General features: G+C 29.3%; 6 protein-coding genes across 7 annotated transcripts; 2 read left to right on the forward strand and 4 right to left on the reverse strand.

Annotated features, from left to right (window-relative positions):
* Positions 1-8,592: 8,592 nt before the first annotated feature.
* LOC127253877 (receptor-like protein kinase HERK 1) lies at positions 8,593-11,776 on the reverse strand. The gene has a single exon (XM_051278673.1). It carries the CDS (start codon positions 11,277-11,279, stop codon positions 8,793-8,795), a length of 2,487 nt encoding a protein of 828 aa, XP_051134630.1. The 5' UTR covers positions 11,280-11,776; the 3' UTR covers positions 8,593-8,792.
* Positions 11,777-19,009: 7,233 nt separating this feature from the next.
* On the forward strand, positions 19,010-25,886 carry LOC127253758 (probable LRR receptor-like serine/threonine-protein kinase At1g05700). The gene is made up of 9 exons (XM_051278514.1): positions 19,010-19,087; positions 19,168-19,690; positions 21,664-22,142; positions 22,254-22,386; positions 23,292-23,360; positions 23,565-23,636; positions 23,815-23,880; positions 25,413-25,484; positions 25,588-25,886. The coding sequence occupies exons 1-9, from the start codon at positions 19,012-19,014 to the stop codon at positions 25,754-25,756; spliced, it is 1,659 nt and encodes a 552-aa protein (XP_051134471.1). The 5' UTR covers positions 19,010-19,011; the 3' UTR covers positions 25,757-25,886.
* An 886-nt stretch (positions 25,887-26,772) lies between these two features.
* Positions 26,773-35,893, reverse strand: LOC127253756 (E3 UFM1-protein ligase 1 homolog). The gene is made up of 20 exons (XM_051278512.1): positions 35,606-35,893; positions 35,158-35,469; positions 34,573-34,839; positions 34,193-34,240; positions 33,106-33,171; positions 32,852-32,955; positions 31,464-31,557; positions 31,332-31,388; positions 29,697-30,132; positions 29,458-29,612; positions 29,080-29,145; positions 28,931-28,999; positions 28,760-28,852; positions 28,616-28,681; positions 28,461-28,507; positions 28,319-28,382; positions 28,047-28,124; positions 27,889-27,951; positions 27,281-27,373; positions 26,773-27,195 (listed from the first exon to the last, which is right to left on the reverse strand). Exons 1-20 carry the CDS (start codon positions 35,777-35,779, stop codon positions 27,091-27,093), a joined length of 2,457 nt encoding a protein of 818 aa, XP_051134469.1. The 5' UTR covers positions 35,780-35,893; the 3' UTR covers positions 26,773-27,090.
* A 970-nt stretch (positions 35,894-36,863) lies between these two features.
* On the reverse strand, positions 36,864-38,325 carry LOC127253794 (glutathione transferase GST 23-like). Its single transcript, XM_051278560.1, has 2 exons — positions 37,964-38,325; positions 36,864-37,432 (listed from the first exon to the last, which is right to left on the reverse strand). Exons 1-2 carry the CDS (start codon positions 38,300-38,302, stop codon positions 37,073-37,075), a joined length of 699 nt encoding a protein of 232 aa, XP_051134517.1. The 5' UTR covers positions 38,303-38,325; the 3' UTR covers positions 36,864-37,072.
* A 720-nt stretch (positions 38,326-39,045) lies between these two features.
* On the reverse strand, positions 39,046-40,513 carry LOC127253542 (glutathione transferase GST 23-like). Its single transcript, XM_051278184.1, has 2 exons — positions 40,190-40,513; positions 39,046-39,426 (listed from the first exon to the last, which is right to left on the reverse strand). The coding sequence occupies exons 1-2, from the start codon at positions 40,511-40,513 to the stop codon at positions 39,046-39,048; spliced, it is 705 nt and encodes a 234-aa protein (XP_051134141.1).
* Positions 40,514-50,196: 9,683 nt separating this feature from the next.
* Positions 50,197-54,366, forward strand: LOC127253760 (B3 domain-containing transcription factor ABI3). 2 transcript variants are annotated; one of them, XM_051278516.1, is made up of 7 exons: positions 50,197-50,837; positions 50,941-52,553; positions 52,642-52,734; positions 52,810-52,910; positions 53,020-53,066; positions 53,281-53,357; positions 53,969-54,366. In XM_051278516.1, the coding sequence occupies exons 2-7, from the start codon at positions 50,979-50,981 to the stop codon at positions 54,095-54,097; spliced, it is 2,022 nt and encodes a 673-aa protein (XP_051134473.1). In that variant the 5' UTR covers positions 50,197-50,837; positions 50,941-50,978; the 3' UTR covers positions 54,098-54,366. The 2 variants fall into 2 exon arrangements, with proteins under 2 accessions (XP_051134473.1, XP_051134474.1); XM_051278517.1 differs by having other exon boundaries at positions 50,197-50,559.
* Positions 54,367-54,978: the final 612 nt, after the last annotated feature.

Genomic DNA, 54,978 nt, shown 5'->3' on the forward strand with positions numbered 1-54,978 from the left:
TATAGTATGTTATAGTCTTTTTTTATGTGGTAAAATTTATTGATTAAAAATATATTTACAAATATAAATAATTTAATTAATTTTATAATATATAATATATTAATTTAATTAAATATAGGATCTATTTAAAATAGTTTTATTTATATTTATTTTTTCAATAAATAAATATTTTTATATATATTTAAAATTTTACATTTTTTACAAAATTATTATATATTAATCATAAATAAATAAATATTTTTTTATTATATAAAATTTTATAATCTACAAAATGAAGTCATATATAAATTTTAAAAAAAATATTTAAAAATGTATTCTAGGTGTGTTGGTTTTGTGAAATAATTTGAAGGGATATTTTTTATGTGAAATATAGAGAATTATGAAGATGATATAAAATTAATAAATGTGTGTAATATTTATTATTATTATTATTATTATTTTGAGAAAATATGTAGGAGAAAATATTAAAAAGAATTTAATCATATATATTAGTATTTTATTTTTTAAAAAAAATTCTAATCATATCACTTATATAAAAAATGCTAATAAAATAATATCATAATTTACTATTATTAACTAATTAAATATTATTACTTTAAATACCGTATCTCAAAGCAATATATCAATTGAGATGAGGCAGCATGATACCCTGAGATGATGTGATACCCTCGAGGTTGAATGGAAGATTAAATTGAGAGGTTTAATATGATATTAAATTAATTGAATAGATTACTCATGTTAACAATATACATTTATTTATTTATTTATGTTTTTTCAAGGGTTCATTTGAGATAACTTTAAAGTTGGCGTGTTTGCTTTAGGAAAGCGCATGAGTGGAGATAAAATGTTGTATGTCTCTACTTGTGTGTGTTTGTGTTTATGTGTGTAGGTGTTTGATAACGTGTGTATGTGTGAGTGTCTTTGGGTGTGTTTCTTTATGTTGGGTTTGGAAAGATTGAGTTTGAGATTGTTTGAATTTGAAATTTTTAGGAGTTTTGGGAATCTGTTTTTCTTTGGTATGGTAGGTTTTGTTTGGTTTTAGGGGATTTTGTTGGATAGTGATGTGATAGGTAATGATTGGAGTGATGAGATTATTTATATTATTAAAATAATTTATATTAAATATAAAAAATGTAATAAATATGAAGTGTGATGTTTTTCTTTTATTAAGTTTCCTATATTCGTTAACAAAAAAAGGGAAAAAAAATGAATTAATTCTGGCAGTAGCCTACAATTACGTGTGGAAGAACAAGTGGAAGAAATATTTCTTCAATCCAAGTTAAATTTGATATATAATAAAAAAAAATGTAATTGACGTGAAAGAGTATGCCGAATACAAAAGTTAACAAGCATCGATGACAAAAATATGTCATGTGCGTAGGCCGTTCGGTGGCGTGCAGTACATTACTAATCGTCCAAAAATTATGTAAGACCGAAACAGAATTAAGCAGATAAGTACGCACGGCCGTGCCCGTGTGTTGGCAATTGGTTGCGGCCCATAACCATGGGACTAACATAATACAGGTAAATGTGCATGGGCCATGCATGTATGGTGTAAATGGACTGCTTCTCGTATACATGAAAAGCAAGGGGTATGGGAAGGCTCACTCATGGTCAAACTCTATATACTAGTCTGCAGTTTTGTCGCCTATGATGTGATTTCTCGCGCATTCACAAGCCCACAGTAACGCTACAGTTGATTTCTCAAATTTAACGCCAAATGAACACACCCTGAGTGCGTGTGTCTTTGTGTTTGTGTATGTGAGTGTAAGTGTGTTCGTGTTTGTGTGTATGGGTGTGTGTATTTGGGTGTCTCTCTCTGTGTGTGTTTGCGTCCTTGTGTGGATATCTGTGTATATCTCTGTGTGGGTGTGTGTTGATGTCTCTGTGTTTGTGTGTGTATGTGTCTATGTGTGTGTGTTTGTGTCTATGTATAATATTCCACACCACAGGTAGGTTTTTATGGACTTTTAGGAATAAGAAGCAACTTAGGAGTGTATTTTTGTAATTCCCCCTATTATGTCAGATTTTGTATTGAAACTTGTGGTTTGAGCGCCTATATTACACTAGTTGTTAAGTATTAATGAAGAAAGTTTTATGTGCATTAATTTTTTAAATCATGAGTAAGTTTTATGCCGTTTTCTAACCAAGTAGAGGATTTTCAGCATATTCAAGAAACTAAGAAGAATTTTTTTTGCTAATTTTTTAAAATATAATATGTTTTTAAATTGAATCATAAAATTACATAATACAAAAATTGGAATTAAATTTCAATTAATGTTTATTTTATTTTTTAAAGCTTATATAAATATATTTATGATAATTTTAAAATAAAATAATAATTAAACATTAAATAAAAATAAACATTAAATTTAATTTAGATTATAAATAATTGATAAGGACATCCTCTACTTTAGCCTTTATTGTAGTTTATAGTCAATGTCTTCTGCTTTTTGTAATTGCCAAAAGCATCTTGCCAGGTGTGGTTATGTTAAATAAGTATTGTATTGATTTTTTTATTTTTTTTCTTTTTCAAAAAATATAAATTGAATATATCTTATCTTTTTTTTTTGAACTCATATTTTATTAAAAATATATTTGGTACTCTATAAAAATATATCTAGTCCTAATATATTTGGTTCTTTATAAAAGTATGTATGTTACTCTATATAGTATTATATATTATGTTATATATTGCGATGTTAATTCCACAAATACCATTAATTCAAAAGTTTAAAAAGTACCGATCAACAATTTAGAAAGTACCAATAAAAGTTCAGAAAACATACTATTTAAATATAATACATGCTTTTTGAACTTTTGATCAATGCTATTTGGATCCGTGAACGGTACTTTTTTTAGATTTGAACGATGTTGTTTGAATTTAGTATAACGTTTTACATACTATTGATATTGTAACTGTCGTCTGTCAAATATTTTTCTATACATAAAATATTTTACTGTTCTTAAAAAAAAAAAGAATTCTTAAAAATATCAAATAAAATAATTATTTTTTTTATTACATGAGAAGTTATTTTCACATTCAAATGATGTCATCACCCATCAATATCTACTTACATCATATAATTATATTTTCTTTAAGATTGGTAAGATTTTGTAATAAGATAATCTTTTCTTATTCAAGATAATCTAAAATTTTGAAAACATCTTACACTTTCAACTCGAATTTTATTATTTATTAACTTATATATATATATATATATCAAATACAACAATACAATAAAATCAAATGTTATGTTTTATTTTTTACATTATAAAAATTATATTTATATTCAAAATATCACATTTATATATATCATATATAATATTTATTCCAATTGAAAATTTTACTATTTAATACCTCAAATCCAACTTAAAAAATAAACACTCTTATTTTCTTGTTTATAATATTTTTTATATAATAATAGTAATTTTTTTATAAAAAATATGAATAAAAATATATTTGAAAATATTGGATAAAGAGTTAAAAAGATCAAACCGATTGAAGTTTACGTTAAATTGCGTAAAATTTTCCCATATAAGTTTTTTACATTGAAAAAGACCTAAATTCTATTGTTATTATCAATATGATTTTTGACATGAAAATTATTGTTTATCTTTCCCTTTAAATGAAACAGACAAAAATAGAAAAATAGATAAAATAAGTGAAACAAATAAAATATATTATATATATATTTATCATCAGGGATAGTACTAAATATTCATTTTTTATATTATACTATTAAAAATATTTTTATATTCAAAATATTACATTAACGTCTATTTATATCACATCGTATTACTATTTCAATTCAAAAATTTTACTATTTAAATCTCTAACTCAAAATCCAAACCCCAAACAATCACACCCTTAATATATTGATTTAGAGGTGGGAAGATATGTATATCAAAAATATAATTTCAATATTGTGGAGAACCATTTTTGTTAGATGATGTAAAAGACCGTCTGTTCTAAAAGTTTAAACTGTTAGGGATAGACATCTTTTATGTATTAATTAAAAATGAGGGTCAACCAACGCGTCCCCTCACGTAAAAAGAGAATATATGTTACTTTACAAAACTTGCACGTTGATAACGACGAATGATGATAGTAGGACTCGAACTCTAGACCTAAAACTCTGATACCATATTAAATTTTTGAGAAAAAAATAATTAATAGCATTAATAATAAAGTTGGCACCTATTTATAGACATATCCCAAAAAAGATAAACAATAAAGTAAATAAATATGCCAACAATTAATATACCAAAATTTCCAAATGTAAATATTTTTATACGGTTATATTGATTTTTCAGTACATCATACCAAAAGTTTGTATACCAAAAATATCGGAATACCAAATATACCAAAAAGATCGATATATAGAAAATTATTGGAATACCGAAAAATATTACTCTCTCCGTCCTACATAATTTGTCTCTATTTTCTATTTTCGTCTGTCCTACATAACTTGTCTATTCTATTTTTGGAAATATAATTATGCACTTTAATCGCATTTTAAATTTTAAATTTTATAATTTTCTTAATTTTAATTAAACTATTTACTTATCTTAATCTTAATCTATAATTATTTTTACTAAATAATAATTATTTTTTACTAATACACTTCTTAATTACTTACTAATTATACTTTACCTAAATTCTCGTGTCTACAGTAATACACCCATATTACATGGGACGGAGGGAGTAAAAATATTGAAAATGACATAAAATACCAAATTCTATTAGTAAATGTGTATATCGGTCCGATTACTTTGGTGATTTAATCAAATCAATATGATTACCAAATGTTTATAAAGAAAATAACAAATATTGAAATATTGATATAGAATATAACATATATTGAATAGAACATTATATAATTATATATAATAAAATATATCTTGATTTTAGTACCATAGTAATTTGATTCAATTAATAAACATCAATAAAAAATAACAAACATTAACACAGTATGCATCACACTATATAACACAATATATAATATTTGTTTTATGATGATTTGCTAATTATTTCAAGTTAATGTGCAAACTTTATAATGTGTTATATATTGTATAACGATTTGCTAATTCATTCATATTAATTTGCTGATTTAATCAAGATATTGGAAACCAATTTATACCGGCGTTATGATATATACCAAACTTCTATAGTCATAATATGCCACAATATATAGAATTTTATTGTTTCATCAAATCGAAAAATTGCATAAATTTTAATATTGTTTTGCTATGTCATGAATCATGTATACTATATTTTCGAGCAATTTTGGATATATAAATCACATACTTTTATATATATATATATATATATATAGACCGAAGATTTTGCTGATCCGGCCAAGTTAGTATGTTATTAATTTGATTGGATGAACATATGTCATATGTATGACCAGCATATATTTATACTAATTCAGTATATGTTGTATTATAAAATATCATATGTTAAGTTATAATATAACATATGTTATATTATGAATATGTTGAAATATATATAAGTACATATTGATCATCCCTACATACTAATCCGATCAAATTAACACCTTACTGACTTTATCGGATCAGCTGTTGATCCATGCCTATATATAATTGTTTACGCTATCATTTTTCCATGTAATTTATTGTTTTTAAAGCATATATCCTTTCATTGTTTTCACAATTTTCATTTATATTCTTATAGAAATATTTATGATCGATCCTTTTCAATTTTATCGGATTTATTCCACAAGAAATATATATATATATATAAATAAATAAATGGACTCGCGATGACTTTGACTAGTATGATAAATTATTCCAAGTATTAATTTAAATATCAGAATTTAGTGTACATATTGTAAATGCATTTGTATTGCATGAGTTTACAACGGCATTAACTATACTTGTGGCTATGTAACGACTTTCGATGGTTAGTTGAATTGGACATATCGAATTTTGTTTGTACTAAAGTATTTATATTACTATATATTTCATCTGTTCACTCGATGAGTATATATTTTGTTATTTTTTACTCCATTCGTTCTAATTATGATGTTGTGTTTACTGTAGATACGAAAATTTAAGAGAAATATGATTAGTAACTAATTAAAAATGTATTTGTAAAATTAATTATTATATAATATAAATAATTATATATTAAGTTAAAATAACTAATTAGTTTTTTTAAAAAATTATAAATTATTAAATTTAACATATGACTAAAACGTAAAATAATTTTTCAAAAATAAAAAGTGACATAATATGTGGGACCGAGGGAGTTTTATTCAAATATAAAGTATTCATTTCTTCCTTAATATGTCTGAACCCACATCGAACAAGAATAAATAATTAAGTCTAAATAGGTAAACTATGTGTGACAGATGAACCTAGAAGCGTCGAGATTTGAACCAATAATTTCACAATCATAAGTTCATTGTCCAAACGATCATAGCATCCCTTGCTAGAGAATAGTACATAGGTTTTGTTTATACATAGGTTTTTGGAAATTATTTTGATTTGAAGAATTTTAGATTAATTTTTTTTAATTGAAAAAATGACATTAGAGTTTGAAGTGTGTTTAGATAAAAAATTTGAAAATATTTTGGATAGTTATTTGGATTGTAATATTATACAATAAATAATGTGATTAATGATATAAATACACAATATTAATTTAATATATTAGATAGAAAAAAATAAAAGAAATGTGATTTTATAAATATATTAATACAAATACAATTAATATATATATATATAAATTTTAGAGGATAAAATTTACATAATATTAAAAAAAAATTATTTTTAAAAACCCATGTCCCAAATGAGCACACAATTGAATGATAAATGAAGTATCATCATCCTCTTATCACCGGCGATCACTATGATTTAGGAGACGAGTGCCTAAAATTTAATACTCCCTCAAAGGGGTTTTTAAGATTTTGTAGTAAATTAAAAAATAATCGTATTTTATTGATTAGTGGAAGTATGTAAGATATTTTGATATTTTTTCCATTTGACTTTACGTATATAGCAATTGTATGTAATAATATGTTTGTAATTTAAGTAAAACTTAGGAGTATTTTGATATTAGTGTATAATTACTTTTTAAAAAAAAAACGAAAATGATATTTTTGATTAAGACAGACGAAAATGATAAAAATTGTACTTTGAATTGTGACAAATAAAATATCTTATTGTTAGTTGCTTTTCGCATGACTTATCCTTTCGCTCTCTTTATTTTAAGCTGATTTTTTTTCCTACGAATTTGATGAAGTTGCTACGGTACTAGTTCTCTTGCTAAATACATATATTGACGAATTATATGAGCTATTCCACAATGTAATAATCGAACAAATTTAAACAACCTGCGTATAAATATCGAATTTGGGAATGCTAGTGAGATGGAAATTATTAATAATTTCATTTCCAAGTAAATAGAAATATGACTATATTAATCTATCTACAAAGTAGTAATGACCGAAATAAAACTTACGCCAAAAAGACGGAAAGTCGTGCGTAACTCAATTATTTCATGTATTGTCATTTTACATACATTAATACATATACAGTCAATCTTTGATTAAAAATTCAATTGTAAATTTAATCTAAATTATTTGAATTATCAGTTAGTAAGTGATCTTTTACATGTATTGGGTTTAAAATGTAGTTACTAAATGAAGGTTTTCTATATGCGAAAATCCGATAAATTATTCACCGAGGGATGAGACTAATTAAATATAAAGATAGTATATTAGGATTGTGATCCCAAACCCAATATTCATTACTTTCATATTTCAGGATGAATTGCGCCATAACTTTGAACAATACAACATTTAATCGATTCGTAAATTGAATACGACTATCCTGAAAACCTTATTAGATTTATATGCTTTATTTTTTTATTTCAATTATTTCACACTATAGATGTTGGACTAGAATTATATTATATTGTGAAAAATTTGGACCATTTTTACCGTTTATTGGATAGTGTGCTAAATTTTTAAGTTAGACATTATGTATACTTAAGGTGTGTTCGTCTGGACAATTTCTCTAAAATTCTATTATTCATTTAATTTTTTTTTAAAAAAATATCAAATCAAACACCTATTTTTTATTTTTTATATTATACTAAAAATTAATTTTATATTCAAAACATCAAATCAACACTTATTTATATCACATCATACAACTATTACAATTTAAAATTTTTACTATTTAAATCCCAACTCAAAATCTAAGGTATGTTATGATGTGATGTTTTGAATGTAAAATTAATTTTTAGTATAATATAAAAAATGAAAAATAGGTGTTTAATTTGATGTTTTTGAGAGAAAAAATTGAATGAATAGTGTAAATCCAATCCAATCCCCCAAACAATCACACCCTTAATGTATTTTCTTTATAATAAAAATTTGAAAAACAGGTAAAAACACCTTAACAATTTTTGATCTTCTTGTGGGTACCTTTGTGTGTGTTCTTGGTAATTTTGATTTTTCTCAATTTTCATAACAATTAAATACTTATTAGAGGAAATTGATTTTTTAATTTAGTAACTAAATTATTTTATCATTTTAGTCTCATAACTAAAAACTTTCTTAAAATAGTCCCGTAAGTAAAAAATTATCGAATATTTAATCCTCGTTATCTATATGGCACCTAGGTGGTATTCCGACAAATACATGTCAGCCTGATCAGCGCTGCACGGCGGACACATTTCCTACTTAATGTTTACCATTCCATAATTATATTCTCTAAAGTTTTTAAAGTACTACCATTTCAACAACACATAAAACTTACCTTCCCTCAGATTCTATGAGCTGAGAGAACACCTTACTCATCGAAACGTCCGACAGATCGCCGCCGTCGGCGGTGGGCCGTGCAACGAAATTGCTCGAGCCGCCGCTACCCAAATCGCCGATGCCGGGCGAGAGCCGGTCGATAAAGTTGGCGCTATTCTCTTCGGGATCATCGTGTAGCTCGACTTCGTGCAATTGAAGCGTGTACTCGAGGTTCCACAAGACGTCGCCCATCGATGGCCGATCGACACCGTATTCAGCCAAGCATTTCTCCGCCGTCTCGCCGTACTTCCGGAGGGAGTCGGGCTTCACCCTCCCGACGAGACTCGAATCGATGATCTTATCGAGTTCGCCCTTCTGATGCCACTTTAACGCCCATTCAGCCAAGTTCACCTTTTCCCGGGGAAGCGACGGGTCGATGACCGGTCGAGCGCATAGAACCTCAAACAAAACGACTCCGAATGAGTAAACGTCCGATTTCTCCGTAAGCTGTTGCCTCCGAAAGTACTCGGGATCGAGATATCCGAAGCTGCCCTTAACGGCCGTGCTAACGTGAGTTTGATCGATCTCCGGACCCGTCTTTGACAGCCCAAAATCGGCGACTTTCGACATGAGGTTCTCGTCCAACAATATGTTCGCCGACTTCACGTCGCGATGGATGACGGCTTTCGCGTAGCCAGTGTGTAGATAGTGTAGTCCGCGCGCCGCGCCGATGCATATTTCGAGTCTTTGTTTCCAACTCAAGCTCGGTCGATTCGATCCGTATAGATGGCTTTTGAGCGTCCCGTTTTCCATGTACTCGTATACTAAGATCATCTCGTTCTTGTCGTCGCAATATCCGATCAATGAGACTAAATGCCGGTGTCGGAATTGTGACAGCATCTCGATCTCGGTTCTAAACTCGGCGAGACCTTGTTGCGACTTCGGGTTGCCTCTCTTCACGGCTACCTTCGTCCCGTCGCTTAACGTCCCCATGTAAACCTTCCCGAAACCGCCGATCCCGATCACTCGAGTTTCGTCGAAGTTGTTCGTCGCTTCTTGCAGCGCCGCGAAAGGAATTCGGTAACTCAGGTTAGACCCGTCGCTACTGCTCGTCCCGATCGAATACTTGCTTCCGATCGTCTGCGACGCTCCGCCATTGATCGGTATGGGTACCCACGTCTTCGAATGAGTCGCTCGTTCTCGTTTCCGTCTTCGGTAGTACACGAGCGATAGAATTCCGAAGACGATCAAAGCAATCGGAATCCCAACGCTCAACCCGACGATCATTCCACGATTCGATTTTGATCCCGGGAACGTCGGCATGTTCGATGCCCCGGCCAAGCTGCCGTCGGAATTGTTCATCTTCATGATCTCCAATCCGTTGAGAATCGCGTCGGGGTAGCCACTCCTCGGAGACGGGCCGATGCTTAAAGTCAGATTCTCTCGATCCATCACCGGCGTAACGAAGTCCATAAAGTAAGCAGTCGATAAACGCCCGAAAGTTCTCGAACTCAACTCAAGATCGGCGGCGACGAGGATCGAACCGATGTATACGTCGAACAGAAGCTGATTAGCTGCCGTGCTCACGATATCGCAGAAATGCAACCGGACGAAGTACCGAAAGCCCCGATCGATTCTAAATCCCCACGAGACGTTGAAATTACTGTTCCGGTTGCTATCGGAGTTCATCTTCGTGCATGTTCCGTACACCGTTGGCGGAGCTGTATCCGCAGTCGCACCGCCGTCGGGATACCGAACAGCTGAAACCATCGACAGATTTGCCGCAGCATTCGGATTCAACAAGAACGAACCGTCGGATACCCAACTCCGTCCCAACGTATCATTCGCCAACGACACGAACGGCCCTCCCATATTCACCCGAGCAACGGTTTCGAAAGCCTGATTCATTAGTCCATCAAACGCCCCCGCTGGATCGTATAGCGACGCGTCGTCGGCGATAAGATTATCCGGAACAGAGACAACCTCCAAACCATTGACATAGGCGAACGAACCGCTTTCCGGCGAGAAGGTGATCGCGAGTTCTCCGGCGGAGATGTTCATCGAGTACTCCTTCATCGTCGGATTTCGAGAGACGAAACCGGTAAGCAGTGTAGTTTCCTGTGAGAAAACAGAGAAGCTAGCAGACTTCATGTCGTAATTCTGGTAAACAAATGGATAGAAATGGAGGCGGATCCAATGCCTCCCCGCCTGCCTAATTGGAAACGAATACTTAGCTGGTTCGTTGAAGATTCGAGCAGTCGTGAACAGAGGGAAATAATCATCAATCTGTGATACCGAATTCGAATTGGTGTTGGCCAGAATGTCCTGTGGAGTGGATAAGAATTTCGCCGCCGATTTATCGGCGACGAAGGTAATGTTCCCCACAATCGCATCGCTAGATGCTCCACAGTTGACGTAATAGAGATCTACAGGATCGAATCCTCTAGAACAATATGCCAGATTCAGTATCACCACAGAAAATCCCCAAATCTCACGGAACATCGCTATTCGCACAAATCAGGAACCAAACGGCGTCGTTTCAGCTCAAACGATAGCACAACAGCAGCACACAATTTGCACAACGCATCAATGGAGAATCAGAAATAAATATCACGGCAACTTTTGGATCGAATAAGCTCAAAATCGGGTAAAGCAATCGGAAATCCAGATTATCTCGAGCAGGAAAGTTCATCAAATCGTTGAATTAGTTGAATAAATTGACGGAAATGATGAAAAGGAGCTGAGCAGGAGCAACAAAAGCATATGTCAACTGCGGAAGAATCCAAACCTGGCATAACCGCTCCGAGTGTGAACTGATTCATCCAAAATCGAACCACAGTTTTCCGTTTTTCTCCAGAAAAACACGTAGCGGTTTCACATCTGGATTTTGTCGCTGTCCGATCCATTGGTGAGTAAAATATTCGGCGGAAAGCCACTCGAGTGGGGCTGCTCTCACATCACATGTATACATACATAGATATATATATATATATGTATTATGTGACTCTGCAACTGCAAGCCTCAAGCAACAGCCGCCATTGATGAATCACACTACAAAGAATGGGTTGGATTAGATTTCATAACGTTAATGTAGTAATTTAATGTATATTCAATTTTTATATTAGATAAATTGTTTGTTAAGTATTGTAGATGTTGTAATTACTAATGTCTATTTTATTAGTGTACGATCCCGTTTGAGAAATTTTCATTTGAATTTGATATTAAAATAATATTTGATGAAATATTTTGTAAAAGAAAAAAATATATTATTTTAAAAGAAAAATGCAAAGTTCAAATTGTAAAATTCGAGAAAATTGAAGTAAAGAAACATAAATCCTATCATATTCATATATATATATATATATTATTAGCCATTAATCATATATCCGTAAACGGGAGTCCTCAACTTGCCCCCTCACGGGCAAGTGGGGTCTGCAAAATTTGCAAATGCATAATGCTGAATGACCTTCTTACCTAAAAGCTCGAATTGTCAGATAAACGTAGTCATTAATCATATATCTGCAAACGGGAGTCTCCAACGGTAAGACTATTAATTATGTTTGGTACATAGTACAATTACTAAATAAGGAAATTGTATCATTGTTTTGGAACGAATAAAAATGAAAAATGATATCTTTGTTATGGGACGGAGGGAGTACTATATTTTCTACCATTTTCGATTGTCCACTCAAAAATATCAATTTTTTATTTTAATAAAAATAATAATATATTACTGCTAAAATATTCTTAATTTTTTCTTAAATTACAAATATTTCATTACACGTACAATTAATTCTAAAATGATACTCCCTCCTTCCCGGTCAAGATGACTCATTTGCTTAAGGATACGATATTTTAGGTAGTGTAAATCAGTAAGTTATTAATAATAAATTATGATATTATTTTATTATTTTTATATGAGTAGTGTTGTTGGCATTTTATATATTTTTAGCATTATATATCAATAAAATATATACAATATGGATATCATTTTATAGAGAATAAAATTTTATATAATACAAATAAATAAATAAAATTAATTAATTTATTTATAGTTAACTTAAAACTAATTTTATTAAAAATAAGAAGTTTTAAATAAAGATAAAAATAAAGAAGTTTTGAGTGAGTCCTACCTGTAAGAGTTTAGAAATTTGATTAAATTGATTTATATTTGTTAAATATGTTTAAGATAAATAAATTTACTAAAAATAGAAATGAATAGTCTTTAATAGAACGGATAAAAAAGGAAAATGGATCATCTGTCGCGGGACGGAGGGAGTACATTCAAAATGGACGAAAATAGTATAATATATATATATTTTTATTTAAAATAAGTTATTTTACAAAAATATGTTGAATGATCTATAACTTCGTAATAACAAGTTTATTTCGTACCATCGAATTATCTTTTACGGGACAATGTGTAATTTTTGTTCATATATAATTTGCTATGTGTCTATATATTAAGTGTTACTACATAATATTATGTTAATTCATGTATTGTATTATATTATGCTAAAATAAAATCGATATGACATGTTATAATTAAATTCAATCCAACCCAATTGAATATAGCACATTACATATATTCATACATTACAACTATGTATTTTTATTTAGTATTTTGTGTTATTTATATTTATATAGTATATTATTTATCTCTTTCACATTATACTATGGGCATTGTATTGAATTATTCTAAATCAACACCTTAAAATATGAAATACAATATTGTTATAAAAATAATTAAGAAAATAAAATAATGAAAAAATAGTTGATATTCATCCATCCTTATCCATTTATTAGACTAAATAATTGATCCACTTTTTTCAATGAAATCAAAATAGTGAAAATATTGCAAAGTGGTTGATTAATTGATGCATAAGTAACTTCTTAAAATGCACCAATTATTATTTAAATTAGGAAAACTTGTCAACAATATGTTGCCTATAATATCTATCTATCTATCTATCTATATATATATATATCCCTATAAATATAATGGAATTGGTAAAGGGATTATTATTATTATCATTATTATTATTATTCAGGATAATTACTTATAAGTTAATTTTACTTTATTATTTTAAATATATAAAATTATTTATAAGTTACTTGTGATTTGAAAAATTGGTACTCTATTTTTTTTTTATATTTAAAAATTGCACAAAATTTTGTTGTATTTTACAAAATATTGCACATAATATTTTAAAAATTGCATGATACTCACTTGTAAATTTGTTGAATATATCATATAAAATACCCAAAAACAGAGATTTTATGCAACGTTTCTAAAATATTAAAAAGTTTATACAATTTTTGAACGATAAGAGAGAATGATCCAAAATTTTCAAATAATAAATGGATCATAAATAATTTTGTCTTTTAAGTATTTTTAAAATAAAATATGATAGGATGTCAGGATTGTATATTTGTCTTTGCTCACGTGTGCACTCGAAAAATTTTCTTGAAGGTTACCCATTAAGAAATTAACTTAGAGTAAGTAGATTTAATTGAGCTCAAAAGAAAATGTATATAAATTTTAGGGTAAATTGAATAATATATTTTTGTAATTTATTAAAAATTTATAAAATATCTTGTGTCTTATTTATTTCATGAAATTTATTCGTGTTAAATTAAAATATGCACGAAATATCCCCTTGGTTCAAGTATGATGTTTAGTTATAAACAAGAACATAATTTTACAATTTTTATATAAATAAAAGAAATAAAGTATTTTAAAAAGCCTTATTTAAATATAAATAAATAAATAATAGATCAATGTTTTATTTTATAATGTTATGTAAAAATTAGCTAGTAGTTCCTCTCCAAAAATCAATCAAATGAATTATTGACAATTTATTTAGTTATTTATTTTATTCAAAATAATAATAATACTATTTTAGATATTTTATTATTTTTATTTATATTATAAAACTTGCATAATTAGGTGTGTGTTACAATCAAATATCAAATTTGGTCGGAGATGATCATTTGTGCATACTTTAATTCAACACAAAAAAATTCAACGCAATAAATAAAATACAAAATATTTTATTTATTTTTGTACTAAAATACAAAAGAGATATACCTTATATACCAAAAAAGAAAAATAGCCGAAAACACATAATAGAAGGATTATAAACAAAAAATTTTACTTTAAATTTTTAACCTTAAATTTTAAAAACAAAAATGTAGGCCCATGTATGAATAAGCTATATTTACTTTAATAAATTATTTTTTTTATTGTAAAATTTTGTTTTCTAAGAAAAAAATATTAATTTTTCATATAAATAAATATATTTAATTATTGCTTGATATGATATAAATATGTATGATTATAATTAAAATTTGATTTCGAAATGAATATTGATTCGATGAAAAATGAAAAGTATTGTCCTTTATAAGGGTGAGATACGCCGTCACTTATCACTAATTGATTTTAAAATAGAGTTTCGAATCATTTCCTAACAAACATAATATAAAAAAATAAATATTTTGATTTGAAATTTTTTATATAAAGAAAAACGATAGAAAATCTACAAATATATAATAAAATAAAATAAAAATGAAGGTAAATACACAATCAACTCAATAAGTATTAGTCCCTCCTCCTGTCATATTTAGTCCCTTTTGAGTCCGGTATTAAAATTAAAAAAAAAAAAAAAGTTAATATTTTATTTTTTTAAAAAAATATAAAAAGATAATTGATGATATTTTTAGAAATTTAATTAATAATTAAAGATAATAAAATAAAGATAATGACGTTTATTATTATAATACAAAATTCAAACTAAATTTCTTGCAAAACTAATCAAAAGAAACAAACTCAATTTGGATAAAAGAAAAGAAAAAAAAAAAATGAATGAAAGAAAATGAAATTTGCCTGATTTGTTACTGGGCTTTCGTGCTATAGGTTTAAAAAATGGTGTTCTTTTATTGAGCCTAACATTTTATGTCTGTGTAATTGTTATGAATTTATTTTTTATCGAACAAACTTCGTGTATATATATATATATATAAACATATGAAATATTAATATTAGCAGAAACGATTAAATCAAATAAAATCAATACCGAATCAAAATAAAAATAAAATCAAACCCAACCAAACCCGCCTCTGACTTGAATCAAACAATTAAAGCAATTGAAGAAATGAACTTGTCGTTCGTCTCTGATATTCAACCGCGACAAGAAACTGAAGCCACCGTCGACGACCTCGAACAGCTACGCACGGTGACAACGGCCATCAACTTCAGCGGCTCGCAGGCGGCTTGGCTTCACTTCACGGAACGTCCCGATTCTGGACAACTCCAGGCAGCTCCGATTTGTCAATTCTTTCTGCCTTTGCCTTCTTCACCGATCTTTGCAAACAACTTTTGTGTTGTAAATGAAATTAGAAGACGTAGGACAATCACTTACACACCCCCAACAAAATGGGGTTGCTGCGCGAATGAACCAAACTCTATTGGAAAAAGTTTGAAGCTTGTTAGTTTTTTCGGGTTTATCCAAATATTTTTGGGGTGAGGCTGTTAAAATAGCCTCCTACCTAATAAATAGGTCTTCTTCATTACCTTTTAAAAAGTGCTTGTCCCGAGTCTATTTGGAATGGTAGAAATGTCGATTTATCAAATTTAAGAGTATTTTGTTATTATGCATTTATACGTTTTTAATGATAAACTTGAACTTAAGGCAAAAATGTGTCCTTTTAGGATATCCCAAGGAGTAAAGGGATGTAGATTGTTGAGTAATCAATCTATATTTTGACTGTCTTATTAATTTATAGAGCAAAAATCAAAAGTAGTGTCATTTAATTTACTTTTGTTCCGTACAGATTGGGTTTCAGCATCCATACTGAATGCATTAATTCTTAATCATCTTAATTAACTTAATAATATAATTTAATAATATAAATTGTAACTATTATTTTGAAGGAATTATTAATTTAATAATATAAATTGTAACTATTATTTTGAAGGTATTCAGCAGCCTGATCCAAATCCACTTTTGTTACTTTTTGGTCCTATACAATAATAAATAAACAATCAAAATTAATTCTATTTAAATATTTTTCATTAATTTTAGTCATTTTCTTCACAATCCGACGAAGTATATTTGATGTATGGTTATAAATCAACCTACATTTGGAGAATTTCAATCCAAGAAAAATTCTACTAATCAGTGTTAGAGAACATAAAATAACCATAACTCTTTCAACTCAACCTCCTATCATGACCTACCTTGAAAATAAAGCAACTCAAAGCCTGATCATCTTCTTCAGTTGGAATTTGTTCAATTCCGATCTCCAACGAATTTTTGTGTTAAACGCTCATTCAAATTATAAAAAATCGAGATGGATACAGGGTGAGAGCATTATACAATATTTTTTTCTCTACAACTTACTCTCAAACTTGCAACCAACAGTAAGTTCAGTTGTGAATACAACCCTCAGTCTTGGTTTGTAAAAATTTTGCCGTAAGTTCCCTTACATTAAAATCGGGTGCAGTGAGTTTCCATAAATTTTATATATTTTGACTTGTCATAAACATCTATTTTGTTTCTTGTATACACTTTAGAAACGAGACAAATTGAATAGAGACAAACAATCTCCAAGTCTACTGCACGATTGCAGTAACCGTCTATCTGCAATAATTGTTTGCTGAAAATGGAATGTAGTTATTGCAGTATAAAGAAATAAATGACAATTCTCAATTTTGTGTGCCACACAGATATTTTTTATTGACAAAATTTTAATAAAATAAAATAAAATAAATTTTTTTATTATCTTTATATTATTTTTCAATACAATATTATTTAAATAAAAAATTAAAAGAAAAAAAAAATCAAAAACTGAACACCAAAAATAATCATCTCACCTGATTTTCATCTTGAAATTGAATAAATAAATCAAACAGTCAAAAGTCGTTTGTTATTACACGGCCACAAAATTTGACTTTGTCCAAAAGTAAAAAAGACTCTAAAACGAGTTGACTTAGCCATGCACGATCAATCGAAAGTCAGCGTCTACTTGCAAATAGACATGGCTAAAAAATGCGAGTAGTTTGGCTGCACTTTAATTTATTTCCATGGAATTACATAGTCCCCTTGTCTCGTATTCATTTGCTCTTTGCACAGAATTTTAAAAATATTAGTATTATATTATAATACAGTAGGAATAAAGTATAAATGACTAAAATGACCTTATTAGTATTATGTGATATAAATGTAATGATATTTGTGTAATATATTTGAAGTTGTAAGGGTATTTATAATATTAGGTAGATAGTGTATTTACTAAAAACGAAAATAAATCTTTTGTTATAGGACATACCTAAATAGAAAAATGAATACTTGATTATGAGACGAAGGGAGTAAAAAATATTTGTTATAAATAATAATAATAATTGAGGAGCAAATGTTTTGTTTCCAACATGAGGTAAGTAGGGAACATATTTGATGTTGATTAAATATTTTGTATGCCCTTTAAATTATAGATCAACTTGAAATCATCATGATTCATTATCTATTTTTTTCAATTTTTTTTTTTTTTTTTTTTTTTTTTTTTTTTTCTTCTGACTCATTTTAAAGAGGTCTTTCAAGATTTTGAAATAATTGTACGTGTAACGGTATGTTTGTAATTTAAATAAAAAATAATTATATTTTAATATTAATATATAATTATTTTTACTAAAAAGAGAAATAGATACTCGTGAGCAGAAGAGATAAAAATGGTAAAAAAATATTATGTAACAGTATATTATTAATTTAAATAAAAATTAATGATATTTTAATATTAATATATAATTATTTTTACTAAAAAAAAAGAAATAGATACTTGTGAGCAGAGGAGATAAAGATGGTAAAAAATATTGAGTTGATAATATACTTCAAATCAATTTCACATCAAAATATTATTTAATCGAAAATTCAAATTAAACATTATACTTCAAATCAATTTCAAATCACAATCAAATAATTCCACTATAACAAACAAAAAAAAATTAATAATATTGTTATTAGATTGAATGCACTCGAAAAATAGCAATTTTTTAAAAAAGTATTAGTAATATTAATTAAACAATATGAAAATTCCACGACCAATTAAATACAACCCATAAATTTTACAATAAAACAATGACTTATTATTAATTAGAGTCAACAAAAAAAAAAAAAAAAAAAAACATTCATACATATATATATATATATTTGTCTTCTAACAATTTGGTTAGGCAGCCATGACTGAATCTCACTTCTTCTTCTTCCTCCTCATCCTCCTCTGCAACATTCTATCCTTTAGCACATCCGATGATGGTAATAATCCAACAACCTTCAATCAAAATTTTCTCTCCATACCCACATTTAATCTTAATTTCTTCGTATTCTTGATGCAGTTTTTGTCAGCATCGACTGCGGCGCGTCGAATTCTTACACGGACGACAACCTCATAAATTGGTTGGGAGATGAAGCGTATATCGACACCGGAGAAGTCGCCGCCGTCAAATCGAATAGTTCGGTGTCGCGACCTTTGGACACTCTCCGAGTTTTCGACACTCGTAAAAAAAATTGTTACCACATCGACTCGATTAGGCCGGGTCGGGTTCTTGTTCGGGCCAGCTTTAATTATGGTAATTATGACGGGAAGTCGTCGCCCCCGACTTTCGACCTTCTCCTCGACGGGAACCGTTGGGGGACGGTCGAGACGTCGAGTAGCGACTACGTTTATTACGAAGTGATTTATGTAATGAAAAAGGATTCGATCGTCGTTTGTGTTGCGCAAACGACGGAGGGACATTTGCCGTTCATTTCGGCGCTCGAGGTCCGAGGACTCGAGGCGAATATGTATTCTTACATCGATGATATTTATCCGTTGTTTCTTATGCGACGCGCAGCTTACGGCGCAAAATCGACGATTCGGTACGGCTTTTTTTTCGATTTTTTGTTAGCTTCTTACATTCTCTTGATTCGATTTTTTTTTTTACATTAATTTTTATATTTCATCAGTGTCAACTGAAAATAGTAGTTTTCATTACTTTTATCTATTCGTTTTATTTAAAAATATCATTTTTCTATTACAGTAAAATAATTATACATTAATATTAAAATATTCTTGTAATTTTCACGTGATTACAAGTGTATAATTACTTTTTACTTAAAATAAAATAAAAAAAAAGTTTGTCAAAAGCTATCTTATACATATTTATTCATCAATAAAGTCCTATATTATTTTTTAAGTTTACAATAAAAATTCAAAAAAAAAAAAAAACTAGTACTTTGGATTAAAACAGGAGTATTTTTTTTTATTTTATTTAAAAATTAATCGAAAAAGGATCAAATAAATAGATCCCTTATTTATTTTTTTAATTTTTTTTTTCTAATTTTTGAGTTGACTAGTTGACTATGAAGACATGTTTATTTATTTATTATTTTTTTTAATGACATAGAGGCATGTTATTTGTAAGGACGTGTGGAGTCGTGTGTTTTTCTGAAGATGTTTAGACTAAGTCATGCCTATATATAATATATATAGTGTGCATTTTAATTTTGATATCTATTCGCAAGCTGTCTTGTGGAATTTTCTTTTATTTGACTAAAGATTTTAAATTAAAAGAATTCAATTGCTTTCTATTTCAAATATTTTATTCGATTTTGTGTTTGAGATTAATTTTTTTTTATCTGAATTATAGTTCAAGAATATTGATCCAATTAGCATAAATATACAAAACAGATAATACATAAATAACTATCCATATAATATAATATATAATACTCCCCCTATCCCGTGTTGCAAGGTTGTCATTTACTTTTTTTACGTAGAATTTCAATATTAGTATTATAATGAGTTGTAGTAAAAAAGACAAAAATGTCTCTATTAGTATTATGTCATATAAAAGTAATGACATTTGTGTAAGATAGTGTAAGTTGGAAGGGTATTTATTATGTTAGGTAGGTAGTATAATTACTAAATTAAAAAATTGTAACCTTGTTTTGAGACGGACGAAAATGAAAAATGACAACATTTCAATAAGACGAAGGGAATATATATTTTGACGTCATATGATAATACAACAACATTATTGATTTTCAGTACAATAAGTATATGTATAGAAAACAACACAATATATAAACGGCATATGTTTCTATATGTTATATGTCTATGCTTATTGTCAAAATTAGTGCGCTAACTTGATCAAATCACCAAATAAGCACCATAACTGTCGCATTGATACAATATTTTGTAAAAATAATTGAACTTGAAGACAAAAATAAACAAATATGTGTAAAGTATATTAGCTCGTTTTCTTCGAAAAAATGCGGGCACCGGCGCAAAATTGCTTAGCGTTGTTTGTGAGTGAACTCTTTATTAATCTTCGCCAGAAAAAATGTCCCAAAGTTTCAAATTTTTGCTTGGGAATGAGCCAAGGCCCGAGCAATTTTTCGCTAAAATTTTAGGGATAGTCGAAGATTTTATTAAAATACAGCAAAATTATACTTACATGTATTTTCAAAATTTTATGCAATTCTCTGGTGATGCATAAATTGTACAAGATTTTCTTATATTTTAGCAACGTTGCATTGAATCATTTTCTAGAATGTTATGTACAATATCTAAAAAAAAAAGCAAAAAAAAAAAAAAAAAAAGAAGTTTTACATTATTTACGAGGATTCTGATTCTGACGTGTGAGAAAATCTCATACAATTTTTAAATTATAAAGAATACTATTCAAACTTTTGAAATTAGTGAATTATAAGTAATTTTTCCTTGCGTATCAAATGATTCAAACCATCCATTTCATACTTTTTTTTTTTTTTTTTTTCTGTAAATTTTACTTATCACGCTTGACTTTTAGCGATCAAACAGATCGAAGATCTAACGGATGAATTTTTAGGTTCACGAGCGATCCATACGACCGAATATGGACTCCATTTTCCGCCGGCGAAGGCCTCACGACGGTGTCGAGCAATATATCCTTCACCGGAATTTCAGGAATCGCCGACAACCCTCCTCCGGCGGTGCTCCAAAACGCCATCACCGCCACCAATCGATCGACGACCATCCGATTGTTCCTCCCATTGCCTAGCGCACAAATTCCGGTCTACATAAACTTCTACTTCTCCGAGGTTTCTCGACTTTCCCCAAACGACACTCGATCCTTCCGAATCTTTAAGGACAACATTTCCTTCTCGCAACCGATCGTACCTATTTACGAAAATTTCACCAAGTTGTACGTAAGCAACCTCCTCGTCTCTTCGAACACTACTTTTTATCTCGTCCCTAGCAATGACTCGACGCTCGCCCCTCTCATTAATGGCTTGGAGCTTTTCTTGGTCGGGCCCGAGCTTTCGTCGGGAACTAATACAAGAGACGGTGAGCTCATTTTTCCGCACTTCTCGACTCTTTTTTGCGCTAATAATCGACACATTATTTCTATTCGGATTCTTATTTGCTATTGATGGGAATTTTGTATCGGTAATTCAGTTGGAGGCCTCGCGTCGCTTCAAAAAGCGTTCGCCATTCTACAAGGTTGGAGAGGCGATCCGTGTCTTCCGGCGCCGTATTCGTGGGATTGGATCAACTGTAGCTCCGGCTCCACGCCCCGTGTTAAGGCGCTGTAAGAATACTAAATACTGTCTCTGTTCGTTAAATTTTTTTTTTATACAAAATTTTTACTTTTATTCATTGATCATTTTTATTTGAGCATGCTTTCTCTATCTTACCGCAAATGGTAAAATTATCAATTCATAACAAAAAAAAAAAAATTATTTACCTAAAAAATTATGCAAATATAATTTAAGATAATAAAATTTGGTCGGAGGGAGTATTTTCCTTTTTCTTAGTATACATGCACAGTAATTTTAGCATAATTTAATAGGGAGTATATATATTACCTGATATTCTTTTATACTTATTCCATCCCACATAAAATATATATTTTTTTATTTCTGTCAATCCCTAGTAATTTTATTTTTTTGAAAAATAATTATAAATTTATACTTTTCTTAATCTTAATTAAATTATTTATTATCTTAATCTTAATATATAATTATTTGCATTATGCAATAATTATTTTTACTAATACACTTCTTAGTTACTTCCTCCGTCGGCCTCTAACGTTCACAATTAACTTTTGTGTCGTTGTAATTAACATTAAAAATATCCTTATATTTGTATAAATTTTTGTATAAATGTCATTCTATTAGTATTATAAGAGACTAATGAAAGTATTTTTGCAATTTTTTCTTAATTTTTACTATGTTTTGATATAATAATCAATATTCAAATATCAACACTTAAAAAGTAAATGAAACCATTAGAACCGGACGGGATAGTATTTACTAATTATATATTTCTAAATTTTCGTATCTATAATATGGACAATTTTAGTGGGACCGAGGGAGTATGTCTTATCACGGATCCTTCTATTATTAGTTATTTTTGTTTTATCCCGTTTGTTCGACTACTTTTCTCGAAAGTTTTTCGAGAATCGCTGACGGGGAAAATCGATCGAATCCGCAGGTTTTTGGACAGATTTGGTCTTTCAGGAGAGCTTCCAGATTTGAGCTCAATGGATGCTCTTGAGACAATGTTAGAAACTTCATATACATTAATTGTTAATAATTTGAAGACGGCGGACAAATATTGTCCTATAAAAGTCATTTTAGCGCAGAAGATATCGTATCAACTGCTTTTTGCGCCATAATATTAAACGCGCCAAAATGACTTTTATAAGGTAATTTTCCGAATCATTTAATTTAATTTTATTAATTTTAATTTGTTGGCTTTTTTCAGAGACCTTCAAAACAACAATATAAATGGACCTATCCCAGATTCCCTTGGCAATTTGGCAAACCTCAAGGAACTGTGAGTATGCAAAAACATGACCTTTGTGTTCTTTTGGAGTTTGATTTAAATTTTGATTTGATTTTTATTTTATGGTAAGCTGTTTTTTTTCCCGTAACTGGACCTCTTATCATTTTAGTCTTATAAGTGGAGCCTATCGCAAACTAGTCCCATAAGTGCAAAATTTTTGTTGTTTTAGTCCTCCGGCACCGAAGACGCCCGCGTGGCTCGCGGGAAGCCACGTGTCCGCCAGGTGTTCCGTCAGGTGAGCGACATCGGGCAGACACGTGAATTTTTTTTTTTTTCATTTTTTTAATTTTTTTTTGATTTTTTAACTTTTTAAATTGGACCAAATAAATAAAATTAAAAATAATTTTTTAAAAAAAAATCAAAAAAAAAATAAAATCTATGTGTCCGCCAAGTGTCGCTGATCTGGCGGACACGTGGCCTCCGGCGAGCCACGCGGACATCTCCGGCACCGAAAGACTAAAACAACAAAACTTTTTTACTTATGAGACTAGTTTGAGACATAAAATAATAAGGATCCAATTAAAAGAATAAAAAAACAATTTACCCTTTATTTTAATAGCGGTTTGAATGTGTTGTTTGTGGGATAAAACAATTCATTTTTATAAGAAGTCGTGATAATTGCTTTGTAAAAGAGCTAAAATAAAAGACTCTGAAAGAACGAAATCAATTCTTTGCAAATTCACTTTTATCATTTTAGTCTTCTTTTTATTATTATTTTTAATATGGAAATTATCTTATATATCTTAGATTTTTTCCTTTTTTTTTTTTTTTTTGTATATATAAGATGTGATTATATAATATTTATGTATTAATTAATAGAAAGTTTATTATATAATTTTATCCTATGAAGCATGCATAGTAAATGACTAAAATGTATCCTTAGTTGATACTTTATACTCTGATTATATATCCTTTTAATTCACTTTTTAAATTATTTATTAATAATATATTGTTTTTAAATTATCAAATAATTAAATTTTATTTTAAAAAATATTACATCGAAAATCTATTATTATTATTATTTTTATATACAAAACACTATATTCAACGCACATCACATCACATACTAATTTTTATTCTAACTTTTTATTATTTTCAAAATTATTCGAAATTCTAATATATTATCTACACAATCCATATTTTAGTTGTGAATAAAAAAAATTTAGCCGTGTGCATACACGTAACCTGAGTGTCATGTGTAAACACTACAAAAAAGTATCTAATTAGCTACAATATTATTAACTACGAAATATTTTTGTAGTTGAAACATATAATTTAGCAACAAAAATTACTTTCATTGCTAAAATAAATTATGTATTACAAAATTAATTTCGTCGTTAAGATTTTTTTGCTAGAAAATTCTATCTTTATGGGAAAAATGTTTTAGCTACAAAATTATTTTTATAGCTAAAATTATTTGGTTAAAAAAATCATATATATTTTGTTGCTAAAAAATTTTAATTTTATAGCAAAAGAGCTTTAGCTATGAAATCATATTTTCGTAGTTATATCTCTTTTCTTAATTTTCATTGTAAAAAACTTACTTTTTTTTACAAAAGTCATATTTGTCGCAAAAGACCTTTACTAACGTGGTATAGCCGATGAAATGAGTTTCGTCGCAAAAATATTTTTACTATGAGGTATTACCTTTTAACTTTTTTGTAGTGAAATTTTCTATTACTACACTATTTTTTGTTATATTAATAATAATAATATTTTTATTTTTATCTTTGTTTTCAATGTCATACAATTACGCTTTGCGCGCAGGAATTTGGCTAATAACAATTTGAGCGGAACAGTGCCGACTTCGCTCTCGCAAAAAAAAGGATTAAATTTAAAGTAAGAAAATTGGAGAATGTACATATTTCTTTTCGTAGGCTACATTTTTGTAGCTCGATATGGATAATAAAGTATTTGAATTGTTGGTGTGCCAATGTTGCAGCGTGACGGGAAATCCTAACCTATGCTCGTCTCGCGACGCATCGTGTCTTTCTTCTGATTCATCTAAGAAACCAAAATCTTCGGGTACCAAAAACGAGAATAAGATTTCAACGGAAGTACTACTCGCCGTCACAATTGCTTCGCTCGTTATCATGGGGATGGCTATTTGAACCGGACAACACATTACGTACATTAGAATGGATAATATTATTTTGATTTTTATACGATATGTGACAAGTGTATTTATTTGGTAATTTTTCTTTTTGTTTTTATTTTTAAAAATTTTTTTTTTTTGGATTCTATTCTTTATGTATTCATTTATTTTATAACCATACAGTCCTTGTACTTTCGGAATTTAAAAAAATAAATAAATAAATTGCATATCGAATCAGACACATTACTACTTAATCAACTATGATAATTTTATTTTATTTTATTGGATGTGTAATCTTGTTTAAATTTTCGACGCCTCAGGTCGCCTATTATAGACATGGTTCGCCTAGTGTGATTTACCTGTCGGGTCTAGTTTGTAAGGTATTAGATTCGACCAAAAATTTACTCAGTGCGCACTTTTGAAGAGTTGTCCTTACAAGTTGTCCTTACAAGATGATTTGACGGTGGTGTGGGAAGTGTACTTTTAGCATTTGTATTATATTTTTTTTAATTCCTTAAATTTATATTATTATTATATTTGAAAAATATAATATTTAATTATTATCGTAAATTCTATATTTATTTATAATAAATATTATTAATTTTACATTCTATTTTTATTTTCTTTAATTACTAATTAAATTTTTTAAAATACTCCAAATGTATATTTTTTTAATTTCTGTATGACAGGTGGAGTATCATATAATCTTGTATTAATATCAATTATAGGCGTCAGCATTTGTATTCATTTGTGGGGTTTTTTTTTAATTTTACTATTTTAATTTTTTTTATAAAAAATATCAAATCAAATAGGAGTATTTTTTATTATTATATTACACTTAAATTTAATTTTATATTAAAAAATCACATCAATTATAATATAAACTCAATCAAAAATATTTAATACGACATTTTGACATTTTGCATAAAATTTTATTTTTTAAAAATAATAAAATGATTGAAACATAAGTTTTTAATCCAATAGTTTTTTTTAAAAAAAATAAATATACAGTATCATTTTTTTTTAATAGTGATGATCATTTGAGTTACATGAGCTGAAGGTGCAAAAATTTCCTCCAATAACACATTTCTCTCCTAATTTGTTCACCATCAATTCAATTTTTTCCTACTTTGCTCACTACTCAACAAATCCATTAAAATGTACTCATCAAGTTCTTCTTAGAAAGTGTATAAACTGTCTAAAATAGCAGGTGTTTTTCGACGACGACTGAGTATATATAGACCACAGAACATGGTATATAAACCACGGCCGGAGCAAATTGATAAGACTATATTTCACCGACTAATTCGACAGTTAAAGAGTATACCTGAGAGAACTGAATTCACAAAGTCAAGTTTGCGAGCTGCTTCCCAACACCAAGTTCTTCAATGACGGCATTAAACTCTCCAGGAGTTCCCTCTTTGTCATAATTCTGTCCGATGAACAATCTTCTTCCTGTAGAAATCGCGGGAGTACAACCTCATACTTTATTACACTAGACAGATAAATTGATGAGAAAAGAATTTGTGATATAACTCACTTCGCCGGTTCCTGCAGATATTAGAGCTAGAAGGGTCACGGTTGCACTTTGGTAATCTGATAAAGCCTTGAATGCCAAATCGTCGAGTTTGCCCTGTAAATAAATTCATGTGATTTGAGTTACCAGAGATTGTTCCGGGAGAAGATACTGTGCAACTGCTGAGGAAATTTCGAATACAGAAACTAAATTACATCTACTACAAATGTTACTTCCATATGTTTTTGTACACTGAGAAATGCATTTTAACCGTGCAATTTATTTGTATTTGTTTAGGGGTTTGGATTTTGGATTGGGATTTGAATAGTAAAAAATTTGAATATAAATAGTTGTATGATGTGATATAAATAGGTGTTAATGTGATGTTTTGAATGTAAAATTGATTTTTAGTATAATATAAAAAATGAAAACTAAGTGTTTGATTTGATGTTTTTGGACCAAAAAATTGAATGAATAGTAAAGTTTGGAAAAAATCCCCCAAACAAACACACCCTACTTTTGATGGCGTTACGAGTAGTAGGAGATTCAGGTGAGGCCGAGGGTAATTATAACAATAGTGTATATGAGGAACTCTTGCACAAAACGGTAAATATATAAATTAAAACATATACCTTCAGTTTAGAAATGGCGACTGAAATGGCCCTGCCAGGCGCTTGAAGAGCTTTTCCATGCACCTTCAAGTGGAACAAATTCAGGAGACGAAACAAAAAGATTTAAATTGGTGTCCGTTGATGGATTTATAATTTCATTATACAAGAACAAGGCAAACCTGCACATATAGTAATGAGACGACTTTTGGGAGAAGTGCGACAGGATCGGTTTCAGCAGAAACTTGAGATGTCAGATCCTGGAATTGCGACAAATACAAACAAAGTTAACTAAACTAGAAGAAGAATTGTTAAGAGGGAACAATTATGGTTGATTTAAATTATTTGTCTTGTCTATTTCCCCTTAATAATAAGAAATAAATCATAAGCATGTGTGTGGCTGTGTGTGTGTAAGTGATTCAGTCGTTCACAGAAAAATTTACTAGACATGTACCTTGCGATATGAATGCAGTAATGTCCTCTCCAATTTCTTATCAAGTTTTCTGAATATTAACCCGCTGTAGAAATGCATGAAGGAAAACTTAAGGTTTGACTCATATATATAGATTATTAGATGATAAACTCAACTTCCGTACCTTTCCTCCATTAAGTCTCTAACTGCATTCATAAATAACTCCACCCGCTGCAATTCCAAAAATTATCAAAATAAATCTTTTAAACTTAGCTAGTAAACAAGAAATCTACGAGGATCAGATTTATTGGAAGGATCATATTATGACATTACACTGACCTTCCCTTCCAAAGCTTCAACTAAAACAACAGCTTTTGTTGACAAAGATCTAGGTAACCCCTTCGCCTGAGAGCATAATACAGACAATTAGCATTTGAAGTATTGAAAGGAAGGAGAAAATGCAGAATACGTTGAAAGATTCACCAAGGATATTCTATCTGCAGAGATCAATGATGCTGTGTCAGGATCTTGCGATTCCTCAAATTGAATTCCATTCCCAAGTTTGTTGTGCATATCCTGTATATGGAATTTGGAACATGAAATTTAGATTGAGTAATATTAAAAAACTAAATGGTGGCGAATCAGCATAGTTACCAGGTTAATTAAGAGCATATCCACAATTGGAGTGGCAGCAGTTCGTAGCAAATGTTTGTGTAGGAGAACCTATTGTCAAAGCAGGCGCTGTCTCGTTAATTTTTTATTCAATAGCGCAACTATAATTAAAACATAGCAAAAGAACATACTCCGGTTTGATGGTCATCATCAAACAAATCAAGTGCCTTCTCATAGAGTTGAATATTTAATAATGCCTGGAAAGAAGATGCAATTGATTAAAAATCAACTTGCACAGTGAAGTTACTTGGAAGAAAATAAATTTCAGTAGAAAAAAAATAAAACGAACAAAACTTTGAACAACTAAGAGATGAAAAGAGCAAAGACATTTCAAAAGATCCGTGAAAAAAAATAGGCATGACATGGTAAATACAAAGGTCTAAATCCTGCCAACCATATTAAGGGATGAACAACCTCTTCCTCCTCTTCGTCATGCTTCAAGGTTAAGTAAAAATAGAATACCATGTCGCTAAGGATTTGAATAAGCATTCTAAACCAGATGCCATTACCTCATCAAGTTTTCGTTGCAAATTATCAAGCACCCGTTTCATTTTCTGAGCATTCTCTGTAAAGGCAGCCTTTTTCTTTTCCATCCATGCATGTAGGAGCTTGGGTCTCAAATGGTTTGCCAGAGGTGTAAGAACAGTCTCAGGATCATCCATGCCTAAAGAACACATGAATTTCCTAAAGACAGCATAAAAGAAGTGGATCTGAAACGAGCCAAGACATGGAAGAAGAAACACCATACCTTGCTCTTCCAAATCTGGGATCAGTGACATTATTTTCTGAACTATCGATTCTTCTGATAAAAAACTAGGTTCATCCATCCTCTCTGTATCTTTCTTAGCACCTGACTTTGAATCAGAAATCTGTGCACCGGAAGTAACCTTCCCCCTTTTCTGTTTTTTCTTAGATTTAGTAGTTGTTGATTCTTGCATCTCTGGAACACTTTCTTCACCCCCGACTTTAGAACTTCCAGTAGCTTTTCCTTTCTTTTTCTTAGATCCTTTCTCTGAAGCTGATTTACTGCTGACACTTAGATTATCATGTTCATCAGGGTCAGCTATATTGCTGCTACCATCACGTCCATGGCTATCTTTGCTGAGGTGTGAAAAATCTGACAGCCCAGTGGATCCAGAAAGATTTAAGTTTTCCAGCTCTTTTTCAATACTATCAAACAAATTCTGCCATACATTACAAAAAGAAGTAAATTCATATGCACCCATGAAGTTCCGACAGTATGCCTTGATGCAAAATTTTATGTGTCTATTCTACATTTCATGCATCATTAAGCATTGTTTAATATGTGATTGGATAAATCTTGCTATCTGATCAAAACCACTTAATGGGACAAAAGTCCAGCATGTCAGGTAGTGCTATGCCACAAAAGAAGGATCAGTCAATAACAACAATCGAGTACAGAATGAACTTCCTCAGAGTTGGGTTTGTCTGCATTCCACCAAGAGAGATGTTACTAGCTGTTTCATAAGTCATGCTTCCCCCACGAAACACAGAATGGGACCATTAAGCTGCAAATGGGACATCTGAACTACAATTGTTCAGATCCATGCCATTAAACTGCAAAACAGGATATCCGAACTACAATAGTACAGCTCTATTTCCTTCTGCAGCTCAAAAGGGGCTCAAATTGCGAATCTCTAATGCCGATCACAATATCAAGAGATAAGGAAATCTGGGGTTGGGGGGCAAATCATATGAGGGTACAGGCAATTGAGGAGCTCTTGGCCAAGGCCGCTGAACTGCTCTCAACAATGTTTGCTTGGCTCCTTGCTAGTCAGAAGGATATTACTTATCCACGGGCAAATATACATATGTGAAGGAGAAAAGATATAATATTTTCCTAGAATGCCATTACAAAAGGCAATACTTAATCAAAATAAAAGGAGATATGACGAACTCTGAACATCTTTCACCAGCATAACCAAATTAGAGGTCATAGGTAGACTACATTGGGGCATCCTATCTTATATGTCTAAATCAAAATATGAATTTTGAAACACATTCCAGCCCCATGCCATGCGAAACACTAAAACAAAATAGCATCTGGCTCTGATTAAAAAAAAAAAAAAAAAGCATCTGTCTAATAGAAACATTAGATTGCACATTACTCACTGTGTAAGGATAAGTCAACCTAAAGAGAAATGAAGTTGTGCCAGCAGTAGCAAACTCAGGAGAAAAAAGTTCATTCATGTGTAGCAACAATACAAAAATTATACAAAGCAAGAATAGGTGTTCTTTTCCATTTAAAACTATCAGATAACAGTGAAGATTCTTTAATTTTATCCACTCAGAATTTACAACTATGCAAAGTCAAACTTCACATCATTCATTAGAAATATTCCAGAGAGATTTAAGATATTACCTTCACAATTATGTCACTAAAAATGTAGGATTCCCCCAGAAGATGAGCTCTATGAGACTGCACAAAACATAGAAAGTTGACAGAAAAACACTGAGAAAATTATCCAAGGGAATAAAGAGTAGAGTGAATCACCTTTAGAGCTTTCTGAACAGATGAACAAAGTGAAAGAATCTTAAATGCATCTTGGGATGTAAAAGATGGTGGTAAAATTGTAAGAGAATCTATCCTGCATTGAGAAAAATAAAAAACATATGATAAAGCCTACCTGAAATACATACAAAAATGAAAACAAGATGTATCAGAAATGGAGAAATGATAATCTAATGGAGAAAGCTTTTAGGTAAGTTGGTCATATAATATAGTAATAGTAGGGTGGGGAGCCCCCTTGTCTGAATCCCACTGTCACACAGTAATGCAACCACATCACATGCTAAGGTCTTTTGGATAGGTATGCTGGAAATATTATTAAGTGCAACATGATGTATCTCCTAATTGTGCGGGTCATTTAACAATAATTATGTCTTGAATCTATCCCGTTTGAATCTATTATAATTGAATTTTTCCCCATGTTATATTAACCATATTATGGCTATAAATAATACTCAACTTCTGTACGGTGTTTGGTTGTGTTTTCGCTATGCATCTAGAGTTACCTGTTTTCTCCCCTAGAAAATATCACGTCATACATTTTCTTTCATTTAATATATTACATATAAATTATATTTTAATTCAAAACATCACTTCAAACAAATTTTAATTTCCAAAGTTTTACTATTCACAAAAGACAACAAAGCACAACGAAACCAACTCTAAAATTCCTCATCTAATGATTGTGATGATATACCAGCACAATTTCCATGGTTCATAAGAGTTCAACTAGTTTATATTTCAACATTTTATTAACGATTCACGGTCCTAACTCTACTAGTTTCAATGTAAACCATCAACATAGAAAAATATGCTGCCATTAATCCAGAGCATCCAAGGAAGGGTATGAAATGTTCACGATTCACAGTTCTATTGCAGTGTGCGTAATACAGGAAAGCCAAAACACAATAATAATAAGAAATCAACAATTACCTTATCCTACTAACAAATGAAATTCCAACCAAGTGAAAGATAATGTAGCACAATATTGAGCCTTATGCATTCAATATAATACTGCAGTTTCAATTGAGAAAGCAATAGTTGAGTGTAAGGTAATTCAAAACATGGGTTACTTTCAACCTGACTTCAGAAACTCAAGAGATACACAAATTTAATACAACCTCTATCATCCAAATTTATGTTCACTTTTCTTTTTGGGTAGTCATCACAAAATATTCTTTTTTTGTTTTTTAGTGAAAAATAATATATTACTTTGTTTAAATTTTTACTATAAAAGACAAATACCAACAATTATTTCTTCGAGACAGATATTTTTTTATGGCACAGCTTGGGTGCAAATGTGATTTAGCTCAAACAAGGATAACAACTAGAAGAAGATATTCACAAAATGCAAATATACATTTGAGACTCACCAACTACCACGTTCAATAGCATCCTCTATGGAAGCATCCAACATCTCAATCAGTGAACCATGAACAAAGACATTGGCAAGTGGTTTCCCTTCTGGATATCTAGACTACATCAGTTATTCATAATCAGATAATAGTTATATAATAACCAACAGATGTAGCTATATTCCTAGTGAATTGAATTAAATTAATTTTATTGAGAGAAGTTTTAAGGAAAAAAAGAAAGAATGAAAGGAATTTAAAAAATATAATGATACCTGCAAAAACTGACTGGGTTGTGGGATTCCAAGCTTGTGTAGAGTTTCATAACTTATGTAGGAATTCTAAAGCATAGAAGAAAGTAAAAGTGAATAACTCGGTAGTCCAGTCTTATTTTTCAACTGTAGACAAGTAATAACCATAAGAATATGATTTCAGAAATAAGGAGATGTTATCATTCAAAAATCTAAATTGCTGGTCTCAATTTTTTAAAGAGTGCCAAACTTTAGGCATTTGTTGAACTCTGATTATGAATAGGTTTGGAATACAAGCCTACTGACCCATAAGTGAGACATTCCAATGCAAGTTCTATTTCGATATTTTCCAAACAAACTGACAAAAGATTGGTATAAATAAAGTCTTCTACCAAATACTCACAGTATAATAACAAAATCCTAATTATATATTTGCTGTTACTGGAAAGAAAAGGTATTGTTTTCTATCAAACTCCAACATATAGTTTCTCACGACAAAAATAAACCACAAGCTAAAACTCCATAGACACTAATTCTTACAAAACTGAAACATCAGTTGCTAAAACATACCTAGAAACCAACTCTAGGAGTTAGAGCTTATGGGATGAATCTTTCAATATCTTAATTAAGATACTTTTGTATTTATTTTATTCATTTATCTTTAATAATAAAGGGTGTAATAAGCAGATGAAAACATAAATAAACAATTGATTATTTTCCAATCATTAGTTGTTAAAGCAGCTTCGTGAATAACACAAACTTTACATATTTCTTGTGCACATTGACTCAACCATCAACACAAAAATATAAATAAATAAAGAAAATAATATTTTAAAGTTGATGTGAATCATAAACTTTTATTTTTATTATTTCAAGAATTCACATAATATTCTGGCGAATGTGAAGAGTTTCTGGGAAGAGCGAAAAATCCTATTATTACTATGCAAATAGCAAAGTTGAAAACAGAAAGAAAGTAAGTGTTATACCCAATAGTTGCTACTTTCATTATTATCATATAAATAAATAAAACCCGTGATAAAAATAACAGCAATTAGAATAGCTAATTTGTTAGACAAAGAATTGACCTTATACAACAAGATAATTTATGCACCTGTGAAAAGAAGGAATCGACACATTCCTTTTGAGCCAAGGCAAATACCTGTCAAACAACACAAGCCACAAGCTAGAAAATGTAAAGATACATGTCAATAAACAACTAGAAAATAATCAAGAATAATACATGTAAGGGCATCATATGACCTATACCTGTAATGGTAAATACTAATAATGTCAACAAAACGAGTAAGGCTTCCATAATGGCCAGTAAACATAAGCATATTCACAAACGACAAAAATTAAAATTTCATGTCAACAGCCTTAATAACAACGAAAACTCCACATCACACTGCTTGCACGAGCATAGGTTTCAAAAACAAAACATAATCAATACTCAAAAGTGAAAAGTATGATAAGAAATTTCATCTCACATACAGAAGGTGTCCAGTGTACGCCAGCTCGGAGAGAGCCAAGAATCTCGCCTTCCTTCACAACCCCATTAAACAATGACTGAAAGAAAGAACTTTCAACTGCCACGCCACTAAAGCCATCCATATCCTGCAACAAAACCTGCAACGAATTCCACAATGCAGACAGATTCATGGGAACAGCAATTCCCCTCGCTGCACCGCGAACCATTGCATTCACACGTGCGACATAAGCCGGTGTATACAATTGACCACCTTCAAGCCTACCCTTTACCTATACAAAGTTACAAACATCCACAAACAAATGACAATAAATTAATTATACTAAAAATCAAACAAACACCTCTTTTTGGAGGCTTTCTACTATTCCACCAATGATTTTCCCCCCAAAACGACAAATCAAATCCCAATTTATAATTTTACTGTCAAAACAACACATATCAAAATAACTATTCAAATTCAAAATTTTACTATTCAAAACCCATACACAAAATACAAACCCCCAAACAAACACACCCTAAAAAGCCCAACATATTTCACAAAATAGAAAAGAAAAGGATTAAGAAAAATGATAATTGAACAATCAAATTACCAAAGTCCCCAGGCGAGGTTCCAGAACAGAGGATATCAATTCAGAGCCCACTTGTAGCTGACCAGCAATTTCTGCCAGAGAAATTTGGCTGCATTCCTGCAGTCTCTCATTAATTTCTTCAGAAACGGTATCCCAATAACCATTCGAAATTATTTCCCCATTAATCAACATAAGCGATGAGTCATTAGACACAACATCCTGCGATTGTTTCTCGACATGGTACAAATCCACCCCTATTGTATCCGCCAAATCAATAAGCGATACTCGGCCTCTCTTATTTATTTCTGACGCTATTTCGCTCCTCAAGTGCTCCTACCAACGCCGAACCGATAAACAGCAGCGATAAAAAAAAAAAAAAAAAAAAAAAAAAAAAAAAAATTAATTAATTCTCAAACTAAACATCGACGATCAATCGAAACTAAGTTGACGAACGAAATGAAACAGTTACCGGAGTGATGTACTCTTTCCCGGAAGTGGTGTGAAGGAGACCGAAGTCAATGATTTGGAGCTGCTGAAGTTTCTGGACCAATTCGACGACGTTTCGCTCGGACAAACGGATGCTCGATTTGGCCTGCTGTGCGAACTCGAATTGTCGCTGAAGTTCAAGCAATTCCTCGTCCATGGCGGCGGCGTGATCCCAATTGCCGTGATCCTCTGTGAAGTGGAAAACTGCAAGAAAGAAATCAGGAATTACAGTTGCAATGTGCCGCAAATGTCAAATAGGAAATTTTTGGGGATTTTTGTCTCGAGTTTGGGATAGTATCATAATTCTCTCAAAATATTATTCACATAATACAATATGTAAAAAAATATAAAAATCAACAAAAATGTTCAAATATATATATATATATATTTTATTCTCTTATAAAAATAATATTCAAATATAAAATATATTTTATCATTGCACATTGAAAGACTTTCATCCAATATACTCGAAAAAGAATGTGCACATTAATACGAAAAAAAAAAAGGAATGTGTATATTAATACATCAGAGTTATGCGTAACTCTCGTGTATTGATGAGTTGGTGTTAGACCATTCGAAATTTGAATAAGATTAAGTGAGTCATCCAATATTGAATAAAGATTAAGTGATTAAAAAAACTATTCACGATAGTTAATAATGTGCACATTCTTTCTCGAAAACATTAAAAGACTCTATGCTTGTTATAGAGAACTTTGAGAATGAATAATTCCCTCATCCCATGATGCACGTGAAATGACTCGTATTGACATATAAAGTCAGTCGACGATCCCAAAACGCTCGATTTTGTATGACTTGCGGGTCATGCAACATAGTACTATAAGAAGTATGTGTTGTACGGTGTACATAAATGCATAGCACATATGTCTATGGTTGCAGATCGGATTGTCTGTCCCGTTAACATTCCCTATCCATTATCTCTATTCCCCACACACATTGTATGTATGTATATACATTATGTGTGTAAAGATAGAGAAATATAGTTTCTTTTTTTGGACAGAGGATCCCATAGGCTGTAGTTGAGTGTGATTTTTTTTTAGATTAACACGCTAACTTAGTCAAACCAACACCGTTATCCTAACCGCCGTGGTATTTTTCACAATATTTATTGAGATTACCTTTAATCAATAATAACTAAGTTATATTTTTTGAATTATATAAAATTTAAATAGAAAAATAAATACTACATTCCAGTTAATTACAAATTCTTGAAACCATTCTAATATTGTGCATCTCACAATTTATCCATATTATAATTGTATAAGTAGGATCCGTTTTCTTATACATACCAATTCAATCGTAAAAAATTAAAACGATAAACAACCATAAAAGTTACAATTCAAAGACACAAGTCTAAAAACCTTCGATTGTATCAACTCCATGATCATAATTAAAATAACTGCATCGACTTCTTTCCACAACAACAATATTATTAGCCATAAGTCCCAAGAAAATCTTCTCGTCGCCACCGGAGAAAAGCAACCAAGTCGGCCCTCAATGGAAGAGGCTCGGCACAAATTACCTCGTGATTCATAAAGTTTTTTGTCCATTCATATATAGCCGGAAACTTGTCTGGATCCAAGATTGTCATGGAGCCGAGTTCCTCCAAAACCGGCAATACGTAGGCAACAAATCCAAGGACTAAATCCAAATATCCAATTGTATCTCCTCCAAAGAATCTCTTCCCTTCAATTTTTTTTTCGAGTTTTTTCATCGCTACAATGATTTCTTTCACTTTCTTCTCTTGCTTCGTACCTTCGGTACAATAAGCCTCCCAAGATGCAAAAAATATCTAAAAAAGTAGGAAGTATTAATTTTGTGTATATTGAATGAATATAAGAAATATCGCATCAAATATATTTTTTCTCACATCAAATACTTAATACTTTTATCTTTAAAATTTTATAAAACTTCAAAATTTCCAACACTTGTACACAAAAACGAGCCTAAATTTTTAATTTCAATTTATTTAAAAAAAAAAAAAAACAGAAAACATACAGGAGAAAATATACAAACAGAATTTTCATTTATTAGTGTCTTGCATTTTACTCTCTTCTTCATTAGTTACTCATTCCAAAAAAAATCAATTTCTTCTCCATAAATTTCTTTCTCAAAAGTTTTATTTTTTATGTTATAATAAAAATAAATAAATTTTATATTCAAAATATTATGTCAACTTTTGTTTATATCACATCAAATAATTAATCAAATTCAAATTTTTACAATGCAAAATCAAAATCCCCAAACAAACACTTAATAAATGAAATCATTTATTCTTTCAAATACAAAATTTCTGATCAACTAGTGAAAATATATAAAATACCTTCTCGTCGATAAATTTGACCCAAACTCGAAGTTGAGCTCTATCAACGAGATCAGTAGGCAAGAGCGGATCGTGGCTCCAAATTTGATCGATGTATTCGATGATGATGGATGATTCGGGTAAGGGTTTGTCGCCATGAATAAGAACGGGCACTTTGCCGTAGAGAGGATTAATGTGATCAAGAAAAGGGGTTTTGTCGAAAATATCTTGTTCTATATATTCATAGTGAATGCCTTTGAGCCTCAATGCCCATTTCACCCTATCAACAAAAGGGCTTAACCAATACCCTACAAGTTTCACACTTTTCTTCTCTTCTTCTTCCATTTTTTTCTTGGCCATTAAAATTTCTTCTCTCTCAGTATATATATATATAGTTATATATTGATCGGAAATTCAAAATTTAAAATATTTGAAAATATAAAATGGAGAAGAAATATATCATCGGGTGGTGAGTAGTCTTACTCATTTATTTTGTGGGGTAGAAATGGTCCATTCAAAAAGAATATGTATGTGTAATTTGCTTGGGGCCTTTTTTATGGATTTTCTTTAATTATTTATGAATTTTTTTTTTTTTAAAAAAAATACTAAATCAAATATTTATTTTTTATTTTTATACTATTTTAAAATTTAATTTTACATTCAAACATTGCTTTCAAAATTCAAATTCTCGACCAAACAAGCAATCTTGAACTATTTGTAAAGAAGAAATAATAATAATAATAATAATAATGGTGGTGGTGGGGTTTTGACATTTTGATATTTTCTAAAAGATATTTTGGTATAGATATTTTCTTCTCTATTGAAATAAATATTGGTAAAGATATTTTGACATTTTCTTCTTAAAAAAGAGTTGGAGTTTGTTTAGTTTTGTATTTTGTTTTGATTTAATTAATAGTTAGATGTAAATTAATATTTTATAAGATGAATAATATATTGTTTATAAAAAAAAATTAAAATTGTATAGTTAAAAAAAAAAAAGATCAAAATAAATAAAACTTGCATGAAGTACAATCCAAGACACAACATCTTATATAAAACCAACTCCATTGTTCTATCGACTTCTTCCTCAACAGTATATAACGTTAAAAGGTATATATCCCGCGCAAACTTTCTCGCCGCCGCCGGATTAAGTTAAGCATCTCGGCCCTCGATGGAAGAGGCTCAGCGCAAATTACTTCATGATTCATGAAGTTGTTTGTCCATGCAAATATAGCCGGAAACTTGACCGGATCCAAGATTAATTTCGTGGAGCCGAGGTCCTCCCAAATTACCGGTAATAAGTAGGCAACAAATCCAACGATTAAATCCAAATATCCAATTGTATCTTCTCCAAAGAATCTCTTCCCTTCAATTTTTTTTTCGAGTTTTTCCATCGCAACGATGATCTCTTTTGCTTTCTTTTCTATAATATTTTTTTGCTTCACGCCTTCGGTACAATATGCCAACCAAGATGCCCAAAGAATCTTAGGAAAAATCAATGTATTAATTCTATGTATATAGAACAATTGGATAGTATAGTTGTTAAATTTGTAATTTCAAGCTAATATGTTTAGGTAAAGGTTTTTGGAATTTGAAGTTTTGAAAAAAATTTAAATTTCGTGTATTTAATGTAATATTTTATAAAATAAAACAAGAATTTTATATGATATATTTTTAAAGAAAAAAATGATTGATAAATAGTATTAAATTTTTTTTTAAATGATTATATAAACAAAATCCTTTTAAAAAAAAAAAGTAAAAGAAAAACGAAAGAACGTATACATTAAAACTATAAAAACTAATTACTCCTTATATATTTAATCACAAGTGTATATAAAAATGGTAATGGCCTTTTAAAACATGTGATCGTATTTCGGCTACAGAACATGGTGGTGATTTGACCGAGTCAGCATATGCTATATGGATGACTTTATACATATCGCAATATATATTGTGTTATAAAATAGTATATGTTGAGTTATAATAAGTTACAATATAATATATATTGTATTATAAATATGTTGAAATATGTGTAAATACACGATAGTCACCTCTATATCATATGTTGATCCGGTCAAATTAGCACCAGATCAGCGGTTGATCCATGTCATGTATTTCTTTGGTTTAAGTTATTATTATTATTTAATTATTCAAAATTTTAAAATCAAACTTAGGGATTGATTAAAACAAAACATTTAATTTATGCCGAGTAGATTGCAATTTACACTCTCAAAACATAAAAAATACCTTCTGATCGATAAATTTGGCCCAAACTTGAAGTTGAGCTCTCTCAAGGGGATCATTAGGGAAGAGCGGATTATGGCTCCATATGTGGTCGATGTACTCAATGATGATGGTCGACTCGGGCAACGGTTTGTTCCCATGAATAAGAACGGGCACTTTTCCGTAGAGAGGATTGATGTGATCAAGAAGGGGGGTTTTGTCGAAGATGTCTTCTTCTATATATTCATAGTGAATACCTTTGAGCCTCAATGCCCATTTCACCCTATGAGCAAAAGGGCTCGGCCAATACCCTACAAGTTTCACACTTTTCTTCTTTTCTTCCTCCATTTTTCTCTTTGCCGTTACATTTTCTTTTTCATATATATAGTTGCATAACATTGATCAGAAATTTGAGATTTAAAATGTTCGGAAAAAAAAAAGTGAAAATATTTCATAGGGTGGTGAGTATTTTAAATCATTTACTCTATAGGGTATAAATGATCCATTCCAAATGAATATATAATTACATATAGAAAAATATAGTTCTAAAAAAAATTAATAGCAAATTATATAATTAAATGTAGCAAAATATAATTTTGATTTCAGATTTTAGCACAGTAGATTCTAATTTTAGCTCAACGGTACAATAAATAAATTATATAACACGATACAATTATAACTCACACAACAAATATTAATACAATATATAGCATGACACATTATATAATTACATGTAGCACAATATATGTTGATTTTATCAGGAAATATAATCCACATTACACATATTTTTATATAACACAATATATGCTAATTTATTTGTAATAATTTGTTAATTATTTCAAGTTAATGTGCTAATTTGGTAATATATAATATTCCCTCCGTCCATTTAATAAGTTTACATTTACATTTTGCGTCATTGTATTTAACATTAAAAATATCCTTATATTTGTATATATATATATATTTTTTTTTTGTATAAACGTCCTTCTATTAGTATTATAAGACACTAATACAAGTCTTTTTGCCATTTTTTCCTGATTTATACTACGTTTTGATATAATAATTAATATTCAAATATCAACAAGTAAAAAACAAATGTAAACTTTCAAAGCCGACGGAAGAAATATATTTTATGATGATTTGCAAATTACTTCAAATTACTTTGCTAATTTAATCAAAATCAACATGATGCTGATTTAACTAAAGTAGCACCGTAATCAACGTGTTATATATATATATATATATACATAATTGAATGTTATTTATATGTGAGCCGCCCTAGGAATGCCTAAACATATTTAATGTAGATTTTATCTTTTTGCCTATCTTCTTAAGAAATATATTAATTTGGAAGTATTTGTAATAATAATAATAATATTAATAATAATAATAATATGACCTCACTATAAGAGCATGTTTCTTTTGGATCTGAATTGAGTTTGGAAGTTTAAAGGTGTGTTTAGTTTGTAATTTATATTATTATTTAGTCTAAAATAAAAATATAATATTTTTTTACAAAATTTCACATTAAAATAATAAAACTCAAACCAAATCGAACAAATCCGAATATTTTATTAAAATAATATTAAATATGATATTTTGTGAGAATAAAATTATATTTATTTTTAAAAAAATACAAATTTTAAATAATAAAAATCTCAATGAAAAATTCAAAGGATATTCTTAAGTATTTTTAAATAGTCTTGGAATTAAATTTATTTATCTAGAATAACAGGTTGTAAGCCAGACGTATACCTAGAATATATTATTGGTGTGTTCATGAACTTTATGCAACCAATTCGAAGAGAATATGAATATCTAAATATAGAATTTCGAACAACTATCGAGAAAATTGTTTGTTTACTTGTGAGGTTTTAGTTTTAAGTTTTGGTGTTAAATAATAAAATTTTGAATTAAAATAATTATTTAATATAATATATATATTGATATCATATTTTATATATAAATTTTAATTTTAGTATAATATAATAAATAAAAATTAATTGAATGAATTGATGTTTTTGATGGAAACGAAAATAGTAAAACTAAAGTCAAAACCTTACAAATAAACACACTATTTTTTTAGTATTTAGTCAATATGATTTTTAATAAAAATATAAAATTTATCTATTAAAACATCACATTAATATTTTATTTAAATTAAAATTTAAGTGAAAAAATAAAAATAAAAAACAAAATCATCGTGATTTTTTTTTTTTTTTTGTTCTTTTCCAATGTGACTTATGCAGGTGGCATGATTTATAAGCTATATTCTATCATTTTTGCTAAATTTTTAACATGATTTTTTAGGTATTATAATTTTGATAATTTTCAATGAGTTTGTCCTTAATTTTTATTTGAAATAATTTTATAATTATATTTATAAATGTTAAAGAGAAAAATTGAGTATAAAAGAAAAGAAAATTTACAAAATATTAAATATTTTTGATAATTTACTCAAACACTCCCATCATGTCTATATATTTATTTTTTATAGTACAGGAGACGAGTGAATGTATAGTTTTATCCCTAAAATTTCAATAATATTTTACGTGTAAATTGATGATATTATTGTAATAATATTTAAAATATAAAAAAATATTTAAAATTATAAGTGAAATAGAATTAAAAAAACAGAGAAATTAATTTTGGACGAAATAATTTTGTACTTAATTAAATATTGTTAAGTCTATACCAACATGGCAATATCTATTTTGAGTTAAATAATTATTCACTTTATAGTATTTTTTCTTAATTATTATTATACAATCATCACAATTTTATATATTACTTTCGTCTGACTCTAAGGGTCTCGATTACTTTTTGCATATTAATCTTTGAATATTAATCATTATATAAAAATATAGTATAAATTAACGAAAAATGACAAAAATACTTTTATTATTGTCTTATAATATTATCATAATGACATTTGTAAAGAAAATTATACAAATATAAAAATATTTTTAATATTAATCACAATGATACAAAAAGTAAATAAGACTTTAGAGCCGAATGGAGAGAATATAAAAATATTACTGTGAATTTACAACAAAAATACATAATATTTAATTTAAAATTATTGCATAAAAGTAAATAGACACAATTTGAATATTTACATATGAATTTTTTATAAGAAAATAAAATTAATTATATAATTCAATCAAGTATTTTTTTTCTTTTAATAAAATTATTTATAACCAACCTATAACTTGAAAAGTTTGCACAGTATTTTTCATTTAGAAACTTGGGTTTGTTTGGATTTGATTTGAAATTAGGGTGGTAGTTTTGATGCGATATTTTGTAATAGAAAATAATATATTTTTATTGAAAATCATGCATAATAAATACTAAATTGTACAAAATTCAATTTTGATTTCATGAAATTGCACGAAATTCTCCGTATTTTTAAAATTACGTCAAACTCCCTTTTGGTTTCATAAATTTTGCGTCTAACTCCCTCGACCCTTCTTATTTAACGTTGTTTGATCTGCACCGGGCAAAAGTGCGAATAATTTTCAAAATTTTCATTTCTAAACCCTTAAAATTACAAATATAGTCATCATTCTTATTATTTAACCTCAAGAAACAGTAAATATACTAAAAATATTTATTTTTATATGATTTTAATTTTTTTTACTGTTCTTTAAAACTAAATATAAGATAAATGAATATATTTATAACTTTAAGAGTTCATAAATGAGTATTATGAAATTCATTCGCAGTTTGAGCGCGTGTAAGTAAAAAACTAATAAATAAGGATGGCCGAGGGATTAGACGCACAATTTATGAAATCACGAGAAAGTTTAACGTAATTTTAAAATTATGAGAAATTTTGCACAATTTTGTGAAATTACAGATAGATTTTATACTATTTAGCCGAATAAATAATACTAGAATTTTTTATTTAAAATAATAAAAAAAAAAACCAACAAACAAACAAATTATCTCAATAATTTTTGGACCAAAACAAATACAAATATTGAATCTTGATTTTGAAAAATATGATCCAACTTTAACGGCCCACCGGCTGAAGCCCAGCTGCTATGATAGCTCAGTTTGAAAAAATAAAATTATAAAATCAATCTGATTCGAATGGAAATGTCGGAAATTAAATTAAATTTATAAAAATTGAACCAAACACATGATACAATTTTTTGTAAATATTATTAAAAATAATATAATATATAAATATCAATACAATATATAATATTTATTTTATTTATTTATAAAAAATTTAATAATTCAATACAAAATATTAATTTTATATTATCAATTTAATTTTTCATAATTAACATAAAAATTATATTTATTCAAAAATATAAAATACACAAACTCATTACACATATATTAATAGTATATAGTATTTGAATAACAAATACAAATAGTGACCGTACGACTTTGCTTTAGGAGATTGTACCCCACTTTCCCCACCCACCCTCCCCCACTCCTAATTTAATATTATCAATATTTGATTTATTTTTTTTTTTTTCACTTTTAAATATTAGTATAATACTAATATGTAATTACAAATTAAGATAAATAATAAAAATAATCTTGTTAGTAAAATATAATATAAATATAATAATATTTATGTAATATATTATAAATTATAAATATATTTTTTAATATTAAATAGAATTATTAAAAAATAAATTTTTTTATTCTATATATTAAAATAAAAAATAAATAATTTATTAAGTGACGAATATAATATATATAATATAAAAAAACAATTGAAATAAATAAAAATTACTAAAAATTAGGGCTTGATTGATTTTACGTTAAAGTTAAAATTGTTATTATTCGATTTGTATAATTTTTAATAAAAATATATTATTTTTATTATAAAATACTCTTATTTAAACAAAAATTTCAAAGTAAACTAACATTAAACAAACTCGTAGTTATGATTCTAAGGCAATCTTAATTATTTTTTAAAAGTAAAATTTTCTTTTGAAGAACAAATATACTTTTATCGATTTTAAACAATACAAAATTAAATATATGTAATATGAATTTTTACGGCTATATTTTGTTGTTTATCAATTATTTTAAATACGAGTATTAGGGTGTTAAATAATACTCCATTCGTCCCAATACAATAGTCTTGTTTACCATTTTTGTCATTCTTAAAACAATAGTTTCATAAAACTACTCTTATTTTTTTATTATTATTACACAATTGTCACTACTTTTACATTAATACACTCACAAGGGCAAAAAAATCTTTTACTCATACTTTTTACCCACTACCAATATAATATCAATATTCCTTAAATTTCGTGTCAAACATAACCCAAACTATAGTTTTGGGACGGGAAAATATTTTTTTTGCCCCAAAAGAAAAATATCATTGATTTTTTATGTGTAGATTTTTTAATATTTCCTCAATTCACAACTAGACGTCTTATTTTACCATTTTAGTTGTCCGAATCAAAACTTCTTATTTGTTTTTTTAGATTAACTAACTCTTACCTAAAATACCCCTACGCTTTACTTTAATGTCGAGGGTAAAATGAAAATTACATTACTTTATTACACTATATATTTATAAAATATTAATTTACTTTAATTCGCGTGTAAAAGTCAAATGAGAAATTTAATCTTTGACGGAAGGGGTATTAATTATTATATTAATATATAGTGTGAATTAAACTATATAAATATAAAATTATTTTTTTATGTTAAGTATAATGAAAAAACAAATAGTACCCTTCTTATGAGACGAAAGTAATACTCCTTCCGTCCACATAAAAAATATACATTTACTTTTGGCGCGGTATTTAAGAAATAATAGTATTTTATTTATACTAGTTAGTTAAAAGTAGTGTAATGATATTTTTGTCCTTGTTTTTTTTTATGTAAAAGTAACGATGTAATATAAAGTAAAAATATTTGTGGTAAAAATAAAGTATTTAATTAAATATTTACTTCGTAATTGGACGTTCCAAAATAGAAATATATATATTTTAGTTTGACGATTAAATTAATCAATATTTTATTGATTAGCCTCAATCAATACTATAATCAATTTGGTTTTTAATATATCGAAACTTGAATAATATAATTATTTGTAAAAAAATAAATATGTATCATTCTACAAATATATTTAAAATAATTGTGTTATTTTAAAATTTTGGAAACACAACATATCTTGTGTGTTATTTTAAACCATTTTTAATTACATTTTGGTTTGATCACTGCATATATTGTATCTATATTTACTATGTATTGATCTATTAACACCAATTAGCTTAATAATAATAATAATAATAATAATATACTCCCTTCGTCCCGGTGCAAGATTGTCGTTTGTTTTTTACACATATATTTTTTAATATTAATATTATAATGAGTTGTAGTAAAAAAAAAAAAACAAAAATACTCATATTAGTATTGTGTAATATAAAAATAATGACATTTGTATGTAAGTTGAAAGAATATTTATTATATTAGGTAGACAGTACATTACTAAATTATGAAATGATAATCTTGTTTTAGACGGAGAGCATTGTCTTTATCCTAAATAATTATTTCATTTTTTTATTGTCGGTTACAATTATGTACAATCATATACAATAAACAATTTTATCTGCTGACAATTACATTACCCATATGACCAATTTTTCATTCTTTTTCTACTTACCTATTACTTATTACTATCTCTGTCTCACGTATTGTGTCTGCTACATTGTAGACACTGCATTTTAGGAAGGATGTAATTAGTAGATAATTAAGAATGCATTAGTGAAAATAATTATCCTATAATATAAATAATTATAAATTAAGATTAAGATAACTAATTAGTTTAATTAAAATTTTTAAAAAAAATTAAAAAGTTTAAAATGAGATTAAAGTGTGTAATCATTTTTCAAAAACGAAAAAATGACATGGTATGTGGGACGGACAGAAACGGCAACGTGGATATAGTATGTGGGACGGAGGGAGTATTTTAATAAAATTTTTATAAAACATCTACTTTCTTTTACATATAATTTTTATATTAAAATACTACTCTCCGTCTTGTCGTCACATATGATCTATATTTACTTTTTATAAATTTATTCATTTTAAACGTACTTAATAAATATAAATTAATTTAATTAAATTTTTAACATTTTATACGTATGACTCATTCAAAGTTTTTTATTTATTTTTTTTATCTTTCCTCGATAAACAAATATTATATCTATATTTAAAATTCCTCACTTTTTATAAAATTGGTTTTAATTTAATTATAAATAAAAAACAATTTTTTTTATGTATTTGTATTATATAAAATTTTATTATTTACAAAATAATATCCATATTATATACTATATTTTATTGAGACACAATATTTTAAATATTAACAATACTACTTTCATAAAATATAATAAAATAATATCATAATTTATTATTAATAACTTACTAATTTACTATTTAAAATATCATGTCCTTAATCAAATGTGTTATCTCGGGACGGAGGGAGTATTAAGTTTTAGTCTTTCTATTTAAATATTATGACTTTGTTCTTTTAACTAAAGTTCTCTAATATATTTTTTTAAAAAGTTAATACTCTCTCCGTCCCAAACATCGTGTTTGCTACACTGTAGACACGGTATTTTAAGAGGGGTGTAATCAGTAAATAATTAAGAATATATTAGTGAAAATAATTATCCTATAATATAAATAATTATAAATTAAAATTAAGATAACTAATTAGTTTAATTAAAATTAAAAAAAAAAATTTAAAAATCTAAAATGAGATTAAAGTGTGTAATCATTTTCCAAAAAACAAAAGTGACATGGTATGTGAGACGGACCGTGGATATGATATTTGGGAAGGAGGGGGTATATTATACATATTTATTATTTTATTATTTATAGATCAAAAAACTTATTTTTCATATAAATTATTACGTTAAAAAAATTAAAATTATTAAATAATTAAAAAATATATTAATAAAAATAATTATAAATTAAAATAAATAAAAAATTTAATTAAAATTTTAAAAATAATTAAAATGTATAATCATATATATATATATAAATTATGTGAGAAAAAAATAGAAACAAGTTATGCGATAAGATGAAATAAAATATAAATAAAAGTGAAATGCAAATTGGATCCAAGTATATTCGTAAAAACAGAGACACGCGAATTCTGCAAGTCGAAGGCAAGGCCACATGGCGGCGCAGGATTGGCGGTTGCAATGAAATCCACAGAGGGACGCCCTTCCCATTCGCCCAATTAAGCCGCCATACATATTACCATTTTATTTAATTTAATAATAAAAACAATTTCTAATCGTGCAGAATTAAAAATTAAATTAGGGTTTCTTCTTTTAAAACGACGTCGTAGTGGCAGTCAGACGCCATTGGACACGTAGCGCAACGACACACCCCCTCGCCGTTTCTCCCACGAATCACGACAAAGTCCCCAAACCCCTTCTCTCCCTCTCTCTCTCTCAGTCGGTCCAATATAATCAATCCCCTCTCTCTCTCTATATATATATACATATATATATTCCTGTATCTATCTTTATACGTATCTGTGTGCTGCTTCTGCTGTTTCTGTTTTCCAATTAATTAATTATATTATTATTATTATTATTATTATTATTATCATCTATGCATACACAAAGATAGATAGATAGATAGATATAGAGAGAGATAGAAAGTGGTGTGAATGTGTAATAAAAATTTGCAGAAAATAAATAAATAAATAAAACAGAAAGGGTGATGAGCACCGCTCAAGTGAACCATTCACAACACAACGTATGGCTGCTGCCGTATAATCCGGAATGAGTTCAACATATTAATGTTGTGTTTGTTTGTGGCAGGGCTACAATTTATATTTTAAACAGTAAAATTTTGAATTTAAATACTTCGTATATCTGCTTTTAAAATCATAGTATTTAATATTAAAAATATATTTATATTAATATTTATATATTATTTTTTTATAAATATCTTATTAGAATTAGAATTTTTTATTTTTTAATTTATATTATGTTTTATTATATAATAGGAATAAAGTAAAAATGACTGAAATAATTTTATTAGTACGTGTGATATAATGATATTTGTGTAATATATTGTAAGTTATAAGGGTATTTGTAATATTGGGTATATAGTATAGTTATTATAAAAAAAAATGAATACTTTGTTATGGAACGGACTAAAATGAAAAAATAAATATTTTATTACGGGATGGAGAGAGTATTAAAAATTAACTCACAAAAAATAAATAGGACCTTATAGCTAATTTTTTTAGTATAATATAATATAAACGTATATTATTATTTTTAAAAAAATTAAATTGAGTATAATAGAATAAAAATAATAATTATACATTTAATTTGATATTATTAAGAAAAAGAATAAAATAATAAAATCAAACCTAAATTCACACAAACGAAGACATCCTAATACAGTACTACTTGTTTACGTACATATTTTTTTGAATTTTTTATATTACTTTTCAATATTATTATTATTTTTAATAAAAATATTTATATTACAATATATTTATAAAATATCAAATTAAATACTTTAAATTTTTATTATTTTTTTAAAATTTAAAATTCTTAACGTCAGTTATATTTAAATGAAAGTAATTGTAGTTTTAAGAAACCTGAAAAGTAAAAAACAAAAAATAAATAAAAAAAAAGATATATTTAATTTAATTTAATTTGAATTTAAAATTAAAATTTATTTGATTTAGATAGTAGTATTTTAATTTGATATTTTATAAAAATAAATAATATATTTATAATAAAAAAAAATTATAAAAATGAAATAGAAAAAGAGTATATTCATAATCATAATAAAACAAACCCATTATATTTGTAAATTTATTCTATTTTATGAAAAATACCATTAAAAAATAGGATATCTAAAAATTCTAAAAATATTTATGATAAAATAAAATAAAATAAGCATATTTGCATTTGCATTTGCATTTGTATTTGTATTTTCATTTCCATTTGCATTTCAAAGAGAGGTTTTCTTTTAAATATTCTTGTTTTTTTCCCTCTTTTGGTTGAGTTGGGATTTTATCCTTTTCTGTGTCTTTATCTCTCTCTCTCTCTCTCTCTCTTAATTGAAAGTCGAAAACTACTCTCTACTCTCTAACCCCCCATTTTTAATTTTTCTTTTCTCTCTCTTACCAAAGAGAAAACCTCCACAGAAAAACTGATTTGAACTTATCTGGTGGCCAGAGATACTAAAGGAAGAAGAAGAAGAAGAATGCAAGCCATTAAAGAAGAAGGAAGCCATTAATGAAGAAATAAAAAAGCTCACATTGATACAGCTTCCTGCCTGCAACAACCAAACCAAATAATAATTACTAATCAAAATCAATTCCCTCTGGTAGTTGAGTCACTGTCCGATTTAAGATTTTTCAGGTTTTCTTCAATCTTGTCCGAGTTAGGAATTAGGGTTTTCTTTCATCTTCATCGTCATCGTCTTGGATGAAGAATCTTTTTTTTTTTTTTTTTTTTCTGTGTATTTTATAATTATCGAATTTGGTGATTCTGGAAAAAAGATAAGATAAAGACTCCCCCAGATGCTTTATGTTGCAAGTTGAAGAAGAAGAAGAAGAAATTAAATCGATCTCCTGGGGGCCCTTTTGTGAACCTGTTACCTTAATCAATTACAATCGCCATCTCTTCCTTATCCATCCGTACACACTATTTTTCCTTAAAACTTGTCCCATCTTTATCACCATATCTATTATTATTATTATTATTTTTAATTAATTAAGTTTTTTTTTTTATTTTTTTCAGATTCTTCTTCGTTTGTGCCGTCGATTGATTTTGGGGAGATGATTATGGAAGAGGTTGTGGATGTTGGGGGTAATGATCTTTACTTCGGCAGCGGCGGCGGCGGTGCGGCGGTTGGAAACCCTAATTGCTTCGATCCAATGGAGGAGGACAACAATCCGGCGGGGGATGTAATGGCGGCGATTGGGGAGAAAGATTTGGAGAATCTTCTAGATGTTAACGATTCCGCCATTTTTTACAACGATTTCCCGCCGCTGCCGGATTTTCCCTGCATGTCGTCGTCGTCGTCGTCGTCGTCGACGCCGGAGAAAGCCATCGCCGCAGCGGCGGCGAACTCCACCTCCACCTCCTCCGCCGCCACTTCGTCGGCGGTTATGAAGTCCGACAACGAGGAAGCCATGAGTTTCCATGATTTAACCAACAACGACGACGATCCGGCGAAATTAGACCACGGAGGTGGAGGTGGCGGTGGCGCCGCCCTCTCCTCCACTGCCTCCATGGAAATCCCGCCGCCGGCCGATTTCGTCGACGTCGACTGCATCGATTTCAACTGCATGGATCTGATCGACACCGCCGATATTTGGGACCCGTCGTCCGTCTTCCAGACGGAGAACCCTCTGGAGTTTCTAGAAGATCATCATCCGACGGCGGAGACGGAAGCGATCAAGATCGACGGCCACGATTGCTCCGATGAAAACGGCCTGAGTTTCCTGCAGGGTAACAGCGAGCTCGCTGTCATCTTCCTCGAATGGCTGAAGCAGAACAAAGATTACATCTCCGCCGACGACATGCGAACCATCAAATTGAAGCGATCCACCATTGAAAACGCTTCGAAGCGCTTAGGATCTTCGAAGGAAGGCAAGAAACAGCTCCTGAAACTGATTCTCGAATGGGTTGGACAGTATCAGCTCCAGAAGAAACGATCGCAGGATCTTAATCAAAACCCTAATTTTACCCCCAATTTGATGACCTTCAATTCAATACCCAATTGCTTCCCAACCACCCCCCAATGGATCCCGCCGCCGCAAGGAGTCCCGGCGCCGCCGTACTACGGCGGCGCACCTTACTCCAACACAATTGCTCCGATGAGCCATCAAATCGTGAACGGAATTCCGTACCCGCCGGAGTATCCGGTTATGGAGCACGCGCAATCCTGGCCGGCGGCGATGCTGCCGTACCCAATTCCGGCGCCGGCGACTTCGCCGGCGCCGTTCAGTCCGTTTTCCGACGGGAACATGGCGAGCCATCAGCAGACAGTGTACGGGAATCCGTACCCGATTGTTGGTCCGAACGGGGAAAGGCTGATGAGGATGGGGTCGTCGGCGACAAAAGAAGCTCGGAAGAAACGGATGGCACGGCAGCGCCGCCTCTACACCCACCACCACCACCACCACCGCCACGGAAGCACCTCGAATCATCACCAGAATCAGATTCACGACCCAAATTTGCTCGGCGACGCTGCCGACGACTGCGATCCGGCGAATTGGCTGTGCTGTCCTCACGGCGATTCATCGCCGGGAACTGCGCCGCCGCCGGAGGCAGTCCAGCCAAATTCCGGTGATCGACAGTCGCTGCCGCCGGCAACATCCCAGCAGAATAACCGGCGACAGCAGCAGGCCAGTTTTTTATCTGTTCTTCGAATTAATTTATTCGATAATCAAAATCTTCCGATTTTCATTACAAAGTTGTTGAATCGATCTGTAGGGATGGAAGACAGAGAAGAACTTGAAGTTCTTGTTGCAGAAGGTCCTCAAGCAAAGCGATGTAGGAAATCTGGGAAGAATTGTGCTGCCAAAGGTATGCAAGAATTATTATCGATTGCAGGAATTCTGACATTTTAGGATCTGATTACAAACTGTAATGATCGAACAGAAAGAAGCTGAAAGCCATCTTCCCGAGCTCGAAACGAGAGACGGAATTCCGATCGCCATGGAAGACATTGGAACTTCTCGAGTATGGAATATGCGATACAGGTAACTATCCATTATCGTCAAATTTATATATCGAAATAAAAATGATTACAATCATCGATCTTGGTCTGAACTAAGGTTTTATTGAATGGTGAATTGATTATAAATTTAGGTATTGGCCTAACAACAAAAGCCGAATGTATCTTCTCGAGAACACCGGTAAGCGAAATCGAACTTGCTCGAATTATATTGCATCCTTTGAAGTTCACAAATGTTCTAACATTCTAGTTACCGCTACAAATATATTTTTTTAACTATGTTCCTGACATTATTCAATAAAAAACATATTTTTCTTCAATAGGAAACATTGTATCAATTCATCGGCAACTGTTTATATCACATTAAATATCAATTCTTAAATGTTCTTACACAGGTGATTTTGTGAGAGTAAATGGTCTACAAGAGGGCGATTTTATAGTGATCTACTCCGATACAAAATGCGGCAAATATGTAAGAAATTATGCATAACCTTCATTCAAATTTACACATTATGTTTTTTTTTACTCCTATCTCCATTAAATAGACTCGGAAGAAATTTGTAGTAAATTAAAAAATTAATATTATATTGATAATTAGATTTGTGTTAAGAAAAAAATAAATAGTAACAATAAGATCAAGGGTAATGTTTGTAATAATATTTAAATAAATATAAACAATAGTAATTATATAAACTATAAATGGTAAGTGGGACTATTTAGATAGGACCAAAGTAAAATATAACATTACATTTACTTTTTATCGTTTCCATATATATTTTCTTGGTTGTGGACTATCATAGCGTATTTATGATACATCATATCTTATTTTATAAGATAATATATATTGTGTTATGCAAATATACATGTAATATGCTTTTATATGACACGCTGAATCTATCAAATCAATATCATGTTGATTTGATTGGATCGGCACCTGATCCGCGTCTATATATATATATATATATTTTTTTTACTGTAGAAGTAAAAAATTTGACGACGAAAGAAGTATAGATTATAGTTCATAGTTTATAATCTTATATTTTTTAATTTTGCAAGTTTTATCGACTTTGCGATACAATGCAGATGATACGCGGCGTCAAGGTAAGGCAGCCGGGCGCGAAACAAGAGGGGAAAAAGCCGGCGAGGAGGAACATGCGCAACTTATCGATTGCCGGGAACAGTTCTTCCTTAATCAAACAAGCCGTACGATGAAGATGAAAGAGTGGTATATATATATATATATATATATAAGTGTTAATTAAGTGTAAGGTTACATGTTTTGGTTGGATTAAGGTGATGATGCATAGTTAATTAGGGTTTGCAGTTTGAAGGGCTATTTTGGGTGCAACTTGATGGTCATTTGAGGGGGACTGTATCTCTATAATTATTTGTTCCATGTATTTGTATTTTGTACTATTATTATTATTATTTATTTTGTTGTTACTGTAGTTGTTATTATATATTACCTCCTCCGACTTTAAGGTTTTTATTTATTTTTTTTGAGTATTGATCTTTAAATACTTCTTCCGTTTCAGAACTATAGTCTGATCGTGTTTGACATGAGATTTAAGGAATATTAATATTATATTAGTAGTGGGTAAAAAAAAATTTTGCGTGTAATGATAATATAAAAGTAAGAATAGTTTTACAGATTATTTATGAATATGAGATTATTATTTTGGTATAAACAAAAATGGTAAATAGAACGGAGGGTATTAATTATTATATCAAAATATTATATAAATTAAAAAAAAAATGTAAAAATACTTTGTATTATTACATGACAATTAATTAGGGTTTGATCAGATGTGTAATGTTTGCTGGTAATTAGTTCATACTTTGTTTTGTTATTATTTCAATTGTAAATTTTTTACAAATAATAATGAAAAAAATATACAAACTTATGTATAGAAGTTAAAAAAAAAAAAAAAAAAGGGTCAAGAAAGTTTTAAATATTCATTAGATATTTAATTTAAAATAATATATTTTATATTTTATACAATTTTTTATATTATACGCTAAAAATTATTTCAATCGTTTAAAAACGTCTCTGCAGCAAGTGTGGGTCTCGGCAAGTTTTGAATGCATGATCT

The sequence above is a fragment of the Andrographis paniculata genome, unplaced genomic scaffold, assembly GCF_009805555.1.
Source record: "Andrographis paniculata isolate CXL003 unplaced genomic scaffold, ASM980555v1 Contig51END, whole genome shotgun sequence".
NCBI lineage: Eukaryota > Viridiplantae > Streptophyta > Magnoliopsida > Lamiales > Acanthaceae > Andrographis > Andrographis paniculata.

What these genes read in the sequence shown, in the direction of transcription:
- LOC127253877 (XM_051278673.1), bottom strand. Translation starts at nt 11,279, where the DNA reads ATGTTCCGTGAGATTTGGGGATTTTCTGTGGTGATACTGAATCTGGCA.
- LOC127253758 (XM_051278514.1), top strand. Translation starts at nt 19,012, where the DNA reads ATGACTGAATCTCACTTCTTCTTCTTCCTCCTCATCCTCCTCTGCAAC. An exon ending in TCCGCCAGGTGTTCCGTCAG is followed by an intron (nt 23,881 to 25,412) that starts GTGAGCGACATC and finishes CTTTGCGCGCAG; the next exon opens with GAATTTGGCTAATAACAATT. An exon ending in AAAAAAGGATTAAATTTAAA is followed by an intron (nt 25,485 to 25,587) that starts GTAAGAAAATTG and finishes CCAATGTTGCAG; the next exon opens with CGTGACGGGAAATCCTAACC.
- LOC127253756 (XM_051278512.1), bottom strand. Translation starts at nt 35,779, where the DNA reads ATGGACGAGGAATTGCTTGAACTTCAGCGACAATTCGAGTTCGCACAG. An exon ending in GGAAAGAGTACATCACTCCG is followed by an intron (nt 35,470 to 35,605) that starts GTAACTGTTTCA and finishes CGGCGTTGGTAG; the next exon opens with GAGCACTTGAGGAGCGAAAT. An exon ending in TACTGCATTCATATCGCAAG is followed by an intron (nt 28,125 to 28,318) that starts GTACATGTCTAG and finishes TCGCAATTCCAG; the next exon opens with GATCTGACATCTCAAGTTTC.
- LOC127253794 (XM_051278560.1), bottom strand. Translation starts at nt 38,302, where the DNA reads ATGGCCAAGAAAAAAATGGAAGAAGAAGAGAAGAAAAGTGTGAAACTT. An exon ending in TCAAATTTATCGACGAGAAG is followed by an intron (nt 37,433 to 37,963) that starts GTATTTTATATA and finishes CTACTTTTTTAG; the next exon opens with ATATTTTTTGCATCTTGGGA.
- LOC127253542 (XM_051278184.1), bottom strand. Translation starts at nt 40,513, where the DNA reads ATGGAGGAAGAAAAGAAGAAAAGTGTGAAACTTGTAGGGTATTGGCCG. An exon ending in CCAAATTTATCGATCAGAAG is followed by an intron (nt 39,427 to 40,189) that starts GTATTTTTTATG and finishes ATTTTTCCTAAG; the next exon opens with ATTCTTTGGGCATCTTGGTT.
- LOC127253760 (XM_051278516.1), top strand. Translation starts at nt 50,979, where the DNA reads ATGATTATGGAAGAGGTTGTGGATGTTGGGGGTAATGATCTTTACTTC. An exon ending in ATAACCGGCGACAGCAGCAG is followed by an intron (nt 52,554 to 52,641) that starts GCCAGTTTTTTA and finishes ATCGATCTGTAG; the next exon opens with GGATGGAAGACAGAGAAGAA. An exon ending in GTATGGAATATGCGATACAG is followed by an intron (nt 52,911 to 53,019) that starts GTAACTATCCAT and finishes TTATAAATTTAG; the next exon opens with GTATTGGCCTAACAACAAAA.